This window comes from Eurytemora carolleeae, unplaced genomic scaffold (genome assembly GCF_000591075.1).
Source record: "Eurytemora carolleeae unplaced genomic scaffold, Eaff_2.0 scaffold619, whole genome shotgun sequence".
Lineage (NCBI taxonomy): Eukaryota > Metazoa > Arthropoda > Copepoda > Calanoida > Temoridae > Eurytemora > Eurytemora carolleeae.
The window spans coordinates 44482-116570 of record NW_019396512.1 but is presented as its reverse complement, the minus strand read 5'-3'; the positions used below and the strand labels follow the sequence as shown (position 1 = coordinate 116570).

At 32.9% G+C, this 72089-nt stretch overlaps 3 protein-coding genes and 1 long non-coding RNA gene across 6 annotated transcripts in view; 2 read left to right on the top strand and 2 right to left on the bottom strand.

Moving 5' to 3' along the window:
- LOC111704671 (myosin-VIIa) overlaps positions 1 to 13232 on the top strand; it is a 70863-nt gene extending 57631 nt beyond the window's left edge. The window contains exons 41-50 of the mRNA XM_023476984.1: positions 3001 to 3094; positions 3277 to 3299; positions 3679 to 3749; positions 5084 to 5141; positions 6443 to 6763; positions 8736 to 8937; positions 9826 to 9932; positions 10421 to 10675; positions 11706 to 11837; positions 12268 to 13232. Of these exons, the coding sequence (XP_023332752.1) occupies positions 3001 to 3094; positions 3277 to 3299; positions 3679 to 3749; positions 5084 to 5141; positions 6443 to 6763; positions 8736 to 8937; positions 9826 to 9932; positions 10421 to 10675; positions 11706 to 11837; positions 12268 to 12474 (1470 nt within the window). The 3' untranslated portion in view covers positions 12475 to 13232. The remainder of the gene's footprint in view (positions 1 to 3000; positions 3095 to 3276; positions 3300 to 3678; positions 3750 to 5083; positions 5142 to 6442; positions 6764 to 8735; positions 8938 to 9825; positions 9933 to 10420; positions 10676 to 11705; positions 11838 to 12267) is intronic.
- Positions 13233 to 19209: 5977 nt separating this feature from the next.
- LOC111704669 (myosin-VIIa) lies at positions 19210 to 40619 on the bottom strand. Its single transcript, XM_023476981.1, has 11 exons — positions 40345 to 40619; positions 33457 to 33577; positions 31487 to 31619; positions 29599 to 29727; positions 29047 to 29367; positions 28782 to 28840; positions 28293 to 28435; positions 26161 to 26264; positions 24104 to 24349; positions 23423 to 23554; positions 19210 to 19988 (listed from the first exon to the last, which is right to left on the bottom strand). Exons 2-11 carry the CDS (start codon positions 33567 to 33569, stop codon positions 19779 to 19781), a joined length of 1590 nt encoding a protein of 529 aa, XP_023332749.1. The 5' UTR covers positions 33570 to 33577; positions 40345 to 40619; the 3' UTR covers positions 19210 to 19778.
- Positions 40620 to 45054: 4435 nt separating this feature from the next.
- On the bottom strand, positions 45055 to 46995 carry LOC111704668 (uncharacterized). Its single transcript, XR_002765867.1, has 2 exons — positions 46892 to 46995; positions 45055 to 45849 (listed from the first exon to the last, which is right to left on the bottom strand). It is a non-coding gene; the product is annotated as an uncharacterized LOC111704668 (long non-coding RNA).
- A 4008-nt stretch (positions 46996 to 51003) lies between these two features.
- Positions 51004 to 63227, top strand: LOC111704665 (period circadian protein). 3 transcript variants are annotated; one of them, XM_023476977.1, is made up of 11 exons: positions 51004 to 51238; positions 53347 to 53411; positions 53552 to 53655; positions 54102 to 54320; positions 54861 to 54951; positions 56012 to 56073; positions 56533 to 56623; positions 56918 to 59086; positions 59492 to 59588; positions 60302 to 60612; positions 61977 to 63227. In XM_023476977.1, the coding sequence occupies exons 2-11, from the start codon at positions 53358 to 53360 to the stop codon at positions 62874 to 62876; spliced, it is 4098 nt and encodes a 1365-aa protein (XP_023332745.1). In that variant the 5' UTR covers positions 51004 to 51238; positions 53347 to 53357; the 3' UTR covers positions 62877 to 63227. The 3 variants fall into 3 exon arrangements, with proteins under 3 accessions (XP_023332745.1, XP_023332743.1, XP_023332744.1); XM_023476975.1 differs by having other exon boundaries at positions 51006 to 51238; positions 54075 to 54320; XM_023476976.1 differs by lacking the exon at positions 51004 to 51238 and adding an exon at positions 51494 to 51556 and having other exon boundaries at positions 54075 to 54320.
- The last annotated feature ends 8862 nt before the right edge of the window (positions 63228 to 72089 follow it).

Below are 72089 nucleotides of genomic sequence, written 5' to 3'. Positions count from 1 at the left end.
GTCCTCTGCAAAATAAGTCAGTTATTTGACTTTAACTTTTGTTTTTTCTTAAGCTGATTTCCAAAAAAATATTTGAGAATCTTTGCTGCAGAATTTCTGATATAATGAATTAAACCGTTTTTACATTAAGATCTTGTATCTCCACTTTGTAGATTAAATCTTACTTTCACTTCTATATAGTATATAACATAATACCCCCCCCCCCCCCTAGATTCTGTTACAGTATAATTTGATGTAGTAATTAGTTATCCCCCCCCCTCACCTCCCCATCGACTTAAATTCGTTTTCCTCCTTTCATACCATGTTTTTGAACTTGTGTGCGATAATTATTGAGAATCTTAATTTCTTCATCTTTTCAACATGTAAACCTAAAGTTACCTATATGTAAACATGTAAACCTAAAGTTATCTCCATGCAATGTAGATTGTAGATATTTTCTTCAACTACTACCCTAGCCTAGGTTACTTGTTGACGTATAATCTATAATCTCCATGCAATGAAGATTGCAGATATTTCCTTCAACTTGCACTGCATTGTATTATAAATCAAATATGCATTGAAGTTTGAAATTATAAAATATTTATCATAATATTTCAATTTATTAAATCTGTTTGTATCTGGAACTGTTGGGACTGTAGGTAGAGCTGTAGGCAGTTCTGCCCGGTAATTATTCTTGGGTCAATAATAATTAGATCTGTCCTATACTTACTTCAAGTCCTATACTTTCAAGACCAAGGGATAGTTTACCCCCGGCCCCAATCCTAGGTCGATTTTATCATTTCTTCATGTTTATATGAGTTATTTTCCTATTTTTATAGATATCCTTATCTTTCTTTCTTTCTTAGGTTTTTATTTAATTTTTCTTTTCTATACGCACTTTCGTCTTTTTCGTACAATTGATTTTATAACAACAAATTGATCTTTGATCAATTTAAAGCCTTATCGGGTTTAGATTTTGTTTTGACGTATAAAGCTCTTAAATTGTTTTTCAATCCATTTTAATCTTTCTTTTGATTCCTTACATAATAAAATCTTAGAAATTTCATACTTGCTTTTTCTGTTCTCAAAAAGAGTTTGATATCTTAACTTAAGTTTATATTTACACATAAAGTGCAGTGGTAAGCATATTTAGCAATATAATACAGACGACATTATAGTGCAGCGTTGCTTTCTATCCAGCTTGCATGTAAACAAATGGAATCTTTTTGATCTTCACAGATTTCCTTTGTTCCTTTATACAATTTGGAAATTAAGCAAAATTTTACTTAAATGTTGTCTTTATTATATTGGAATATAAGTTTACCAGATACCACTGTAGTAATCTGTATTTGTTTGTCGGTCTGTTCGAATCATAACTAATGAACACTCCTGGATCGATTTCCCAAAGAATTTTGATTGTGGAATTTAGTAGAACCACGGTAATGTTCTTAACCTGGTTCTCAAATTCAAACTAGAGGTAGTGGACGTATAAACAGTCAGAGCTGGGATCCCAGGATATTAAGAATATAAAGCTATTTTACCGACATAATACTTTGAATCATCAGATGGTCACGGTTCTGAGTAAATAAATTTCTCTACTGCATGCTTCCTACATCTATGTCAACTGTCTATCTATCTATCTATTTAACCATCTATTCGACTAATTATCTATCTATCTATCTATGTTGGCCAGAGACATAATAGACTATATAACTACGTATAGTGCTCTAGGCTTAAAAGCCAAGTTTCTAACTGTCCATCCAGAACTTTTTAACAATAATTTTGGAATTCTTATCCGATGTCTTTTCTGGTTATTAAAACGAATTCAAGATTTTTTTTTAAATTTTTACAGTGGAAGAACAGACTGTTAGTTATTTTGTGGGGTCGGTAATTTGTGGGGTCATTATGAAAGACGAATTTTCTTCTTGGTATGACTATGCTAGATTCGACAACTATAGATTTCAGTGGTATCTTTTGTCTCTGATTCGAGGTTTGAATCTGTTTCATCATATACTGTAGGATTATCTAACCACTGGAACCAAATCAAAGTTTCAAACCTGTCATTTGCTTTATCTATCTGTCAGCTGTCCGCTCTCAGCTGTTACTATTTCCATATTCTATAGCTCGCATTGTAAAAGATTTAAATATACCTTTAGTTAGGTAAACGATTGTATTATTACTAATAGACAAGAAAAAAAGTTCAAACTAAATCAGACTTTTAAACTAATCTGCGTTTGAATGAGTTATTCTGGTTTTAAATCTTACACGCACCTTTGCCCCTTTAGTAATAGTAAATTCAACCAATATGAAGCATAAACTCTTTTCACGTCAAACTTGTTACACCGGCTAGTCCTGACCATTGAGCTAAGAACAGTACAAACTGGGACCGGAAAGGTTGACCCGGCTCGGAAATTCAAATGTACTGCCCGTGCTAAGTTCAACTTGAATCAAATCAGTTGAACACATTTTCTCATTCTCATTTCTTCGAAAAACCAGAGATTAGAGAACTAGTTCAACTTGAATCAAATCAGTTGAACACATTTTCTCATTCTCATTTCTTAGAAAAATCAGAGATTAGAGAACTAGTTCAACTTTCTTATGTGAATTATATTAACTCCCGTCAAAATCTAAACTCCAGAGTCCAGACTCATAGGATTTTTTTTTTAATGATGAAATTGGAAATATTTTTGTTAATCTATATATAAATTTGGCTTGTCTGTCTGTCTGTTTGTATCCAATAAACGTCAAAACGGCTGAACCGATCGGGCCCAAATTTTTTGTGGGACATCTAGGGACCCCAGGGAAGGTTTATGAATGATCAAAATTTCAAATATTTGTCTCCATCAAAATTCGATCTCCATTAAATTTGTTAAAATTTTGAAAATCCACGAAATTTTTGTGAAAATCCGCGAATTATTTTTGTTTTGTTTTACGATGTACACTAAAAGAATGTGTTCACAATTAATTTAGAAGATGGGCGCGAAGCGCCCTCTAAGGCTAGTTTAATTAATATTTCTCTAGGCTTTGTTCTCAATGGATATTAGTGAACAGAATAAGAGAGTGTTCACTGGGCAAACACCAGGGGTAGAATCTGGGGAACAGCCTCATACTTTAGGTAAGAGATAAGATAAGATATAGTTTATTGATAAATATTCACATAATATTGTTTACTCTATGTATGTATTATAGCAATTAGGAGGAGATAGCTTTCGCTGTTTTGGGTATTATCCCCACCTAATTAATATTAAAAACGTTTACAATATGATGAATATCATAAAAGGTTTTGAAAATTTTCAGTTTATCAGGGATTACTAGGTGCAGCATAACAATATTATTATTATTATTATTATTATTATTATTATTATTATTATTATTCATGGATAACATCTGACTTATAATTCATGGATAACATCTGACCTCAATCCATGGATAACACATGACCTCTAATCCATGAATAACATCTGACTTCTTATCCAAAGATAGCATCTGACCTCTAACCCACGGATGACATTTGACTTCTAATCCATGAATGACATCTGACCTCTAATCGATGAATTACATCTGACCTCTATTCCATGAAGGACATCTGACCTCCAATTAATGAATGCAGTCGGACCTCCAATGAGTCCAACCAATGAATGAAATCTGACCTCTAAGGCTCTAATCCATGAATTCCAATGAAATATAGATATGTTTTAGGATGAATTGTCCCAGGAAGCTTGTCTCTGTTACCATGCAATCCTCAAGTATATGGGAGATTTACCCTCCAGGTAAATAATAATATAAATTTTTAACCCCAACCCCCCCCCACCCCTCCCCGATGTTAAGATTTTTTCATTTTAAGATTTTAAGGGGATCAAATATGTTTTATGGGATAGATTCAATAATAATTCATCAATTTTACACTGTACAGTCCTTTTTTCATTGTTTTGTAAAAGTTTAAAGAAAAATATAAACTTTTAAAGTAAAGGATAAACTTAAACTTCTGTAACTAGTAATCAGCAAATAATTTGTTTTGTTTCTTTAGATTAAAAATATAATCAAAAAATAATCAAATCAAATATTTATAACATGAAGTTTAAAGATTGAAGACAATATAAATATGAGAACAAAGTTAAATCCTCATGAGGGAAAAAGTAAAATCCTCATGAGGGAAAAAATAAAATTTTCATTAGGGAAAAAGTAAACTCCTCATGAAGGAAAAGTAAAATCCTCATGAGGGAAAAAGTAAAATCCTCATGAGGGAAAAAGTAAACTCCTCATGAAGGAAAAGTAAAATCCTCATGAAGGAAAAGTAAAATCCTCATGAAGGAAAAGTAAAATCCTCATGAAGAAAAAAATAAAATCCACATGAAGGAAAAGTAAAATCCTCATGAAGGAAAAGTAAAATCCTCATGAGGGAAAAAGAAAATGGTGAGACAGACTTTCATCAATTACCCTGTAAACAGCTTAGTTTGTGTCATTCAGTATCTTTTTAAAAAAAGAGTTTTTTATGTTCAATTCTTTAAAAGGTTTAAATACCCCTCCTTAAACAAGCCGTCCCCCCCCCCCCCCCCCCCCCCGACTTACGCAAAAGTTCGTTAATTAGTTCGACCCCCCACCATCACTTTAAACACGTACGTCTAAAAAGTTTGTTTTTAACCTTTGTGACAGAAACAATCTCAAGGAATAATAATTGTCTTAAAACATTTTTTTTAAAAGTGAATATTTGCAAATTATCTTTTTTCCATTTTTTTTAACCTTTGTGACAGAAACAATCTCAAGGAATAATAATTGTCTTAAAACATTTTTTTAAAGTGAATATTTGCAAATTATCTTTTTTCCATTTGATAATCTGAGTTCGTTTCCCTTATGTCCATTTGGCAGCCCAAATTTTTATTTTGAATAATCTTTTTTGTTTCTTTATTTTCTTGTGATTCTTAACAAACATTTTTTTATATTTTTTTTATCAATTTTGATGGTTATTATAAAGTTTAGAACTGACGAGGGTCAACCCAGACCGAAATATATTTTTAATAAATTTGGAACTAACATCTACTTTTTATACTCTACAGACGTTTGGTCCATCACCATCTCCGAATTTTAAAGTTTTATATTGTTCTAGGAGAACCAGAACTGGGAATGAATTGACTGATCAAATATTTGAAGGTCCCCTCAAACATGTAAGTACAACTTGAAAATCATAAATTCTGCAAAATTAAGAAATGGGTTGAGAAAATTAACATTTCATGAAATGATGAAAATCCTGCGTGCAATGTGCATATATGCTAGAAATATCATGGTTCATTTGGATTTTTGGAAGGTTTCTTTTTTATATTTCCAGTTAAATTTTCCAAAGGAATTAGGTCTTTTCCACAGAAGAAAATATTCTAATCCCAATATCTTGTAAACCTTTTTTCAAATTAAGATTATTTGATCCAACAAAATTCATAGTTTGAAATATAAAAGGTCTATTACATTGGGTTGCAAAGTTACATTCTTTAGGAATACGAATTTTGCTTAACTGAAATAAAGCAAACTTTACAGTTTTGAAATGCTGAAACCTTCACGGATTTTTTGATGTCTTTTTAAAGTGCAAAAAACCTTAAAGTTTTGCAAAAACTAACAAATGTATTGCTTATCACTACCTATACACAGGGGAAAAAAACTTAGTTTGTAATAGCTTTATTAAGTTGCAAAGATCAAGGGATTAGAAAGTTTGAATTTGGGACAAATGAAATGTAAAACTTTTTTTCAATAAAATATAACAATTTACTTCAGGTTAATACTTAATTTTTGGTAAATTCAACAACAGAAATATATTTTTACTTTAGAATCTTAAAAAGTATAGTNAATCCCCCCCCCCCCTCCTTCCATCCTATAGTCACCATAACCCCGGGAGAATGATTCTTAAATTTATTATTCTTCTGATAAAATCTTTTCCACCCACATTCCATAAGGTTAAAAATTCCATTGTTATGAGTCAGGATACTAGGGCTTAAAACAAACAATCTTTGTTTACATTACAGGTTCCTGGTTTCCAGTACACACCAAGAATAAACATAAACTTTAGCTGGAAATACAAATAGACCTTAAAACTGGAGATCAAATAATCTTAATTGACATGACATGAGCTGAATCAAGGAAATATATATTTTGTCAAATTTTGCAATAAGTTAAAGATAATTGGCAAATATTTGCAATTTTAACATTTATTAGTAAAAAATATTATTATTGTTTAAAAACAAATCATGGAACAGTTGACTATTGTTTATACAAATAATTATAGGAAATACTGCAGAATGAAGTGTACTGTCAAATAATGAAACAGCTAACTATTGTTTACATATTTAGGAAACACTATGGGATGAAGTGTACTGTCAAATAATGAAACAGCTGACTATTATTTACATATTTAGGAAATACTACGGGATGAAGTGTACTGTCAAATAATGAAACAGCTGACTATTGTTTACATATTTAGGAAATACTACGGGATGAAGTGTACTGTCAAATAATGAAACAGCTGACTGAGAATAGAAACCGGTTATCTGAGGAGAGAGGCTGGGAACTAATGTGGTTGGCTACGGGATTATTTGCTTGCTCTCAGAACCTAATGAAGGATTTAAACCAGTTTCAAAGAACAAGACGACATCCAATAGCACTGGATTCTATTCTAAGATTACAGAAGACGATTAGACATGGACAAAGGAAATATCCTCCTCATCAAGTTGAAGTGGAAGCAATTCAGCATAAAACAACTCAAATATTTCACAAAGTATACTTTCCAGATGATACGGATGAGGTAATTAAAAAAATTTTTATAAACTAATCCACAGAACATTTACAATTCCTTATCTTTATTTTATATTTTAACTCTTTGAGAATATTCTGTTATGAATTAAATTGCTTTGTACAATACTGAACAATTGACTTGAAATTGCATTATCTTGAGTCTTAAAAAATCCAAATTAATGGATTTTTTTCTAAATTTGGGAATTGTTAAATTCTGGCTAATTTATCCGTAATTTTCATTTTTTTCTACTCAATAAAAAAGAACGTAAAAAATCTAATTATATGACTTGATTTTTCATTTACATAGATTTACTTCTTAGTTCATCATTCAATCCTTCTATGTAATAAGCTTGAACCGAATCTAAAACCTGAACTTTATTTTTCAACATATCACGCCATAAGAAAGGGCTTATATTTCCTCTTTAGAATCAAGGGTGGGGTGAGAGCTTTTAAAAGGTATTGAAAGATTATGAAAGATATCTTCAATCTGTATTGTAGATCTAATGATACAACAATCCCATTCCCTTAAATAACCTTTGCACAACCACCCTTCCTGCATAAACCACATCCCTCCCCCTAGACTCCTTCCTCCTANCATCGCATCCCCCACCTAGACTCCCTAGACTCATGTGCGTATCATCAAGTCGTGATTTGCCATTCCTCACATTTTCTAAATATTGCTGAAATATGTCTATCTATCTTTCCATCTCTCTCTTCATCTATCAACTTGTGTCTATCTATCTATCCATCCTTCAACTTGTACCTATCTAACCACGGTGTATCTATCTATCCATCCATCTATTCATGTATTGGTTGAATATGCAATCGTATATAAATCTAGCAGATGTTAAAGACGGGTTTCAACTTATCTTACCATCACATCCTCTCCTCTCTATCCTGTCTCGATCCAAGAAATATCTACGTTAGGAATCATCTCTCTATCCTATTCCAACCCTAAAAATATTGACTTTTAGAATCATCTCTCTATCCTAATCCAACCCAAGAAATATTGACTCTTAAGAATCATCTCTATCCTATTCGATCGAAGAAATATTAACACTAGGAATCATCTCTCCGTCCTGTTACCGTCCGAAATAGTTCGTTCTCCACAGAGCGTCCCTAATGTGCGTCCTATCGTTACTTGTGTATTTTCATTAGTTCTAGACTATATAGCTCGTCAGAATAATTGCGTCCTTTTTTTAAATTGATCCTGTTTATAGATGTCAAGGACACATATATAGACGTTTGAATTCATACAAGACCCTACCAAGTTTAGAAGATTTCTTGCACTGTCCTATCTATATTCTATCCAAACCTATCCTTTCAATCTTAACATTTGTTTACTAAAACCTGGATATCTAAATACCATCATTTTATCTTATGCACAGTAGGCACACCATACTTCAGATCATTCATATTAAAACTTATTACACAAACAAATAAAACATGGCAACGCTGGACGAGATGCGATATGCGTTCGGTTTCTCCTAATCGAATAAATCTCTAAATCGAATAAATCTCCTAATCGAATAAATCTCTCAATCGAATAAATCTCTCAATCGAATAAATCTCCTAATCGAATAAATCTCCTAATCGAATAAATCTCCTTTTCGAATAAATCTCCTAATCAAATAAATCTCCTAATCGAATAAATCGCTTAATCGAATAAATCTCCTATAATCGAATAAATCGCGTTCTGGTCTAAAATTCACCGATTAACCTTGGATGGGTTTTTACACTTTTTCATTTAAGATACAGTCGCGGACAAAAAAAAATGTTTAATTGGTCAAATCATGATTGGCGTCACCTATCTAATTGGATTTATTATTATCTGTTAAATGTCGCATATGATATAAACACAAAAATGATATATTGACCAATTTATTAATCCACCATAAAATATGGATAATAGGATAATAGATACATTTACATGAATTTTAAATCTTTATAACAATATTATTAATCTTAACCATATTTCCTAGGCCTTCGAGGTTGACTCCTCTACTCGCGCGAAGGATTTCTGCTCGAACATTGCACAAAGATTGAACCTTCGATCTGCTGAAGGATTTAGTTTGTTCGTGAAGATCGCAGACAAGGTAATCTCTGTCCCGGAGGGAGATTTCTTCTTCGACTTCGTTCGACATCTCACAGACTGGATCAAGAAGGCTCGTCCGACCAGAGATGGTGAGTTATTTTCACTAGTTTATTATAGGATATGGAGTTGATATTCTAGTACTTTAATGGTACTCGGAGTGGCTACTATTCTTAGTATGATGTCTACACGTAGTAGTAACTATTTATAGTATACTAGTAATAGTATCATGGAGTAGCTACTATTTCTAGTACTATAATGGGGACAGGGAGTAGATAAATTCCTAGTACTATAATGGAGACAGGGAGTAGATAAACTCCTAGTACTATAATCTGACTCGGAGTAGATACTTTTTCTAGTACTATAAAGGGGACACGGAGTATAGATACTGTTCCTCGCACTATGGCATGGGGACACGGAGTAGATACTATTTCTAGTTCTATAATGTGTAATAGGGACAAGGAGGGGCTATTTCCATAATGACAAATGCTCTTTATAGTACAGAAATAGTGTTAGATAGTTTTTGTGCTTATATTGTGACTATAGAAGGTTTTGAATAGAGATATTAAAGTTTGTATAGAAACTCTTCCAGCTTTGCTAATTACTCCTTCAAGCTAAGGTGGATAGGTATATAAAGGTGGGGTGGGGGAGGGGGATGGGTTTGGGTTGGATGAATGGAGAATAGGAACGGGGGGGGGATGAGAGCTCTAAATATTTGTGGTTTTATGAATATTATGAAATCAGGCTTCCATATGGTTTATGTATCCTAGTTTTCATATTATCTAAACCAACCATACTAATCAACCATACTAACCAACCATACTAATCAACCATACTAACCAACCATACTAATCAACCATACTAACCAACCATACTAACCAACCATACTAATCAACCATACTAACCAACCATACTAACCAACCATACTAATCAACCATACTAACCAACCATACTAATCAACCATACTTCTATGTATCTAGGAACAAGTCCCCAGTTCACCTACCAGGTGTTCTTCATGAAGAAGCTGTGGACGAACACTATACCCGGCAAGGATAGAAATGCGGACACGATTTTCCATTTCCATCAGGTTGGTCTTTATTCTGTTTTATTTTTATGTTTTCTTATCCTAGGAATGGTTAAAACAGCCAAACTAAAGGCCTTTTTTTGTTTAATTTCAAATTATCTCAATGATATCAAATGTCAAGGAAAAATAGGGTAGTTTCAACAAAAAATCAAATTAAATAAAACTGAGAGAATTTGCACAAAAAGAAAGTATGAGTGTTTAAAACCAAGAAAAATGTTCACATTTAAAGCAACATTTAAAAGCTAAAATTATTGTGTGAAGTGTGCACTGAAATCCACTATATATTACATTCATAAATAATTTCAAAATATCGTTCTTTTTGTTTTGTTACTCCTCATGAATATTTTTTCAGCATTTCATAGAAACTCCATGTAAACATTTATCTTTTAACTTTATATAATGATATTGAAGGGTTACTAGGGTCAGATTTGATCTTAGACAAAAAGTGCCTTTATATGCGTTTCCGTAAATTCTTAACTTTGAAACTTTAGGAGCTTCCTAAACTGCTCCGCGGGTATCATCAGTGCACTAAAGAGGAAGCATCCCTGCTAGCTGCTCTCATCTACAGAGTAAAGTTTGGAGAGAGTAAACAGGAGCTGTCTGCTCTGCCCCATATGCTCCGAGAGCTGCTTCCTATAGATATTCTCAAGAGCATGTCAACCCAGGACTGGAAAAGAGAGATTGTAAAAGCGTACAACCAGGATTCAGGAATGTCACCCGAAGACGCAAAAATTGCGTTTTTGAAGGTAATTTTAATTTACATTCTTTCTGATAAAATAATTAATTCAAAACATACTAAAACATTACCTAAAAACTTCCCGTTTTTGATCAATTTTCTTCCTATTGTATTTAATACCTATGGGAAAGGCAATTTCTTTCCTATTTTATTGAATACTTATGGGAAAGGCAATTTCTTTCCTATTATATATAATACCTATGGGAAAGGCAATTTCTTTCCTATTTTATTTAATACCTATGGGAAAGGAAATTTCTTTCCTATTTTATTTAATACCTACGGGAAAGGCAATTTCTTTCCTATTTTATTTAATACCTATGGGAAAGGCAATTTCTTTCCTATTTTATTTAATACCTATGGGAAAGGAGCTATCTATATATAAATTTGGCTTGTCTGTCTGTTTTTCTGTCTTTGTGTCTGTCTGTCTGTTTGTATCCAATAAAAGTCAAAACGGCTGAACCGATCGGGCCCAAATTTTTTGTGGGACATCTAGGGACCCCAGGGAAGGTTTATGAATGATCAAAATTTCAAATATTTGTCTCCATCAAAATTCGATCTTCATTAAATTTTTTTAAATTTTGAAAATCCACGAAATTTTTTGTGAAAATCCGCGAATTATTTTTGTTTTGTTTTACGATGTACACAAAGAGAACATTTTCACAATTAATTTAGAAGATGGGCGCGAAGCGCCCTCTAAGGCTAGTATAATACATTGTTTAAAACAATTCCCTTATCATAGTTCTTCATAGGTTTTCTAAACAAAATAAGTTGATTTTGATCATTCAATATCTCTACAACCAGATGACGTGAACCTTTGATATGTCTAACTTAGATTATTTGATATAACAGAATTCATAGTTTGAAATATCTAAGTTCTACAACATTAGGTTGTAAAGATATAGTGATTTTAAAGTCACAGTTTATGCCAAAGACTCAGTTCCTTTGAGGAACACAAATATGTATGTAATAAGTTGACTTTGATCATTCATCCCTTTTTAAAAATTTTAAATAATGTATTATCTTAATTTTCCATGTTGTAGGTTATCTACCGTTGGCCAACCTTTGGTTCAGCTTTCTTTGAAGTAAAACAAACCACAGATCCAAACTATCCTGATCTTCTGCTCATAGCAATCAATAAACAAGGAGTCAGTCTTATTCATCCACAATCAAAGGTAAAAAATACAAATAGCATTTTACCTTTATTTCTTGTTGGGACTGGAGTGACTCTAATATTAAAGTGACATGTGCGATTGACAATGGTACTCTTTTAACCTTTGTCTGATCAAAGGTGAACAAGATATCCTTCTTTTTCTTTCGGAAAATTTATTAGTTTCAATTGTGGTTTCTCTCTGAAAGAGACACAGAGGCAATGAAAGAAATTGTCAGAATTCAGCACGTGTATAGATTGAAAAACAACTATGTCTTCGGTATAGTTACTCAGCTATAGGTTTAAAGGGTACCAGTGTAGATCGGACATATCACCCTTTTTATGGAAAGTCCCTTTAAATGAAGTCCACAGTCCCTTTAACGAAAAAATCTTCAGAAATTAACTTTTCCACCTTAATGTTTAATTTTATATTATTTGAATATTGCTTTGTCTAGGATGTTCTGGTCACACATCCGTTTACCCGTATCTCCAACTGGTCAAGTGGGAACACATATTTCCACATGACAATTGGTAACTTGGTTCGAGGAAGTAAACTGCTCTGCGAGACCAGTCTCGGGTATAAAATGGACGACCTCCTCACCTCGTACATCAGCCTCATGCTCACTAACATGAACAAGCAGAAGAGCATCAGAGTCAAGTAGAGATCACACTCAACTTATGTACATTTGAATAAGTCCTAGTTCGTACGGCCCCGCCCGGTACACCAACTACAGTAGGCAGGTCCAGCTGGTGCAACTAGATTGACGCGGTCTGACTTAAGGCTGCATCTGGCTAAATTTGAAGTAACTAAAGCAGCGTTTTTGCATGACCCTGTTGATACTTTTTGCATCCGTGCTGAGTTGTACTGAATTTTATATGAAGGGCCTTACGCTACTGCTCTGAATTGTTATGAACTGTACAGTTCTGCACTGAATTGTTTTGTACTATTCAGTGCTGAACTGTATTGTTTTTTATTATACAGTACTGAACTGTACTGCTATGTACAATACGGTACTGCACTGTACTTTTATTTACTATTCAGTAATCAATAGGACTTTTACTGCTATGTACAATACGGTACTGCACTGTACTTTTATTTACTATTCAGTACTCAATAGGACTTTATGTACGGTATAGTTCTGCACTTTTAAAGGTATGCACTGCAACCGGTCTGCAATGTACTGATAATAACTGTAAAGAACTGTACTGTTTTATACCTACTGTACAGTACTGGAAAGAAATAATGCCTCCCAAGGGACTAACGTAAATATTACCAATCAAAAGCTTGATTTTTTACCATTTATACATTTTAGAATGTAAATATGAGCTGTGTTTAAAGCACACATACATAAGTAGATTTTTGAAAAAATTTACAATTATGGAAACTAACTTAATTTCAATATAATATTTGTTACGCATGTCTTAAGTTGTGTTTGTTTGAAAATATGTACATGTTGAATTTGTATATTTGTACATGTACACATGTTGTTGTGTTGTAATTAGCTAGTGTGTTCTGTATACTGCAGTGCTCGTGTATTTATGCAGTGAAAGTGAGTGAGTGACAAGATATAATGCCAGATTTTCACATTCTTACAACCAGGGGGAGGGGAGGGAGGGGTAAGGAAGGGGGGAGGGTGACAAGGGGGTTGGGGGATGTTAAATTGAAGGATTAGGTGCTAAACAAAAGGTAGTTAGCCAGGAAAGTTAAGGATGGTTTCAAGTTGAATATGATGATTCCAGTGTCACAAAATTTGTTCACAAAATTAATGTTTTACACTTACGCACACAATTCATTTTCATCCGTTTGGTATAAATCTTACAAAGGAATTGAGTCTTTGCCACAAACTCTGATTTTCTAATCACTATATCTTTGGAACCAAATGTTGCAGACCTTAGATATTTCAAACTATGAATTCTGCTAGATCAAATAATCTGAGTTTGAAATATCAAAGGTTTACAACATCGAGATCTAAAGATATTGAGGTTTAAATATTGGATTTTGTTCCAAAGACTCAATTCCTTTGTACAATTATTTATCATTCATTGTTACAAAGAAATAAACCTCACAAAAAAAGATAATTTTTGGATGCATCTAATAATCATTTTTTTTTTATTTATTATTTTATTCGTATCATTTTTGTTACTATTAACAGTTGATAAACTTGATAACTGCATAAATTGATTAAGAAGACGGATTGAAAATGTTAATTTTCTTCTATGTATAAAATGTTTTTCATGCTGGATTTAATCCAATTGTTAGGACTTGTCGCCTGTGATTGGTTGAACGACATCTATGATATTTATGTTAAAAATAAAATATGTGAATAATTAATTTTATTGTTTATATTTCATGTGTTAGAATAAAATAAACATATTTTGGATATAAATTATTAATTATATATTATACAGAGAGAAATCTGCTATACTCCTATCCTACCCTGATATACACCTAGAACTAGAGTATACAGTATACAGAGAGAAATCTGCTATATCTCCTATCCTACCCTGATATACACCTAGAACTAGAGTATACAGTATACAGAGAGAAATCTGCTATATCTTCTCCAATACCCTGATATACAGCTAGAACTAGAGTATACAATATACAGAGAGAAATCTGCTATATCTTCTCCAATACTCTGATATACAGCTAGAACTAGAGTATACAGTATACAGAGAGAAATCTGCTATATCTCCTAGCCTTCCCTGATATACACCTAGAACTAGAGTATACAGTATACAGAGAGAAATATGCTATATCTCCTATCCTATCCTGATAAACAGCTAGAACTAGAGTATACAGTATACAGAGAGAAATCTGCTATATCTCCTCCAATACCTGATATACAGCTAGAACTAGAGTATACAGTATACAGAGAGAAATCTGCTGTATCTCCTATCCTACCCTGATATACAGCTAGAACTGAAATATACAGTATACAGAGAGAAATCTGTATCTCTTAGCCTACCCTGATATACGACTAGAACTAGAGTATACAGTATATAGAGAGAAATCTCCTGTATCTCCTAGCCTACCCTGATATACAGCTAGAACTAGAGTATATAGTATACAGAGAGAAATCTGCTGTATCTCCTATCCTACCCTGATATACAGCTAGAACTGGAGTATACAGTATACAGAGAGAAATCTGCTATATCTTCTCCAATACCCTGAAATACAGCTAGAACTAGAGTATACAGTATATACAGAAAGAAATCTCCTGTATCTCCTAGCCTACCCTGATATACAGCTAGAACTAGAGTATACAGTATATAGAGAGAAATCTCCTGTATCTCCCAGCCTACCCTGATATACACCTAGAACTAGAGTAAACAGTATACAGAGAGAAATCTGCTGTATCTCCTATCCTACTCTGATATACAGCTAGAACTGGAGTATACAGTATACAGAGAGAAATCTGCTATATCTTCTCCAATACCCTGATATACAGCTAGAACTAGAGTATACAGTATACAGAGAGAAATCTGCTATATCTTCTCCAATACCCTGATATACAGCTAGAACTAGAGTATACAGTATACAGAGAGAAATCTCCTGTATCTCCTATCCTACTCTGATATACAGCTAGAACTAGAGTATACAGTATACAGAGAGAAATCTGCTATATCTCCTATCCTACTCTGATATACAGCTAGAACTAGAGTATACAGTATACAGAGAGAAATCTGCTATATCTCCTAGCCTACCCTGATATACAGCTAGAACTAGAGTATATAGTATACATGAGAGAAATCTGCTGTATCTCCTATCCTATCCTGATATACAGCTACATCATGACAACAGATGGGTTGCTGAGAGCTCCTACTTCTCTAGATGCTGAGGAAATAATTCGTTTTCTCTAAACTGGTCTGCTGAACATTTTTATCCTCTCACATCAACATTATTGTTCACTTTGTAGACATATGATTGTTGGATTAAGAATTTCTAGAAAAATATTTATCCCTGCAAGATGCCCAAGATTTAACTGTATATAATCACTCATAATGAAACCAATATTGTATTAATTTAACTAACGTTATACAGCACCATGTGTGAATCTGAACATGTGGCGAAGATCTTATAAACATCCTTCCACCTTGAATCAGGGTCCGTAAACGTAATTTTCATTGATAAAATTTAAAAAGATTCCCAATAAAGATTTGTATGATAAAGTTAGAATTATTTATCCATGTGTATAATTTGGAAAATGATTATTTTCATCTGTGGTTTCTCTACAAATGTGACTTGCGCATTTCTACTGCTGGAAAACAATAGAGAAATTATTAGAATTAATCACTGGCTAGCTTCTGAAAACCAAACTGAAGTTCATCTGTGGTCAGCTTATCAGAGTTTAGAATTAATATCAACCAGTCAAACCATTTTAGAATCAAGCTGCCGATGGCAATTGCCCTGTAATTGTCACTGTCAGCAATGTCATATGATAAGACAAAAACAAGAATAAAGTATAATATATAAATAAAGTTTCTTGTCGGAAAAGTTGATCATGGTTGAAGATGTTTTTCTTCATAGAGAGGGTCACTTGAAATTTCGCCTATAATTTCATTAAGATTCAAGATGGTCTCTCATTGAATTATAGTGACTCAGACCAGACAAAATCTGGGGTTCTGCAAACGATTTTAAAGCATTTAGAGTTATAGAAAGACTAGAAATTTGTGAAAATACTCACAAAAATTTAATTTATATTTTAATTTTTTGTTAAATCTCACAAAAAATGTTCTAAAATTTTTTAAAGAATTTGAAAAATTTTACCATTAGGGAGGGTACAGCGAAATAAGTATAGCATGTCATGCAAAAAAAAAGATTTCAGTCATGCACCGCCTTACTTCTCTCAAGGTTACTACAATTACATCCTGTAAAGGATTGACATTGTCCCCCCTCCCCCCCTCCCCTGATTAAAACTGTAAAATTTCCGTCATATTCCGAACATGAAATATAAGTTTCAAGATCAAACTTTCAACAAAATGATTTTAGTCTTTGCCACAAACTCTGATTTTCTAATCCCTGTATTTCAAACTTTGAATTCTGTAAGATTTAATCATATAATTTTGAAATATCCAAGGTTCACATGATCAGGTTGGAAAGATAAAGGGATTATAGAAAATTGAATTTTGCGGCAAAGACTGAATTTCTTTGCACTGCACAGACTGCGACTTGAGGTTAAACAAGAGTTAATTTTTATTTCTTCACTTAATTTCTTATTATTTAGGGCACTACGCACTTTCCAGGTTACGAACCAAAATTACCACTCTTAAAAATTTCGTAATTGTTAAAAGCATCTCTTGCTCAAAGTAATGCTATCTATCATACATTGATTGCGTCATTTTTTACGGATAAATTAATAAGATATCAAAATGTCGGATCGGATTCAAATATTTAAAATATTTTTGCAAGTAATTTTTGTTGCTCCATCGAAACAATCAAATAAAACAAAAGTTTTTCTACCGTATGGTGTCAGGGTTGGTTTTCTAATATCAATTGGAAAATAACTAACCATGAGAAAATATTGGTAATCCATAAAATATCCACAGAATTTTAATTGTTAAATCAACTTTCATTTAAAGAGAGGCTTGTCACGTTCCCAACGATCCCCTTTAAACCTATATCCGATCACCCATATGGAAGATATCGGAATTTTTCCGGAAAAGCGTTAAATTCTGACCATTTCATTCTTTTTCTCCGATTGCACAAATTTGGACATTCATAGAAAACCGCAAGTTGACCTAACCTAACTTTGCTCAGACTAAGGCTTAAAGGGTATAAAAATCAGCCAATGGAAGACCACTAAAATTAATGCCTACTTTTCCTTTAAGTTTAAAATCTATTAAACAATGACTTTCGTAAAATAAAATCATTTTATGTACACAAACAATTAAAAATTCAAAGTTTGATAAATGTAAAAGTTTAGATATTTAATGTTTGCAGCCATATGCCCAAAATATGCAAAAATAAAAGTTCTGTCTGTATAAAGGTCTGTTTGTGTACAACGTGTGTGGTCTAGTTTGGACCCGCAGGACCACATGTCATGGTCATTCTTCATGTCTCCTTAAATCGGTCTTTCCAGGCCATAATATACACAGTTGTAGACTCAGGTTTCTTACAAGTTAAGAGGAAACACTCTTAAAGAGAATCAGATTTAGTTTTAAAGTTGGATGGAAACTATCCTAAATGAATTTATCAGAACTAGTTTTAGAGCAGAAAGGAAACCATCCTAAATAAATATATCAGGCCTAGTTTTAGAGTATAATAGAAATCGTCCTAAATACTATCAGATCTAGTTTTAAAGTAGGATGGTAACCGTCCTAAATGACTTTATCAGACCTAGTTTTAAAGTAGGATGGAAGCCGTCCTAAATGTTATCAGATCTAGTTTTAAAGTAGGATGGAAACCGTTCTAAATAATATTAGATCTAGTTTTAGAGTAGGATGGAAACCGTCCTTAATGGATATATCAGATCTAATTTTAGATTAGGATGGAAACCGTCCTAAATGGATATATCAGATCTAGTTTTAGAGTAGGATGGAAACCGTCTTAAATGGATATATCAGATCTAGTTTTAGAGTAGGATGGAAACCATCCTAAATGGATATATCAGATCTAGGTTTAGAGTAGAATGGAAATCGTCCTCAATGGTTTTATTTCTAGGTTTAGAGTAGAACAGAAGCCCTCCTAAATAGTATCAGATCTAGTTTTAGAATAGGTTTCATTGAATTATCTGTATTTCGCTACTGTAATAAAAATAATGATTGAGCATAACACCTCTTTTTAACCCAACCTAATATAACAGAAGTAAAGCATAATACAAAAACTTCTCTAAGACTCTGAAAAATTTAATAAACAATAATTCCATGCCTGATTCGTTTCGATTAGAAAGACTTTTTTCAAATGTCCAAAAGCTTAGGTCTTTCGCAAACTATTTAGAGGAAAATGAACATTTTAAACAATATTTGCTTTAATCTTGCAGGAAACATTGCAACTGATACACTGTATAATATTTTCCTGTGATGTTGAGATTTGTGTGAATTGTTTGTCGTGAGTTTTACCAAGGCTGTTCGATTTAGTTTTAACAAAATACACAATGCACCATCATCGAATACGTATACGTTCACATGCTTTGAAAATGTGGTTTAAATTTGCAAATTCAAATGCTCTAGCTTCATAAGACTGCAGGTTTCAACAAATATAATAGAAATGGTTGAATTTAATTTCCTTAATTTCAGTGATAAAGTTTCTTTTTAATTCTGAAAAGCCAATTTTTAAAGATAGTTAAAGTCTCAGCATAGAACGATATCGTTAAAAAATGTTTCAACGAATAATTTATTAAGTAACTTTCATTTGTTCTAATAAATAGACAATATTATTTTTAAATGGTATCAGGTTAAGTTTAAAAATATATATTTCTATTAACATTGTATATTTTATAACAGGAATACTTTTTAATACAGAATATAGGACTATAGTGTAATATGGTCGTACTTGAAAACTTTCAACTTTAAATTAAACATTTTATACCAAATTAATGTTTTACAATTCGTGCAACCATCACTTGTACTTGTACATGTACATGTATGTACTATGTACATACGGTAAAATTTAATATATGCAGAGAATACTGATTATTTTGTTTGTTTAATGTAAATAGAGAATAGTAAAGGTTTGGTGTGTAATATAAGAATAAAGCAAGTCAGAACGACCGTGAAAATTTCACTAAACAAAATACATATTTGTTTTTAAACATCTTTTAGGTTTTCGACAAAATAAGTACAATTTTTGAAACAGATGACAATAAGGGGTTTTTAAAGAGACATATTGAAATGTTTGGCTAACATTCGTAAACTTCAAGTTTTGGCACCGTTTCACTAATTTTTAACAATTTACTTTCATAAACATTAACATGAACACTAATTGCGCTTTTCTTCACGGATTTTTGTATTTCCAAAACCGGTTTTACTTTTGTTTCCCGCCTAATTGCTTCTTGTTAGCATTAGTTAGCATGAGAGATATATACGAGGTTAGTAGATCATCCATCTTCTGACCGAGGTTCGTCTCACAGAGCAGCCTCGAACCTCGACCCGGCTCCCCTAGGTTCATGTTGAAGTATCCAGGTCCACTTGACCAGCTCGCAATACGGGAGAACGGATGGGTCACTAGGATTTCCTGAAAGAAAATACAAAATCAAATTTTAAGCTCACCGCATTTTACAAATTATCAGAGTGGTACTTGCAGACTATTCTATATTTGTGAGAAAATATTGAATTATTGAACTAGGATTTTAGGTTGCTCTGCGTCCCTTTTTCCAGTTATAATCTTATCTATTTAATATAACTTTTCAAGGCGCCAATTGTTTATCAAACCCAAAAAGACAAAAAAAAAATATATTAATAATTTTTAAAAAATCGTAAAAAGAACAAATTTTGGCCGGCAGTTTTTCACTGGTTCAAGTTTAAGAGAAAGGGTTCAACTTGCCATTGATAGATTCAGAAAGTCCTAGCTTTTATTTGGTCTTTAGATTTAAAAACAAAAATGTTACGCCCCAGCTTCTGTTATCAATCAGAGGAGAGTAGTTGGTGTGAACTATAACCCTGAGGTCTGGCTGCTTTGGAAAATATAAAACTTGACTTGTATTTTGCAAAAAAAAAACATGAATATTCAATAATGAAAATTTGCATATTTACAGAATATCTAGAAAATCTAGTCTTTGCACTGGGCACTGCACCCATGAGCACATGAATATGCAAAATATGTCTGAACTCAAAACCTTAAGACCTTTAAACCTTTAAACTTTAAAGACAGTATTTAAATGCCAAATTTTGACCGTGTAAAAAGATTCCAGTGAAAACAATTTCAGCAGAAAATTGCAGATTAAATATTACATTCCCTCCCTCCCCCTCCCTCCCCCCCACACACACACAACCCCAATCCCAACTTTATTTTATTAGTTCTCTCATTAATATGTCAGCTCATAGGAAACAATTTGTACAATGTACATCCAAGTTATATTTTTATATGTAAAATAATTATGTTAGCATTGAAAAATATGCATAATAAAATTGTATTTTAATGTGTAAACTTTAAAAGTTGAAAATACTGAAATTCTGGAAAAAAATGCTATTTTCTTGAATTTAAGATTAAAAGGTGAATTTATTTTTGTAATGATATTTTAGCGAGTCAGTACTCACTTTCAGTACAGAATTACAAATTGTTATATCCATCAAAGGATACACCCTATAGCTGAAAAGGACTGCACAAGCGTAATTTCAAGTGGTCCTCCTTGCGAAAATGACAATACCCGATTTACAACGGTACCCTTAAAAGCTTTGTATGATCAAGTATGAATTCGATATTCACGTGCTTATTTATTTTCATTTGCGGTTTCTATGCGAAAGGGACTTGCGCATTTCTTGTTTATAAGAAGCAATGGAGAAATTATCAGAAAAAAATACTTTTCGTATTAGAAAAACGACGGTATCTTCCACTTTTTTGACCAGATTAAGGTTTCAAGGGTACCATTGTAAATCGGTCAGTGTCATTTTTGCATGGAAGGTCCCATTAAGCCACTCCCGGCCCCATCTCATAATGTTTATTGAACATTTTAAATTTCACAATATCATCTAGCATTTATCTGCTATTAGAATCTAGGTTTTATATCTAAATTTAATTAATGTTTAGCATTCATATTCAATTCAGTTTATAAATAATATATAGATGTATATCTAAACTATTCAGTATTCAATAATATATAGATGTATATCTAAACTATTCAGTATTCAATAATATATAGATGTATATCTAAACTATTCAGTATTCAATAATATATAGATGTATATCTAAACTATTCAGTATTCAATAATATATAGATGTATATCTAAACTATTTTTAGAAGTGAAGGTTTCATCTATATATGTCTACAAAATGTATGTATATCTAAGTTTCATTTATTTCTACTAATGTATATAGTGTATTGGTGTACATATATATCTATTGACATATTACTATAAATTATTATGCGTGTAATGTAACGTGTAAGTTTCATCGATTTCTACTACTTAATTGTATGTAGTGTATATATATCTATTTATACATTACTGTAAATATTATGTATGTAATGTAACGTGAAAGTTGTATATATATCTATTTATATATTACTGTAAATATTATGTATGTGGTGTAACGTGTAAGTTTTATCTATTTCTACTTTTTGTATGTAGTCTTTAGGATTTATCTATAAGAAAAGATGGCTTCAACAAATAATTTGAATTTTTAATTGTATCAACATCATGTTTTAAGCTATGCAATCTTCAGGATACTCGTTAATCTATATATATCTACTCTATATGTATGCAGTGTTAATTTCACCTATTTTTACTTTTTGTATATATATATAGTCCGTATGAGGTCCAGGTTTCATCTATGTATAATATATATCTATCTAGTAAATGTATATGGTCTAGGTTTCATCTATGTATAGTATATATCTCTCTAGTAAATGTAAATGGTCTAGGTTTCATCTATGTATAAATGTAAATGGTCTAGGTTTCATCTATGTATAATATATCTATCTAGTAAATGTATATGGTCTAGGTTTCATCTATGTATAATATATCTATCTAGTAAATGTATATGGTCTAGGTTTCATCTATGTATAATATATATCTCTCTAGTAAATGTATATGGTCCAGGTTTCATCTATGTATAATATATATCTATCTATAAGTAAATGTATATGGTCTAGGTTTCATCTATGTATAAAATATATCTATCTAGTAAATGTATATAGTCTAGGTTTCTCATGATATTTAATACATTATTCAGTAATTTCACACACAGGGTTGCATCACACGCAACCATATTGCACGCTATGGTTCTAAACTTTATGTGCGCGTGCTTCAAATTAAGAGAAAACCAGAAAACTTTCTTTCAATATTTCTTTGAACTTATATTTCGTAATACTGCAGCATTGTTTAAAATTCGTTCACTGTACAGTGTGCGTCAAGCTAAAGTAAATTGCAAGTAAAGGAATTGAGTCTTTTCTTATTCCTATATCTATACAACCTGATGTTGTAAACCTTTTATATTTCAAACTTAGATTAATTGATCTAAGGGAATTTCTAGCTTGAAATATCTAAGGTGGTTGCGAAGATATGAGGATTAGAAAATTTGCGTTTGTGGCAAAAACACAATTTCTTTGAAATATTTTATGTTTTCAATCCTAACTCCTCTTATTGAAAAGAAGAACAATAATGTTTTAAATTTCTAATCTGTAAACAGGATAAATTTACTTTTTACATACTTCTGAAAAAATTAAAATCTCGAGGAGCTAAGATCAAGAGGTCACAAAGTAGTACCAGTAGTACATGTTACCTTCTTCATCTGGTTAGTTTTCAGTGAATGTATTGCACTTAGTTGGTAAGTTTTGATTTGGGAAATGACCGAAAAAATAATTATATGTGTTGGGTTAGGATGGTGTTAAAAACTCATTCAAAAAGTGCTGACTAAATAGTCACAACAAAAGTAACGTCTTACGCATTAAATACAAGGCTTAAAAATCACTAATTTTAGGATATTTTTATTTTTTCAATATTCTTTTTTACCTTTGATTGTGGATGAATAAGACTGACTCCTTGTTTATTGATTGCTATGAGTAGAAGATCAGGATAGTTTGGATCTGTGGTTTGTTTTACTTCAAAGAAAGCTGAACCAAAGGTTGGCCAACGATAGATAACCTACAACATGAAGAATTAAGATAATACATTATTTAAAATTTTTAAAAAGGGATGAATGGTCAAAGTCAACTTATTACATACATATTTGTGTTTCTCAACTGAGTCTTTGGCATAAACTCTGACTTTAAAATTCCTACATCTTAACAACCCAATGTTGTAACTTGTAGACCTTAGATATTTCAAACTATGAATTCTGTTATATCAAATAATCTAAGTTAGAAATATCAAAGGTTTACATTGTAGAGATATTGGTATTAGAAAATTAGGATTTTTAGTAAAGACTCAATTCTTAATTAAGTCTTAACATTCCCATATCTATTCACCAAAAACTTTTAAATAGTTTTTAACAATGCTAAAAAAGATTCTTTGCAATAATTGCTTTATAATTAGTCTATGGCCAACGTTAACCCTAACTATCATAGATTACTTCAGAGCCTTCAAGCTAGATAAATTTCATTTTGTTCAAAATAATAAGTTTATCAAAAAAAATCTAGATAAATTAAGATTATGATATTTCTTTATCAAATTTTCACATAAAAATCAAATTACCTTGAGAAACGCAATTTTTGCGTCTTCAGAGGACATTCCTGAATCTTGGTTGTACGCTTTAGCAATCTCCCTTTTCCAGTCCTGGGTTGGAACCTGCTTCTGCAGATCTACTGGAAGGATATCCTTGAGAACAGCGGAGATGTCCTGCTTGGTCTCGGAGTAGTTGATCCTGTACATGAGGGAGGCCAGGACAGCAGCCTCCTCTTTACTACACTGGTGGTAGCCTCGGAGCAACTTTGGGTACTCCTAAATAATCAGTCTTGTAAACTTTTCTTCCGTTCACTTTTATACTTTAAACTTTTCTCTATACTTCTTTATTCAATGATTTAATTTTCTAGTTCTTTACTTTTTAAACCTGATACACTATCATCAGTTCATCTTGACATCCTTTCATTGGCTTACCTCATCATTCTTTTATCCTTTCTTCCTTTTGTCCTTTCGTCCCTTTCTCCTTTCGTCCTTTCCTCCTTTCGTCCTTTCGCCCTTTCGTCCTTTCGTCATTTCCTCCTTTCGTCCTTTCCTCCTTTCGTCTTTTCGTCCTTTCGTATTTTTGTCCTTTTTTCCTTTTGACATTTCGTTCTTTCGTCCTTTCGTCATCCCATTCTTTAATTCTTTAATCTTTGTCCTCAAATTTTTAAATCCTTACAATCGTTTACTCTTTCAACCTATTATCCTTTAATCCTCCAAAATATCCTTTCATTCATCCTATCACCCTTTCATTCATTCTGCCACCCTTTCGTTCATTCTGCCACCCTTTCATTCATTCTGCCACCCTTTCATTCATTCTGCCACCCTTTCGTTCATTCTGCCACCCTTTCGTTCATTCTGCCACCCTTTCGTTCATTCTGCCACCCTTACGTTCATTCTGCCACCCTTTCATTCATCCTATCACCCTTTCGTTCATTCTATCACCCTTTCGTTTATTCTGCCACCCTTTCATTCAGCCTATCACCCTTTCGTTCATTCTGCCACCCTTTCGTTCAAATACCCTTTTAATTCTGTCACTTATATTGTGCATTTGTAAAGAATAAATGATCGGTTTAATATTCGATGATCATCCTGTTAATATGATCGTTTATTCATTAATTCATTAATTCATCCTTCTTATTATTCATCAATGAAGCTATAGGTTGGCAATATGAATTGATTTATTGAAAATTGATGATAAACTAAACATCAATTAGTGAGCAAACATAATGAATTTACTGATCAAATATGTGCACAAGTATTTATTTATGTTTCTTAACTTTTAAATTAGGTAGAAACAACATGAAAGTTAATTGAAATCATGAAAATTAATCGGCTTCTTAGGGGCTTCGCGTCAATCTTCTATTCTAACTTTTAATTGTGCTCTATTTGTAAGTACCTTCTCTTTAGTGCAATATAAAATAATAACAAAGCTCGCGGATTCATTGATATTTTTCCATGGAATTTTTAAATTTTAATTAAATCAAAAATTTGTGGAGACAATTTTTTGTAATTTTGAGCATCAACAAACCTTCATTGAGCTTATGTTAGATCAAACATTAGATTAAGTGTGTATGAAAATATCTCCGAAAAATAAAGATTAAGTAAACGAAATGTTGTATAATTATATTACAGACAAAATTATCTTAATTTATGAAGTGTCATTAATCAAGCTGATTTGTAAGAAGGTGAAATGCACAATGATCAAGTACTTTAGAGTTAATTAGGTTTAATGAGTTATCAACAGGTTTATCCAATTAAAAACTAGCTACAGTCAGATAGTACGCTCATTGCTCGTTAGCTGATTAGCCAGTAGGCTAATCAGCTACTGAAAAATTGAGCTTGCTAATAGCATTAATCATTGAGCTTGTGAGCCTGAGCCAATTAAAAAGCAAAACATTGAATTAGTAAATCATTGAGCTATCAAATGATTTATATACAGTAAATGATTAAGCTTTTGAATCTGTGAATCAATGAATAAATAGGATATAAAACAACCTACTAAATCTTATTTGAGCTATTACATTATTGAGCAATTGAGCTATCAAAGTATTAAGCTATCTATTACATCAATTAGCTATTGCGTATACCTGATGATAATGAAAGATGATGTCTGCTTGTCGGTCTTTCCCAGGGATAATACTTGTCCATAGTTTTCTCATGAAGAAAACTTGGTATGAAAACTGGGCAGGAACTGAAACAAAACTTGGCATGAAAACAGGGCAGGAACTGAAACAAAACTTGGCATGAAAACTGGGCAGGAACTGAAACAAATTTAGCATGAAAACTGGACAGGAACTGAAACAAATTTAGCATGAAAACTGGACAGGAAGTGAAACTAATTTAGCATGAAAACAGGGCAGGAACTGAAATAAATTTATCATGAAAACTGGACAGGAACTAAAACAAGTTTTACGCAGCTATTTTTAGATTCATATTAAGAATGTATAAAATCTGTGAATTAAATATGGCACTTTTTAATCGAAGAAATTATTTTTTTAAATCTACCAACATAGGATTAATTAGTAAGGAGTAAAATGCAAGTACTGCACATATGTCACATAAATTGTCTTGTTTTTTCCTCCATGTAATCTCTAAATGCCTGGCTATTACAATGATTACATTCAAGGTTGCCCACAAAGGACTTTAATGAAGACCTTAAACTCTTAACATATCACGATCTGTTAGTTTAATTCACTCTACTAGACTAGACTGCTTTCAATCTGATAAATAAAAATGTGTAACGAGAGAATGAAATAAAAAAAGTGCTCTAATGTAGCACATCAAAAATTTTAAAAATAAAACTAAAAATTTTGCATAGTTTGAAATAAAAATTCATTTGTCCCTTAAAAAGTTTATTTCTAACATAAAAACTTTGATGAATTTGCCAAATGAGTTAACTCCTTGCAAACTCTTTAATATTAACAATGCTTCGTATATTACAAAGCAAGGTTAGAGTGCAGAAAGATGAAGGGCTCGCCGAGGAATTAGCACAAGAGTTAAATACACGGTTAAACCCTGAACTTTAAACTCAAGGTTAGAGGTGTGTAACCAGGTTGGTGCATAGTGCAGATATATATATCCAGGTTGGTGCATAGTGCAGATATATATCCCAGGTTGGTGCATAGTACAGATATATATCCCAGGTTGGTGCATAGCAGATATATATCCCAGGTTGGTGCATAGTACAGATAAATATATCCAGGTTGGTGCATAGTGCAGATATATATCCCAGGTTGGTGCATAGTACAGATAAATATATCCAGGTTGGTGCATAGTGCAGATATATATCCCAGGTTGGTGCATAGTACAGATAAATATATCCAGGTTGGTGCACAGTGCAGATATATATCCCAGGTTGGTGCGTAGTGTAGATATATATCCCAGGTTGGTGCATAGTGCAGATAAATATCCCAGGTTGGTGCATAATGCAGATATATATCCCAGGTTGGTGCATAGTGCTGTTATATATCCCAGGTTGGTGCACAGTGCAGATATATATCCCAGGTTGGTGCATAGTGTAGATATATATCCCAGGTTGGTGCATAGTGTAGATATATATCCCAGGTTGGTGCATAGTGTAGATATATATCCATGTTGGTGCATAGTGCAGATATATATACCAGGTTGGTGCATAGTGCAGATATATATCCCAGGTTGGTGCATAGTGCAGAAATATATCCCATGTTCGTGCATAGTGCAGATATATATTCCAGGTTGGTGCATAGTGAAGATATATCCCAGGTTGGTGCATAGTGCAGATATATATCCCAGGTTGGTGCATAGTGTAGATATATATCCCAGGTTGGTGCATAGTGCAGATATATATTCCAGGTTGGTGCAAAGTGTAGATATATATCCCAGGTTAGTGCATAGTATATATATATATATACCCGAATTCGAAAGTATTGAAAATGTTGAATATCTAGGATGTTATCTATCAAGGTATGGTATAGCTATGGCACGCTGGGATCTTAATTTTCTTTAATATTTCAACTAGTTGGAGATCTTTAGGTAGAAAAAATGAAGAGTAAAAATCATCTCATCAAGTTTAAACGAGTTTTAAAGCATTTGAGTACATATGTAGTTATAGTACACGTCAAATTATTTACATTTTGTAATGCTTTTTACCACCAGAGGCGCAAGTATCTATACAGAGGCAGTGTACTCAAGCGTAATAACTTTTTTCAAGATTAGAATGACAATCAGTGCATTTAATTACCTTCTCTAGGAGATTTCGATTTCCTGATCCAATCTATCAGATGTCGAACAAAATCAAAGAAGAAATCTCCCTCGGGAACAGAGATAACTTTCTCTCCGATCTTGACAAACAAACTGAACCCTTCAGCTGATCTTATCTTCAACCTAAAATAAATATCTTCTACAATTCTTATATCATAATTAATTTTGATCTCTTTTGCTTAAAATGATTTGCTGTACTCTGCGTGTGGTCTGTAAGTATTTTCTGATTTGTTGTTTGTAGAACGTATGTATAATCTGTATAGTCGGATGTCTGCTTTCTATTGACTACTGTGTGTTGTCTGTTTTCGTTGATTGTTGTTGTCTGTTTTCGTTGATTGTTTTTGTCTGTTGTCTGTTGTCTGTTGTCGGTTGTCTGTTGTCTGTTGTCTGCTGTCTGTTGTCTGTTGTTTGTTGTCTGTTGTCTGTTGTCTATTGTCTGTTCTTATATGTTGAATGTTGTCTGGGTTACCTGTGGGCTATTCTATTGCATAGATCTACAGTTCTCATTGAAGAATGAACCTCGTATGCCTGTAATGAAAAAATATAGTAATATCTTTTTTGGAATGTCAAGGAATTTATGATTAAAAGATATTATATCCAAATCATATTATTTTGTAATAGTTCTTAATGGTTAAACCGGATGGGGAGATAAGATAACCTGTGTAATCTTCATAAAAAAAAACTTTTTCAATAGCTTCCTGAAAATCAGAGATTTACTTAAACATTTAAATTACCTCATCCGTATCATCTGGAAAGTATACTTTGTGAAATATTTGAGTTGTTTTATGCTGAATTGCTTCCACTTCAACTTGATGAGGAGGATATTTCCTTTGTCCATGTCTAATCGTCTTCTGTAATCTTAGAATAGAATCCAGTGCTATTGGATGTCGTCTTGTTCTTTGAAACTGGTTTAAATCCTTCATTAGGTTCTGAGAGCAAGCAAATAATCCCGTAGCCAACCACATTAGTTCCCAGCCTCTCTCCTCAGATAACCGGTTTCTATTCTCAGTCAGCTGTTTCATTATTTGACAGTACACTTCATCCCGTAGTATTTCCTAAATATGTAAACAATAGTCAGCTGTTTCATTATTTGACAGTACACTTCATCCCGTGGTATTTCCTAAATATATAAGCAATAGTCAGCTGTTTCATTATTTGACAGTACACTACATCCCGTAGTATTTCCTAAATATGTAAATGTAAACACTAGTCAGCTGTTTTTTTAATTGGCAGTATGATTTACTGTCTATTTTTACAGTACAAAGTAAAATATACTTAGCACTTACGTGTTTAAGAGGACCATCAAATATGACGTCTGTGAGTTCCATTCCAAGTCTTGTACGGCGGCCTGGTATATCTCCCATGTACATGAGAATATGATGGTAGATTACACAAGCTTGTACAGTCAGTTCCTCCTTAAAAGTAAACACTTAAACAAATTTTAAACAGATGTTCACTTTTAAAAAGTGCCTTAAACGATTCACATTGGTTTCTTTTTTTCATTTTTTGCAACCATATTTACATTTCTTCCAAACATGTTTACATTCACACCAAATAGGCTTACATTCCTCCCAATCTTGCTTAACTTCCTCCCAAACATGTTTTTATTTCTTACCAAACATGGTTAAATCCTCTCAACCATTTTTGAATTCTTCCCAAACATGATTACAATGCTCCCAAACATGTTTACATTCCTACCAAACATGCTTACACTTCTCCCAAACTTGTTTAAATTCCTCACAAACATGTTTTTATTTCTTACCAAACATGGTTAAATCCTCTCAACCATTTTTGAATTCTTCCCAAACATGATTAAATTTCTTCCAAACATGTTTACAATTCTCCCAAACATGTTTACGTACTTAAAAAATATCTTGTTATCGATTGTATACTAAAATGGTACTTGATACTTAAGTATTCTGATATGCCTGATAACATTATGCATAGATGGATCAGATGCGATGAGACTGCATATTTAAATATCAATCTACCTGAAGGTTTGGNGATCCAGACAGCTTTGGAAATTATGCATCAATATTCTAGACCGGGTTACAACCCTTGGCCTTTGGTATTTCATTACTAACTCACTTATACATTTCTTAACCCTGTACATTGTACAATGTACATTTTAGACCTACATCGCACTTTATTCCAGATGTAATTTAAAGAGAGTAATTGGCAACATGCTGCTGCTGCACTTCAGATGACTGTTTTCGAAGTTTATTATTGTTAAAAATTCTATAAATTATAGCAAACAAAGGATATTTTTTATTATTTTTCTTGTGAAAGGTAATTATTTCTTAATTAACTTCTTAGAAAAGAAAATATATTTGATCTACGCACTATTATATAGTTAAACCCTAAATGAGCCATACATCAAAAGAATTTATCAAATGTAGTCTTGACAATTTTACTTAAATTTTAGTATTTGCGAAAATAAATAAATAGCCAAGAATATGCGGGAACAGTTTGAAAGAGCTTCATGTAATCCTTTAAAAAACCAAATATCTGCAACATTTCATTTTCAGAAAGTGGAGGATACGACATTTGATGAATTCTTCGATGTATGGCTTATTTAGGGTTTAACTGTATAAATTAATTTATAAAAGAACAAAAGGTTAATTCAGCAGTGGGAGTTAGGGGAAAAGGTCAAGAGATAGGGGGAGGGGGGAGGCAAGAGCGAGGGGAGAGAGGCAAGAGAGAGGTGAGAGAGAGGGGGAGCATATACAGAGAATAGAAGGTTAGACAATTCAGAAACAAAAAATCTATGAAAACAATAAGAATAAGGACCCTTATCATAAAGATGAAAGATACATGATGGTCTATACGAATAGAAAAAAAATTTGTAATGAAAAAAATAGTAAGAAAGTAAAAGAACCCTTATGAAAAATGAAAATAACTGCAAATAAAATGTAAAATTTTATATAAAAAAGAAGTTTCATAGAAAAGAGTTCATGAGGGGGGGGGGAGAGTATACCATAGAAGGTTTTATAAATCAGAAAAAAAAAATAAGACAACAATAAAACTATAAAAGCTTTAACATAAAAGGCAGGAATCAGAAGAAAAAGATTAAAAAACATCCTCATTTTTACAGCCAATGTTCATTGTACAGAAAAAAGTTTAAAAGAAGATGTTAAAGACCAAGATCTATGAAGAGATCTATAAACTAATTACCTTATTGTGTAATCTCTTGAGTAGAGGTTCCTGTATAGGGAAAGGTGAATACCTCCAGAGGTCAGGACTTACTTGACCTCTCATCTTCGAGGTCATATCATGGGTTGACGACTTCGGGGAAGAACGGTTGGATCTAAAATAAATAACATTATTTTTGGACAATTTTAATTTATTCATTTACTGAAAAGCTTGAAAAAATACATAAAACACAACTTGCGATTTATTTTTGCAACTCCGATATTTTTTTTGCAAATTTTAATCTTTAAGCGTTCGTTATAAAATGTTGCGAATTTTTCTGTAAAGTTATTATTAAGAGAAGTAACTCTGATTCTCTTCATAAATTTATTTTCTAATCGCTTCACCTAAACCTTTGCAACCTGATAATGTATGCCTTATCATCTAGTAGAATACAGTTCAAAATATTAGAAGTCAGCGACAAAAGGTTACAAAAGTATAAATGTTATAAAATCAGATTCTGTGATTATTTAAATCTCACGAATTATACTTTTAACCCTGATGTAAGCACCGCTATTAGGATAAGAGTATATCTTAAGCGAAATCTAGATTTTTAAATTATTTTCAATATTTAGATTAAACCTTCTCTACAGAAAAAAAGTAAATATGTTATAAATATGTTTTCAATGGATGCAAAATAAAATTCTTAGTTAGAAATAAATGTAAAAGAAAAGAATGCAAACTATTTTCTTTTATTTTTAGAAAAAGCCGTAAACCTCCTTTCAGAGATAAATTCTATTCATTTTTTTCTCTCTGAAAAATTTTAAATCTTAATAATTGGTAAAAAATGTGATTTTCGAACATTTTAACTTCGAGTTAAAAATAATAAGCAATATATTACCTACTTTCTTATCTTTTATTATTATCATCTTATTTTACTAAACTATCTTTAAACGGTTCTCGTCAAAAATCTAGAAAAAAACTCTGCTGCCTATAATATTTCTACGAAATTAGGTTTGGAATGTATCCAAGCTTGTGCATATTTAGTGACGAAGATTGATTTATTTTCGAAATTTGAAACTTGGTTTAATTCTTGTGGTTTGTTGGCTAGTGTTCTTATATTCAACCTCAACCAACCATTATTCATCATCAGTCAATATTTCAAGGGAGCTATTTATGTCATTTAAAAACATATTTCCAATGCCCCGCCCACTGCGCAATGAAATAAGTTTTATCGGAACAAGTTAGTTTAAATGCTTCAATCAGCTAAATAATCAGCTTTATTAACGTTCAGATAGATTAAATAGACAAGGTCCTTAAAGGTATATTATTGAAGTTACAATACATGATCATAGCTCAGTTTTCAAAGCCAGTTCATTAAAATATAATAGACAGCTAATTTTAAACTGAACCTTAATTTCTTTATTATAAGAATTTTTACAATTAGTAATTTGAAAGTTTTGATTTTCAAGAATTATGCATTATTACTCAAGAGATATATTAATATAATACGAATTTATTGTTGCATTTCCTAAAAGTTGTGTCATCTTAGAAATCTCTCAATAAAACAATAAATCAATAAAATTTACTTGGATTCTGAACAGAAATTCTGTAAAAATATCTAAGAAAATGAGATTGGTACATCTCTTTCATGACATTGCGTTGTAAAATACAACCTATTCTTCATAACGGCTCAGATTAAAGGGACTACTGGCGTAATTTCAAGAGACTCTGTTTAATAGGACACCCTTTAAACCTTTGTCTGACCAACATTGTCAGAGATAACCTTGTTTTCCTATTTCCAAACTTTGTTATTTTCAATGGAGGTTTCTCTTTTAAATTAAGTTTAGACGTTTCAAAATATTCCAAATCTAGACCAAAAAAAGGAGCAACATACTCCTTTAGCTTTAATTTTACATCCAAGATTGAGAAAAGTCAGTTGCATACAAGGATTTCTAACTTTTTAACATATCTTTCAAAATCTTTTTTCTGTTGAAAATGTATTAAAAAAGTACCTGAAGTGATCTATAGCATACTCTGCCAGTGTGTGAGGCGGGTCCGGTAGGGTTAGGTTGTGCAGGTAGGTCGGAGAATACTTCCGCCTTCTCTCAGTTACAGACACGCCCATTCTTATATCTACATAGATAGATAGATAGTTAAATAGTTATCTAGATAGATATATAGATAGTTCTCTAGATAGACATAAAGATAGTTATCTAGATAGATATATAGATAGTTATCTAGATAGATATATAGATAGGTATCTAGATAGATATATAGATACTTATCTAGATAGACATTTAGATAGTTATCTAGATATACATATAGATAGTTATTTAGATAGAAATATAGATAGTTATCTAGATAGATATATAGATAGTTATCTAAATAGACATATAGATAGTTATCTAGATAGATATATAGATAGATAGTTATCTAGATAGATAGATAAATATAAAGTTAAATAGTTAATGAGTAAGATAGTGAGATATATATATAGTTTATTGTCAGATACTATAGATGTTTGGAAAGATAGATGAAACAACTCTATATAAATGAATATGTAGATACAATATAGATAGTTATCTAGATAGATAGATAAATATAAAGTTAAATAGTTAATGAGTAAGATAGTGAGATATATATAGTTTATTGTCAGATACTATAGATGTTTGGAAAGATAGATGAAACAACTATAAATGAATACGTAGATAAAATATAGATATAATTATACGATATAAATCCAATATAGAAGATAGTCATGATAAAACAAAATCCATCAATAAAATTATCTCATATTATTTTTTCGTGATTTTTTAAAAACGAACTTTGCCTAGAGTTTTATAGGAACTTGTATTGCCTGATGACAGGTTTGATAAGGTTTTTTTAACACCGACTGAAAGTTAGAATACTTCCTAAATTAACTGTAGAGGTCATTACAAGGGACTCTGTATTTAAAGCTTGGAATCACCGATTCTCAAGAGTACCATTAAAAAGCTTTATCTGTTCAAGAATACATGAGATATCACCATTTTAAAAAATAATTAATTTTGATTTTGATTTTTTTAGAAGCAATATTTGTTAAAATGTAACACGTTGGAGGCCCAATGTTTGAGGCTAGAGGCTTGAGGCTTTAGGTGTGACGCTATAGGTTCAAAGCTAGAGGTTTGAGGCTAGAGGCTTGAGGCTTTAGGTGTGACGCTATAGGTTCAAAGCTAGAGGTTTGAGGCTAGAGGCTTGAGGCTTTAGGTGTGACGCTATAGGTTCAAAGCTAGAGGTTTGAGGCTAGAGGCTTGAGGCTTTAGGTGTGACGCTATAGGTTCAAAGCTAGAGGTTTGAGGCTAGAGGCTTGAGGCTTTAGGTGTGACGCTATAGGTTCAAAGCTAGAGGTTTGAGGCTAGAGGCTTGAGGCTTTAGGTGTGACGCTATAGGTTCAAAGCTAGAGGTTTGAGGCTAGAGGCTTGAGGCTTTAGGTGTGACGCTATAGGTTCAAAGCTAGAGGTTTGAGGCTAGAGGCTTGAGGCTTTAGGTGTGACGCTATAGGTTCAAAACTAGAGGTTTGAGGCTAGAGGCTTGAGGCTATAGGTGTGACGCTATAGGTTCAAAACTAGAGGTTTGAGGTTAGAGGCTTGAGGTTAGAGGTTTGAGGTTAGAGGTTTGAGGCTAGAGGTTTAAGACTAGAGGTTTGAAGCTAGAGGTTTGAGGCTAGAGGATTAAGGCTAGAGGTTTGAGGCTAGAGGTTTGAGGCTAGAGGTTTGAGGCTAGAGGTTTAAGACTAGAGGTTTGAGGCTAGAGGTTTGAGGCTAGAGGTTCGAGGCTAGAGGTTCGAGGCTAGAGGTTTGAGGCTAGAGGTTTGAGGCTAGAGGTTTAAGACTAGAGGTTTGAGGCTAGAGGTTTGAGGCTAGAGGATTGAGGCTAGATGTTTGAGGCTAGAGGTTTGAGGCTAGAGGTTTGAGGCTAGAGGTTTGAGGCTTTAGGTGTGACGCTATAGGTTCAAAGCTAGAGGTTTAAGACTAGAGGTTTGAGGCTAGAGGTTTGAGGCTAGAGGCTTGAGGTTTGAGACTAGAGACTCGAGGCTTTAGGTTTGACGCTATAGGTTCGAGGCTATAGGTTTGAGGCTAGAGGTTCGAGGCTAGAGGTTTGATGCTAGAGGTTTGATGCTAGAGGTTTGAGACTAGAGGTTTGAGGTTTGAGACTAGAGGTTTGAGGCTAGAGGTTTGAGGCTAGAGGTTTGAGGCTAGAGGTTTGAGGCTAGAAAATGAAGATAGATTGATATATAGTACACGTGTAAAGATTCAAAGGAATTGAGTTTTTGCCACAAACTCAAATCTTCTGATCCCAATATCTTTGCAACCTGATGGTGCAAACCTTTGATATTTCAAACTTAGATTAATTTATCTATAATTATTAATAGTTTGAAATATCTAAGGTCTACAACATTGAGTTACTAAGATATAGAGATTAGAAAATCAGAGTTTGTGGCAAAAACTCAACTCCTTTGAAATGGAAGTTCGCTTGAAGTTACAATGCGCGACAGTCCAAGCTTAAAGAACAATAAGTTTAACATTAGATTAATAGTACCTAATTTTATTGTAACTACCATCAAAATATCAAAATTTGCCACCAATCCCTTTAAAGAGTAAAAATGTTCTAATCATTCTGGAATTCAATTCAGCCCAGTTCTTTTATTCTATTATTACATTCTCATGTACTGTTATTACTTTAAACAACCTTCAGCATTTTTTCTATTTGAACAAATTTTCTTGATTTTCACATAAAAACTATTGTAGCTGAATTTTTTGCCTTTGTTACCCCTTGGGTACCCATTAGCTTCCTTAAAAAATGTCAGCCCATTCGGTTTAGCCGTTTGGCCATGTATAGCTGACATATATATCTTTATATATATATATATATATCGTTTATATGTTCCCAAACGGCTGGACCGAATGGGCTGACATTTTCTTGTTAACACTCATTGGAAGTCTGGTCGTGACAAAGGCTTGAAAAAAAATTCTTTTTTTTCACGGGCAACGCCGGGCCCTTCAGCTCTAGTATTTTAAAAATATAAGCGAAGAGCTTTATTATATAGATAAATAAAATATGAATCTTAGTATTTTGAATACTGTTAGAAAGAGCTTATTCACTACATATAATGATTTATTACAGGTTGTCGTACTTACCGATCAGTTAAATGTTATAACTTAAAAATGAAAAGATTTTAATTTTTATTTCAAAATATGTTTTTGAAAGAAAAATGATCAAACAATAATTGACAAATCACCTATATCAACTTTAAAGCATCCTTGTCATTATATGATACGAAATCCTTGAGAATGATTGGGTTAAAAATAAATCTACATAAAGAGGGAGGCGAGGGAGGATTGTATTAGTTATAGATCTTTTGATTAAGAATCCGGAGAACTGGGAGGATCAGATTAAAATGAGGATCAGGGAATGATGGAAGGATATAGGGGATTTAAAGGATCGGAGTAGCAGGGGGATTGGTAGGATCAATTGTGGATTTAAAGCATTAAGGGATCAGAGGGATTGGAAGGGCCAAACAATACGGGAGGATGCAATTACAGGGATTGAAGGATATAAGGTATAAGGATTAGAATAACGTGGTTTTGTAGGGTCGTAGAAGAACTATATTGGTGGGATTTTACAGAGAAGAGAATGAGACGAAAAAGATATAAAGGACTAGACAGGAGGAGAGTTAAATGATCAAAATTAGAAAGAAGAGTTAAAGACAATTTGGGATTAAAATTTGAAGTACTGTTCACTTTAAGTATAGAGGAATATGAGACCTTGCCTAGTAACGTGAAGAAACATATGTTTGTACATTATGATGTATATATAAGTGTATATCAAGAACTTTACGACATGAGTGAGTAATTTCCTTTTTGTCATCAACCAAAAGCATGTCATTAAATGGGGGGGGGGGGGGGNGAATCAATAGTCAATTTTTCGTTTTTATCATTATATTAAATTTCTTATTCTTTGCGCATTTGTTTGCAGATATCTACGAAATCTTCAAATGTCGTCTTTTCACTACAAATTCCAAAAAATCTACAGAAAATGTTTGTGAACAATGAGAGATTACAGAAACTAATAACTGAATAAGATTACTTATTTTCTTGCCAGTTATTTCTCAATTGATCTCTCTGCCACACTAGAAATGCAGTTCAACTATCTGTGACTAGTTAAACTCCTTCTAATTGTAGGATCGAAACAAGATATAGAATCCTGCAAAATGGGACATTGATTCTTTTTAGTTTTTTTTGTGGGGAGGGGGGGGGGGCAGGACCCTCAAGTTTTCACAAGTAAATGAAGCCTGAAAATACGGGAGGAGAATGTTAATGTTTTGTGACTAGTGTGAGAAGTTTAGAATAAGATATGGAGGATATAAAATACATTAAATCAATTCTGATTTAATTAAATTCTATATTGGGAAGATTACATTTCAACCATATACAGCATATACTCATTTTTAGGTTTAACAGTTTCTTGATATCCTCATACATTCTAGACATTCTGGGCATTCTAGACATTCTAGACATTCTAGACATTCTAAACATTTTAGACATTCTAGACAGTCTAGACATTCTAGATAATTCAGGTATTCTAGACAACCTAGACATATTAGACATACTAGACAATAGACATCCTAGACTTTTTTATACATCCTAGACATACTAGACATCCTAGACATACTAGACATCCTAGACATACTAGACATCCTAGACATACTAGACATCCTAGACATACTAGACATCCTAGACATACTAGACATTCTAGATAATCTAAATGTTTAGATATTCTAGACATACAAGGCATTCTAGACATTCTAGACATTCTGGACACTCTAGATAATTTAGGTATTCTAGACATTCTATTTACGTACATGTATGTATTATATCTCTATGTATCTATATTTCTATCCATTTATTCTTCAGCTAAGATGCTTAAAGTATATAAATTATAGAAGCTGTCACACTTACCCGATTAAATACAGCTAGGTATATAACAGATTTTACAATTAGATAGATAGATAGATAGATAGATATATAGATAGATAGATATATAGATAGATAGATAGATAGATAGATAGATATTATTATTATTATTATATATATATTATATGGGGAATAGAAAATCAGAGTTTGAGGCAAAAGACTCAATTCCATTTCTTTTGGGTTGTGATAAGGTCCCCCTATTAAAGAGCTAGAGGAGAAATCCACCTCCCCATGTTGCGCCACTGATTTCAATCAAATCAAGTTTGCATAAGAAAGTAATTTGTAAATCTTCGTTTGATTATGATAAGAAATTAATCTCAAAAATCACAATGACGAAAATATATCTTAATGAAAAATAAGAATATTAAAAAATCAAACAAGCTTATTATCTTGGATAATAAGGGAGTGACCGGCAATGTATGGTAGTTGAACTAAGAATGTAGTATGCGGATAAATTATTTAGGATTCATTTGAGACACAAAAAAATTTGAATGGTGTATAATTACTGTGTTTTAGTGCAAAGTCGACTTTTAAAATCATCCATTTGGGTGGTTATGTTTTGAGAATCGATTTTTGAAAATTATTAATACCGATGACAAAATGATGTATAAAAAATTCGACAGTAATTTAATTAGATGTTTAGGAACATATTTTTCAACAGAAATTTGTCAATGAATCAATAGTCAATTTTTCGTTTTTATCATTATATTAAATTTCTTATTCTTTGCGCATTTGTTTGCAGATATCTACGAAATCTTCAAATGTCGTCTTTTCACTCCAAATTCCAAAAAATCTACAGAAAATGTTTGTGAACAATGAGAGATTACAGAAACTAATAACTGAATAAGATTACTTATTTTCGATGATAAGAGTTGACTTTTATTTTCTCAACCTTTTCCTAAACAACTAATTAGTTTACTGTAGAATTTTTGTCACATTTTTGTCGTCGTTATTTAATAATTTAAAAAATTCGATTCTCTAAACGTAACCACCCAAATGAATGATTTTGAATGCCGACTTTGCGCTTAAACTCGGTAATTATACATCATTTAAACGTTTTATATGACTTAAATAATACTTAAAAATTTCTTTACAATACTTACTACATTCTCAGTTAAACTACCATACATTACAGGCCCTTCCCTTCGATTCGCAATGGTACCCGTTCCACCTTAAACTGATCATTAACGTTGAATATATCATTTTTTTTAAAGATTTTAATTTTGACAATTTTTTCTTTTGTTTCTTAAGGCGCAGAAATAAGCATTTGCGCAAGCCAATGTATAAAGAAGCAAAACTTTAAACCATTGTGAATAACTCTATAAATGGGGAGTCATTTAAAATAAAGATTAATAAGATTTATAATCTATATCTTCCATCTTGTAACTGTTCAATAAATTCTATCTAATTGGGAATCTTCTAAATTTCTCTTAAATCATTGTCTCCTTTCTAGGTTAACACATCAACGGTCTGCAACATCAAGGATTATAAAATTAAATTTTTCAGTTCTTTTGTATTCATTTGTTTAAAAGAAATTGAGTGTTTGTCACAAACTCTTGTTTTTCTAATTCCTATATCTTTGCAAACCAATGTCGTATATCTTAGATATTTAATACTATAATTATGTTAAATGAATTAATCAAAGTTTAAAATATCTAAGATTCACATTATTGAGTTGCAAAGATACAGGGATTAGAAATTCTGAGTTTGACGCAAAGACTCAATATTAAAGTGATTTTATTTTAGTGTGAATAACTTTACAGACAGGTTTGATAAATAGAAGTACGAAATATCTAGTGCAGTGTATACATAACTATACAGTGTGTCTATGTAAGGTATATATTGCTAAGATGAGAAGATGATTGGTATTTTCTCCTGTAAACTGACCTGTCTGTATCTTCTATCTATCCCAGGGTTTAAGGTTCGATTAATATTCTCCCTCTGGCCGTACAGATCTCCCAGTCTATACACTCTAATTCACCTTCCTAACTTGACTAATATATGCTAAATATATATCTTTCTTTCGTTTCTTTTTAAATTCTCACTTTTTCCACTAATTTTCACATTGTATTCAATCCTAACAGGTAGAGCGCTCTGCAAAGATATTAGGAACACGCGCGCGTAGTGTTTATGCGCGGAGATCTAGGAATGTACTGAGCTCCGAGCGCGCCGGTAGTGTACATGGTGCGCCTTCCTTGATATTTAGTTTCATACATAACTTTACTTTACAATTATATCATGGTATATTATATTGCAGATTTTACGTTTTCCAAGAAAATGTCAAGCTAAAATAATCCTTAATCACATTTGACTAAAAAAAACATTTCAATGAGCAATTTTTATCATTATCTTCAACTGAATAGTTAACCTGAGGCTAAAAATCAACGTCAAAAGAAAACGATTCCAGACATTTAGTTTTTGTATTACAGATTTAATAATTACTTTAGTTTGCCGTGGACTTATTTACTCCATCCCAGATCTACATATATTATCTCACCATTTAGTTTGACTGTATTTTTTAATTAATCTTTTTTCAATTCGTAAATGTATTTCTAAAATGTAATTAACACCGCCTGAAGTTCACACTGAACTGAAGTAAGTAATTATTTACAATTCAATCCTACATGTTTTCAAACCTTATAAATTTTATAAATTGTATAATAACTTTTCAAATCCTAAAATGCAAACATAATGTTAGTTTTCTTGAAAACTATTTACACTATCGCAAAATAGCACTACACGTCAAACAAACTACAACGAAGTGCATGACTGTCTGTGTCTGTGTACTGTCTGTGTCGAAATATTTTTCGTCAGATTTTCATCTCTTATTGATCAAAATCCGTGAAAAATATGGTAATAGAATTTTTATACAAAAAAAAACACATATAATCTACATTTAAAGAGGAAAAAAGAAGAAAAAAGATTAAAAAATAAATAAAAGAACAAAAAAATAAAACAAAATAGATTTTAAAAAAAGAAAGAAAGAAAAAAGAAAAGATCCAAAAATAGAAAGAAAGAATAAAAAATAATAAAACCTCTGTTGGGTCTAGCTAGAAGTTGGTTTCTCACAACCGGAGAAAAAAAAGCAAAGTAGGGATGGGGCGTCTAGTATGTAAACACAGGTTTAAATCAGGACCTCCAGTATACTGTGACCAGAAAGTAAATGATAGATTGTACACACGGGTTTAAATCAGGACCTCCAGTATACTGTGACCAGATTTTACTATAACCCTAGGATTTTACTCCAAAAGTCCAAACTTCGGGATTTTGATACCAACGGATTTTACTACAACCCTGGGATGTTTCTCCAAACACCGGGATTTTACATCAAACACCGGGATTTTACTTCAACCCCTTGCATTTTACTCCAAACCCTGGGATTTTGCTCCAACCCCTAGGATTTTGCTCCAAACTCTGGGATTTTGATATCAACGGATTTTAATTCAACCTTAGGATTTTTTTTCTAAACAATGGGATTTACTTAAAACCCTGGGATTTTACTTCAATCCCCGGGATTTTACTTCAAACCCTGGGATTTTACTCCAAACCCTGGGATTTTACTCCAAAACCTGGGATTTTACTCCAACTCCTAAAATATGTTGTAACTTTGGATATGTTGTAACTTTGGATATGTTGTAGCCTTGGATATGTTGTAACTTTGAATATGTTGTAACTTTGAATATGTTGTAACTTTGGGTGTGTTGTAACTTTGGATATGTTGTAGCCTTGGATATGTTGTAACTTTAGATATGTTGTAACTTTGAATATGTTGTAACTTTGAATATGTTGTAACTTTGGGTGTGTTGTAACTTTGGATATGTTGTAGCCTTGGATATGTTGTAACTTTAGATATGTTGTAACTTTGAATATGTTGAAACCTCTGAATATTTTGAAACTTTAGATTCTATTTTATCTATGGATTTATATTTTTAGTACGGTTCTATTTTATCTATGGATTTATAATTTAGTACGGTTCTATTTTATCTATGGGTTTTCCCCTTTCAGTCGACACATCCATACCAAAGGGGCAGAGCGCTGCGTACAAAATAAAACGGTGGATTTGGCAGGGGTTGCTTGTGTGTGGTGAATATAGAAAACTCATTAGTAAAATTGTATCTATGCAACCATGTCTTAAACATATGAATTCTGTTAGATCAAATAGTTTAAGTTTGAAATATCTCTGGTTTACACCATCAGGGGAAAAAATATCAAGATTCAAAAGTTTGATTTGATTTTCATAAAAATGTGTCGGAGCACCAAGCGAAAGTCATTTTATGTTGCAGAATGTCCTTCTAAACATGGGAATTGAGTGTTGATTTTTGGTATCGATTTTTTAGGAGTTTGTTTATTGTGCAAGTAAAACAATAAATTTTTCGCTTAAAAGTATTTTTAATTTAAAGAAGCAACAAATTAGGCTTTAAAGTGAACAATATTTAGAACTTTTTATTATTTCCAACTAATTTACAACAGGGAAGTTCAGGGAATTTTACTTTACCAAGGGTTCCCAAGACCAATTTTGCCCACAAAACATCAAGAGCCCAGCCAGGGTCAAGTAAAGTTTTTGATTTACCAAAAGGTATTCGTGCACAAATTTATCGTCTTTACTCTTTGGAAATGAAAATGCGCGGGTCGTTATTTTACTGAATCGTCCCAAGGGACGTAAAGTAATTTTACGTCCCTATGTTGGCGATAGTTTGATTATTGTTCGATTATGTAAGCGCACGAAAAGTCGGTAAAATCTTTTTTTCTTGAACAATTTGTCTTCCGTTGGTTATCAAAGATGAATGACGATTTTGATATTTACGATTTTAAATAAAAGACGACATTCTTCTTAGTCATAGTTATAATATTTTATTTTAATAATTTCAAGGATAAATTCATTTTTTTATTACGTAACAATTTTATAATTTAATTAAATTAGCTGTTTGAACACGCAAAGTGTATACTTATTGGATAAACAGCAAACACACAAAACTATAATTTGGGCAATTAATGAAACAATTATACAAGAAATGTCAGAGAATAGCTGGGAACGGTGAGATCTGAGACTATAGTACAGAGCGTCCCATATCATATTAGAATATCTCCAATCTTTAACGCCAAAATACGCACATAATGCTCGAAAATCTAGCGTTTTCTGCAAAAGATTTTTTCTATTAGCCTTATTAAACTTTTCAAAATTATTCATTCTTCTTAAATTTTTAGATTTGTCCCCCAACTCGTAATTTAGACCCATTGACGCGGTCTAATTTGATGTGGAAGTGGGACCCCTTGTACAGTAAACTTAAAATGAGTTATAGATTAAGCAGAATGAAATATGCAGGTAACAAAATTAAAAACAATTTAATTTAAAAATAAATTGTAAATTTTTTTTTGTATTACAAGTTTACAAGAAAATAAAGAGAATCTGTCAATTGACCGATTCTCTTTATTTCCATGTTTGTTTATGTTTTATGTTAGTTTGCTAGCAATCAAAAATTCAAATTGAAAGTCGTCTTCTTGATATTTACGACAACAACTGTATGGCCATGTCGCTTATAATTTCAATACTCGTTGCTTGTATCAGGCTCTTGAAAGGTTTAAAATACATCTGAGGATCTATAGATGATACAGGATACAGGATCAAAGAGCATGCTCAATAAAAAAACCTAAAATTATAACCTATTAATCTTACAGTTTTAAATGTAATGAAGATTTTAACAAGTATCTTTCTTGGAAAACAATTGCAGTTTCTGTCATTTCATAAAAATTTTAGTTAAACATTTCAATTTAAGAAAGATCAGTTATATATCATTTTTAAGAAAGCCTATGCACGTCATTATCTCTATTCATGCAGACAAAACGTATTACACTCTATGGACATACAGAGTGTCCCACGAAACATGACAGTTTGTGTTTGTGAATATGTCTTCTTCTTTACACTGTATTGATATTAAAGACTTTTTGCAGTTTATCTCTTTAAAAATATGTTTAACTCATATATATTTTACTTTAAAATCCATTTTACTATAATATAACTGTAATACAGTGAAACCCTTAATAACGAATACATCGAAAGAATTCATCAAATGTCGTATTCTTCACTTTCTGATAATGGAATGTTGCAGATATTTAGTTTTTTAATTAAATGATTATATGGAACTCTTAAAAACTTTTCCCGCATATTCATAGCAATTTATTTATTTTCGCAAATACTGAAATTCACGAAATATAGTATAAAACTCATTGAAAAATTGTCAAGACGACATTTGATCAATTCTTCCGATGTATTCGTTATTGGGTTTCATTGTATAAAAATGTTATTAAAGTCTCTTTATATCAAACAATTTGTCAAATTATGGAAGAAGACATTTTTAAACAAGTCACCAACTGTCATGTTTCGTGGGACATCTTGTAGTTTAAAAACTAGAATTTTATTAGAAAAATTATTTTTTAATACAAGAAGGAACACTACAATTGTGTGCAAGTTATTCAAACTCAGACTTTAACCCAATAAAACTGAAAGAATTTGTAAACACTATTAGTAATTATTCTAATGATTATAATTATTCCTTTAACCTCTTTGCTAAATATATATGCATTTTACACAAAATCTGATTCAGAATAAAAATGATTTTATTTGAATTTAGGAAATAATTACACCCTCATTGAGATCAACCAACAAAAATTGAAGATCTTTCCAATGGCAATACAACATAAAAGTTCATTTTTATTATTGTTTTATTGTTTAAAACTTTTGAAACTAGCGTGATCCAACTCCTAGAAACTGCATTGTTCCTGGTGTCCCATGAAACATATGACAGTAGCAAGACGATATGAAAGTCGTCTTTAATTTATTGATTCATTGGACACATTCATTCGCCAACCTTCCTTCACATGTATGATTTTTGAAACAATAAGCACGAAGCTTCTCCCGGTCCTGAGATCTCCAAAATGTGGTCTGCCTTTTTTAAGTGCTGTATATTACCGGAGATATTGAGAATTTCGTTCAGATTTTAATTTTGATAAACAGACCAAAAATGTCTGAATTTGAACAAAGTTAATCATATTATTGAGAGCACAAAAAAGGCAGACCACATTTTGGAAATGCCAAGACCAGGGGTATTTTGTGACTATTAACTCGATAAAATTGTACTTTCAAAATATGGCGTATGAATAAATGTCGTAAATCATTTCAAATATAAAACACGACCTTCAAATATTTTTACTACTGCCATGTTTTGTGGGACACCCTGTAAATCCTGATCCTCGTGTTCATGCTTCCAGTTCATGTCAGGATAGTTTGCAAAGTTGCATCAGAGGAATCAGTTGGCCATCTCACATGTTCATGCTGAATCATCAGAACTACTGCAGCTAGCTCCCACATGTTTTATCTTCCATACAAGATAAGATCTGCAAAAGAACCCGTTTAAAGCAAAGAATTTTTCATGACTTACCTGATCAGCTAAAATATTCAATTCTACAATTTCAACATCAATATATCCGAACAAAATATGGGATTCTCATTATGATAAATTATATATTAAAGTTTTGACAAATAAGAACAGTGATAATTTTTTCAGTGTAAACAGGCCTATTTCTCTTAATAAATGATTTGATAAGTTACTATAGTAAAGCTAAATATTTACTGTGTAACAGCATCAAATACACTAAAGTATTCCTGTAGTAAATGCCCCTCCTATAAATGCTTTCAAACCCGTATCAATCCAGGTAAAAAAATTGTTTTTCATAAAAAGATGCCCTTTAATGTCAATTTATAACAATACAAAAAAACTCCAATATCTTTAAAGAACATAGAGTTATTAACCTTTCAGTGAATTATTTAAGTCTTTATAACTTCAATGGGCCTAACAGCAATGTCACTTAAAAATTGTGATTTTACACATTGCTAAACTTGTTAACTAAAATGTCCAAAGCTCAGCTGTCTTAAAAGATATTCAATATTTGTTTTTTACTGTGCAATCTTAACATCAATGGGTATCTTTTTGTGAAGAACAGTTTTTTTTGAAAGTTGCATCATTAGGCCAACCAAGAGGAGTTGAGGAGAAAATTGCACCAGAAACGGTTTTTTAAAATGGATTTTTTGGCCAATACCTTACACTTTCCATCTAAACTTGTCACTTGTTAGGCCATTTCTGAACTGTCAAAATGTTAAAAAATAGCACGGTGTTTAGTTTGAAAAAAAAAATTTACGTTAACCACTCCCAGATGGAGCTGACAAAAGGGTTAAAAAAGACGTGATTTTTCACCTTTATCTAAATATTTGACCATAAAAAAAAAATAAAAAAAATTGTCAAATATTAACCCTATTTAGCCGAGAATGATTAAAAAAGTTTTAAAAAGGCCAAAATATGGTGGGAAAAACATTAAAATGGCTGGGCCATTTTGGAAAAATTTTTAAAATACTAAAATTTTGTATTTGAGCTAGTTTTACCCTAATGCATCCTAAAAATGTGTCGCACATCTGGGAATTTCTTTCAGGGGCACCCTTCCTCCTCCCTTCCGTTCCTGTACTGGAGAGAAATATGAAACAAAATAAATCTGCCCAAGAGGCCCCCGGCCCCCCCCCCCCTGTCATTCATATTCTTATCCTATAGCTCATAGAGTAATAAAACGAAGAGGTGAAGCTTAGCTCAGATGTACACAACCGACCTGTCGTCTATTAATTAATTAATAGATTGGTCGGTTGTGTACATCACGATATGTTTACGTATCTAACGCTGTACACTTGTATATAGAGCGATCGTATTACTAAAGGGGGATTTTATGGATTTTACCAATTTTTAGATTTTCTTTCTTTATTTAAAGAGAATTCGAGGATGTTGACTGCAAACATTTGACAATTTTCAAATTTGTAGGTTTTCAATTTATTAGCTAAAAGTTCTGTCAAAAATATTAAGTTTCTATAGGGCATGCGAATTTAACTGAAAACATTCTTATTTCATACATTTTTTATTGTTTCTTCTCTTCAACTCTTTATCATAAACATGATAGTGTATGCAGGGTTACCCACAAAGATGAAACAACGATGACGACCTGGAGCTTCTAACCCTAAACAGGCGGGGGGGGGGGGGGGTTTGGCTCCCCCCTCTAGTTTTTTTACTTTTCATAAATAGAAATTTAAAGGATTTTTTGGTAATTTTTTATGCCTAAGGTAGGGTGCAGGGCGATAAAAAACCAGAGTATGTAAAAAAATCTTAAATAGCTCATAACTTTTTTATGACTAAGGCTATACAGATCTGAAAACTATAGTTTTGAAAAGCCCTTGAAAAATGGGTGTAGAAACGTGTGTCACACTTTGATATTTGTTTTAAACAAAAATTATTTTTTTACATTTTTTCGACCTTTTTAGCATCTTTTTTTACCCTCTCTAGCACTATAAAAGTAATCGATCTAATTTTATTTCAATGAGCTGGCCTTGAAAAATTTGGACATGCATTTAAACCCTTTACCTATTCACTAAAGTCTTTTTCTTAGGGATGGTACATTTTTATCCAAAATATCCACAGGATAAAACTCATAAAGAAGATTATTCAGAAATTCATTTCAATGCGAATATTGCATCTTTGTAGGCAGAAGAATGAAAGAAAAAAAACTAACGTACGTCAAAAATCTAATAAGTTGGTTTTATTTAAACATGAATAAAATTATATTGTTGAATCTTTCTTATTATTACTGTGTGTTCATGACAATACCACAATACCCACAAAGGACGAAACAATATTTGAGACAGAAACTAAATTCAACCTTTAGATTGTTGTTTATGTTTAACCATAAAAGCTGGGGGGTCTAAATCTATGAATAGACTGGGGAGCGCGTCCCACGCTGTTTACAATCCATATTAAGTGTATCAATACTAATATTTAAATATCTACATTAAACCACTCCTTAGAAATACGATCACTCTATATAAAAGAGCACAACGTTAGATACGTAAACATATCGTGATGTACACAACCGACCAATCTATCAATTAATTAATAGACAGGTTGGTTGTGTACATCTGAGCTAAGCTTCACCTCTTCGTTTTATTACTCTATGCTATAGCCATAGAGAATAGAATATATAGAGAGGAATTTACTAGAAAAAAGTTTAAAACGGCCATTTTGTTGTACTGTTTTCATACTGCTGGTGCACTTCGCATATTTATGCTATATAACCTGTTGGGCCCTGGAATATCATTTTATAGAAAATTTCAAATTATTGTTAAAAGAAAACCAAATTATGAAATAGGCTGGTTTCATAATTGACCAATGATCATTTCACATAGACTCTATGCCTTCCACTTTACAAACGATGATTTACCGTTATAACTGTAAATCAAATGATGTTTTTTATTACACCTAATTCATTATAAAGTTTATTTAACAGTTTAAAAAATTCGAAATTGAAATGAATAGTCTAGGGAACATACTGTATTAATGTACTCTACTGCATATAATTTGTGAACATTTACATGATTTTTACACTTTGAAGTCCCTTTCAGGCTGAAAGGGACTGAAAAAATTCATACCGAGAGATTCTTTTAATTCCTCTCTATATATATTCTATTCTTTATGGCTATAGCTCAACAAAAAATACACACATCTTTTGATTTGCAAACAAGGAAATTTCTTTCGTAATTACGCTAGTTTTCTTAATATCAAATGTAATCAAAAAGGTATCTTTTGTAAACATTTTCATTACTTAATCTTAAATATTTGTCATGCTCAATGGCGTAAATAGGGGGGGGGGGTATTGGGGTTATTCCCCCCCCCCCCCAGAATCCATGGGGCGACGGCTTTTCATGGAGGATGTGTTGTTACTTTGTTTTTGTTTTTTAAAAAAGGTTGATTTTAAAATTAAATATCTTTAAAATTTGCACGAAAATAATTTAAATGTGCAACATTCTAAATGATTCTAAATTCTTAAGTAATGGTCAATGTCATTACATTAGATATTTTTTTAATAGAAAAAAATGGTATGGGTAATGATGAATACATTTTTAATGCTGCATTCTAAAGGGTTTAAACAAATTCGGCGCGCTTGGCGCAACACATTAAATTAATTTACCCCTGCATACACGATCCTTATTTACCCCTGCATACACGATCCTTATTTACATTTACCCCTGCATACACGATCCTTATTTACCCCTGCATACACGATCCTTATTTACGCCCCTGCCCATGCCCCATTTTTTCCTACTCATAACAGTGTAAACAATTTAATTTTTGGTGAATTTTTTCTCCAGAATTTTCCAAATGAAGAAAATTTGGTAGTGAATGACAACAGTTAAAATATCATAATATTTCTGAGAAAAAATTCGAGAATTAATTCTCGGGAAAATATTCACAGATTTCAAACAAGAATTTAAGTTGCAAAAATGGTTGCATTAATTCTTAGATAACAATTCTTTTGAAAAATCATAAAATATATTTGATTTCTAACTTAAAAATGCCTTTTTGTGCAGTTGAGGTTTCGTGATGAAAAAATTGACACTTGGAAGAAAAATTAGTTTGCATGGAATTTGCGTAGTTTTAGGTTCATGCATCAAACTTTTCTACTGTAAACAAAATACAAATTTTTAAGTAAAGAAAAACAAAGAAAAAATACGTAAAAATATGGAAAATACAAACCTAAAAAATGTATATTTAAAGGTTACCATCAATTACTGGTAAAATCTAAACAAAAATTCAAGTAAAGAAATAACTTGAAAAATACGTAAAATAAAAACTATAAAACTTTGAAAAATTCCTTGGTATGAAAATACAAAAACATATTTGTATTTTTAGGTTTGCATAAAACTTCTAATTATAACTCTTAAAAAAACATGAAAAATTCCTTAAGTATAAAGAAAAAAACGAAAATATACGTAAAAATACATAAATTGAAAACCTAGTAAAAACTGTTAAAAAATCACTTGGCAAAAAGTAAACGCGCCATATCATAAAAATATGTTTCTAGAAAACCTATATTATAAAACCCGCTTGGTATGATAAATACGTAAAAAAAATAAATATACGCAAATTCTTTACCAACAAATAGAGCATACGAATTTTTACGTAAATATACACCTAACAATATGTATACCATAGGTACTATAACATCATACATGCTTTATTTTTAGGGTTTCAAGTCCAGCTGACATAACATTGCCGATTAACGCCATTTTTTATTTGATACATTTACATGGCAAAAACGTCATTCCAGCAAATGCAGCACTAAATCCGAGTTTTAGAGAAAGGAAAATTTCCTCGGTGGGTACGATGAAACAATCCACCAGATGATACGACACCTGAGTCTGACGTTACCACCATGTTGTCTGCAACGTGAGAATTCAGAGTTTGGAAAATAATATGTATAAAATATTTTAAACAAAAAAAGAAATTTAAAGCAAATCTTTAACCAAAAGTGTTAATAAGCAACGGAAGAATTTTTTTTACAATTTAATTAATGTATTTTTGATTATATAAATATCAGTGCTGAGTATTCTGAACTCTACTAGTCACGTTGAAACCCATGATATTCGGTCTCCGTCTCTCTCTCTCTCTCTCTCTCTCTCTCTCTCTCCTCTCTCTCCCGCTAAACAAAACCTCTGTACACTACATTACATACTTGTCAGTACATCTATAAAGAAAGAGAAGTGAATAACGCAGTTGATCTCAAATAATCAGCGGAGTAAAGTCAGCTATATAATAGAACACAAAAGTGAACTAACAACTATTAAAGAATCAGTGAACGATTGTGATTATCTATTCTAGTAATGAAGATGGGTTAATCAGTATAAATCCAGTTTAAGGTTCGTATATTTCATCATAGCAGCGATCAGTTAAAAAAGTCAAACTTCTTAAGCTTATTTAAAAATTTCTACACAGACGGATTCTATAACTTGATAAAGTGATCAATGGCTTATTTAAATCAATTGCTCTTGTTTGAATTCCCATGGATAATATATTCCTAATTTTAAGGACTTTTGTGTATTTTCGCAAATCTAAAAAAAATAACTTTTTTATTTTGAATAATTTTAGAGAAAAAGAAAAATGTTTAGAAGGGATACAGGAGTAGGATAAAGGGGATACAGAGAGTAAGATAGTCAGGATACAGAGAGAATAGACAGGTTACAGATATAATGATAAACAGGATACAGAGGGACGGGTAGACAGTATACAGAGGGAAGGATAGACAGGATGGAGAGAAGGATTGACAGAAAACAGATGGAAGGATAGACAGGATCCAGAGGGAAGGATAGACAGGGTACAGAGGGTAGGATAGACAGGATCCAGAGGGAAGGATAGTCGGGATCCAGAGGGAAGGATAGTCAGGATACAGAGGGAAGGATAGACGGGGCACAGAGGGAAGGATAGACGGGGCACAGAGGGAAGGATAGACAGGATCCGGAGGGAAAGATAGTCGTGATCCAGAGGGAAGGAAAGACATGATACAGATGGAAGGATAGCAAGGAACCAGAGGGAAGTATAGTCAGGATCCAGAGTGAAGGATAGACTGGATACAGAAGGAAGGGTAGGCAGGATACAGAGGGAAGGATAGGCATGATACAGAAGGAAGGATATACAGGATACAGATGGAAGGATAGACAGGATATAGACGGAAGGATAGAAGGATACAGAGGGTAGGATAAACAGGATACAGAGTGATGTATAACCAGGATACAGAGGGAATGATAGACAGGATACAGAGGCAAGGATAGGCAGGATACAGAGGGAAGGTTGACAGGATACAGAGGGAAGGATAGACAGGATCCAGAGGGAAGGATAGGCATGATACAGAGGGAAGGATAGACAGGATACAGAGGGAAGGATAGACAGGATATAGACGGAAGGATAGACAGGATAAAGAGGGAAGAATAAACAGGATACAGAGGGAAGGACAGACAGGATACAGAGGGAAGTATAGCCAGGATACAGAGGGAAGGATAGACAGGATACAGAGGGAAGGATAAACAGGATACAGAGGGAAGGATAGACAGGATACAGAGGGAAGGATAGGCAGGATAAAGAGGAAAGGATAGGCAGGATAAAGAGGAAAGGATAGGCATGATACAGAGGGAAGGATAGACAGGATATAGACGGAAGGATAGACAGGATACAGAGGGAAGAATAAACTGGATACAGAGGGAAGGACAGACAGGATACAGAGGGAAGGACAGACAGGATTCAGAGGTAAGTATAGCCAGGATACAGAGGGAAGGATAGATAGGATACAGAGGGAAGGATAGACAGGATACAGAGGGAAGGATAGACAGGATACAGAGGAAAGGATAGGCAGGATACAGAGGGAAGGATAGGCAGGATACAGAGGGAAGGATAGACAGGATACAGAGGACACATGGAGAAGGATGCAAGGATACAGGAAGATGGTTGCATGGATACAGGGAGAAGGTTGCATGGATACAGTCAGATGGTTGCAAGGATACAGGGAGAAGGTTGCATGGATACAGGAGATGGTTGCAAGGACACATGGAGAAGGTTTCAAGGAATTAGGGAGAAGGTTGCATGGATACAGGGGATGGTTGCATGGATTCAGGGAGATGGTTGCAAGGGTACAGGGAGAAGGTTTCAAGGATACAGGGAGAAGGTTGCAAGGATACAGGGAGAAGGTTGCAAGGATACATGAAGATGGTTGCATGGATACAGGGAGAAGGTTGCAAGGATACATGAAGATGGTTGCATGGATACAGGGAGAAGGTTGCAAGGATACAGGGAGAAGGTTGCAAGGATACAGGGAGAAGGTTGTAAGGATACAGGGAGAAGATGCAAGCATACAGGGAGATGGTTAAAAGGATACAGTGATAACAGATTAGCTATCATTAAAAGGAACCATAGAATTAAGTATGTACAATTGTAAATATGTAAATATCAATTATAACGATCTTGTTATCTTATTTAGAAGTATTGACGATGGTTAAAACATCAATAAAGCGCCTGAAGGTGGCCGAGGATAAGAATGAACAGGTGGGTCTTAAATCACATGTTTTTCGGAAAATACATTTAATTGATTTTCTTATATTTGTTATTTACACCAAATTGATGCTCCGTCAGAGTGGAGATAGATTTTTCAAAAACAGTTTCTAGAAATTTCCGTTTGTTTACAGGGAGGAAGACGAGAGGTGGCTTCTAGCGAAGTTTCCAATGCTCAACCTGACTCAGCTTACAGTTCTCTAGGGCACTCAGCTTATAGCTCCTTAGGACCAATTAGGTAGGGAGCTGATAAACCAGAACTTGTGCACAGGATTGATTTTATAAGACGTGGATCTGAATCGATCCGTCCTTTAAGAATTTGGATCATAAATCTTATCTAATAGTTTTTAAAACAGTACAATTTTTGCTGTCTCATTGCTTGATTGTAAAGAGAGCCAGCGGCGGCATGGTAGTTTTACCCATCTCAATCATTTGTAACTTGAATCCTTTGATCCGGACAATTTTGCTCTGCATATCCGGATCCGGGAAGCCGATATGTTACACATCCAGATTCTTTACACTGTTTTTTATTATTTATTACCTTTAAAGGGAAATTAAATTTTGATCTTTTCAATCCCTTGAAATTTCGACTCATTCTCTTTCAAGAATCTATATTTGAAATTATCATACCTCATGCAATACTAATATATTTTCTAGACCTAAGAACAGCTCCTTGGCTTTCAGTCAGTCCAACAGTAACAGCAACAGCCATGGTACAAGCAGGAGCAGTAAACAAAACCTGTCCAGCAACAGCAACAGCAGCAAGCAGAACTCGTCTAGCAAGTCTAGCGGCTGTTCCGGCCGATCGACCCAACCTGGAGCTGCTGTCCCGGAACCGGTCAAACCACAGGAAGCTTCTTTAACAATGTTGGAGAAGAAAGAGCCTACTGAAAGGCCTCCAAGGTTTATATTAAAACAACATAAATTAAAAGATACGAAGGTAATACTTGCAATTTTATTATTTCTTGAAAAACTACAACGTGGAGAAAATATTTTATCCTAGATGTTGGTAAACAAGGGATGAATAGTTAACCTTCAGGGGTTAATCTATTCATCTCTTTTTATTATACATTTTTGTATTCAATTCTTTACAAGTTAGAATATAGAAATGATTATACAAGTTATGATAATTTATTTATTGATAAGTTGGAATAATTTTCATGAATGATACATAATTTGGCCTTTTTTTCATTTACGAACTTCGCGAAATCTTTATTCTTATGAATCCTCATTCATTTTTACATTTTATTTGTATTTCTATGTATTTTAAAATATTTATGTATTCATTTTATTTATTTTTTTATATCTTCTAATAAATCTTTTAAATATTTTTATATATTATCGTATTTTATTTTCATATTCTCATAACTCTTAGTATTCTAAAAATTTGCAATACATTATTATGTATTTTTTAATACATCTTGATATATGAATGCTATCTAGGAAAAAGAAGGCTAAGATCAGCTATAGTGGTCCAATGGAACCTGTCAAATCAGCAGCAGATAAAACAGGAGCTGCTACCTCACACTCGCAGGTACAATGAAAAGTTTTTATGAAATAATTGTGCATTATACCACTCATTCTCACTTCATGGGAAATTTTATTATTTAGATGCTATGAAATGCAATAAAATGTTATATGAAATAATTGTGCACTATATCACTCATTCTCACTTCATGGGAAATTTTATTATTGAGATGCTATGAAATGCAATAAAATGTTTTATGAAATAATTTTGGACTATATCACTCATTCTCACTTCATGGGAAATTTTATTATTGAGATGCCATGAAATGCAATAAAATGTTATATGAAATAATTGTGCACTATATCACTCATACTCACTTCATGGGAAATTTTATTATTGAGATGCTATGAAATGCAATAAAATGTTATATGAAATAATTGTGCACTATATCACTCATTCTCACTTCATGGGAAATTTTATTATTGAGATGCTATAAAATGCAATAAAATGTTTTATGAAATAATTGTGCACTATATCACTCATTCTCACTTCATGGGAAATTTTATTATTGAGATGCCATGAAATGCAATAAAATGTTATATGAAATAATTGTGCACTATATCACTCATTCTCACTTCATGGGAAATTTTATTATTGAGATGCTATGAAATGCAATAAAATGTTATATGAAATAATTGTGCACTATATCACTCATACTCACTTCATGGGAAATTTTATTATTGAGATGCTATAAAGTTATCCACGTTTTTTTTAGGATTTTGGACTTAAATTTTCTCTGTTTCTCTAAAAAATAAAAATCTCTCTAATTTTTCTTTCATTGGATATCTTATCATCAAGTTCGTTATTTTATCTAAAAATATATAGGGCGACCAAGCCACTTTGTAAATTCATAAATCCATAATTTTTGCTGATTTCTTAAAAGTTTTATCTCTCGTTCTTCTTTCATGGACTATCTAATAATCACGTTTGTTATCTTATCTGCAAATATAGAGGGTGAACACGCCACTTTATAATTTTATAAGCTTATAAGTTTCTGTTTGTTTAATGAAGTATTTGAGAAGAAGAAGAATTTAATCATCAAATTATTAATAAAACCATTATTTAGGAATCTAAAGCTGCAAAAGTAGCCTCCCTGTCCCAAGCCCTGGGCTATGTCGAGCAGTTTAGGTTTGTACAACCTTGAAATTCTAGCGGCTTCTATCATAAATTCCATTAAGAAGAAAATTAAATTCAAACCTTTTCCGTTTTTTTTTCTTAGCAAAACTACAATTCTTACCTTCAAATGTTGCTGTGATATTTGGATTAGAAAATTTGAATTTGTGGCAACTGTTAATCTCATTTCCGAATTTTTCTTCCTAAGAAAGCTAGCAACATGTTTTACAAGTGTACAGTGTGCGCTGTGCAGTGTGCATTGTTCATGTCAAAGTAACTAGATTTTATCTAAATAAACAATTGAAAGCCGGCATAACATAACTTTCATTTTCCATTTTTTAAACGAGTTTTGTCTTGTAGAGGGGGAAGGGGGGTTGTCTTGTGAGTTGAAACTATTCAAGTACTGTGTAAATCTGCAAAAACCGGCAGGAGATTTTAAGATTATAATGTATAATTACAAACTTTTTTATGCAGGAAAATACAGGCCCTGCGGTTTGAGAAGGCTGGTAGAGGTACAGACGATGATATAAATGATTTGGCGATTAATCTCCTTGGTGCATCTAAGGTATATTTCATATTTAGCAGGGATAAATACTATTGAGATCTTTAAAAGAGAAAGAAATTATTTTTAAATAACGATAAATATAACAAAAAGTTAACGAAAAAGTCTGAGCTGTTCCTGAAATCTCGAGTAAAATATACTCCTGATGTTTGTTATTCTAAAACAACTTCGAGTTTGGTATTTTCTAGTCTTTGGATTTAAAACCTTAATTTTGTGCCCCTGTCAAACGTACACAATACACAATACACAATACACAATACCCTTTATATCTGTAAATAATCAATTTACTGTTCTCAGAATTTTGGTATCCAGGCTGCCGCAGAGCAACCATCCTTAAACCTCGAGGACAGGGAGAAGATTCCCGAGGACACCATCGTGAAACACGAGAAGAAGGAGGGGGACGGATTCTGCGTCGCTGTCTCCTTGCATGACGGGATGGTGATGCAGACTACAGCATCTCTGACCAGCATCCTGGGATACCCCAAGGATATGTGGGTCGGACGAAGTTTTATTGATTTTGTTCATCCCCAGGACCGTGAAACCTTTATCAACCAAGTTACGGAAAATGTTGGACTTATTCTCCGGGATCAGCACACTGACAGGGGGAAACCAGAAGCGGTGGATACTTACAGGAAGAGCGGATGCTTCTTTTGCAGGATTCGAATTTACAACGGACTCAAGTCTGGCTTTTCTGTTAAGGAGAGAAAGACCCGGTACAATCCCTTCAAGCTCTCTGTTTGCTTCAGTGAGATGGATTCTAAAGGATCCGGCAGGACTCCGGAGTCTTCTAATCCCGTCTCAGGGCCTCACAGCACGTTCCTGTTCATAACGGCGATCCCTTTGATCTCCTCCTACTCCGAACCCTACGAGGATATTTCTATAAAGCAGGAGAACAGTGGTCAGCATATATTTGTCACTAAGCACAATGCCTCCTGTGTGTTCAGTAATATTGATGAGACCGCTATACCGTATCTTGGATATCTACCACAGGATATAAACGGACAGGATATATTCAAGTTTATCCATCCTCAAGATCTTCCGTACATTAAGGAGGTATTCGAGAACGCAATGCTTGAACAAGGTAAAGCTATCAAGTCCCGTAATATCCGGTTCAAAGTTAGGAACGGAGGTTTTATCTTGGTAAATAGTTGGTGGAGTTGCTTCATTAATCCTTGGAGCCGACAGTTGGAGTTTGTCAACGGAAAACATTCCGTAACAAAAGGTCCTCGACATCCAGATGTTTTTGCGGATTTCCTCAAGGAAGCCGAAGAGCCCCAGACCCTAGTGGAGGATTCCGAAACGCACGCGATAGCTGTTCAGAACGACATCAGGAACACGCTAAAGAAAACAGTACAAAGGAATACATTTCTAGACACAAACTTCAACAACACATCCAAGACTAGGAAAGAGCTGTCCAGCTTCATGGGATCCCTACTGGAGGAGGTGGCTAAGGCGGAGTCCAACAAACTTAGTAGGTCAGGAAATATCAAAGCATTTGTCATCGGAAACATTAGTCCTCATCAATCCGACTCCTCAGAGAATCCACCAAGCTACACACAGCTGACGTACAACGAGAACTTAACAAGGTTCTTCAATAGTCAACCAAAGACTCTCTTAGACAAGGTTGATGTGCACAGGGACGCTTCTCAGGGTCACAGTAAGACCTCTGAGGATACAAACCTATCCGGTTCTAATGAAACTTCTAGAAAGAAGGCAGAAAATTGTCTGCACAAGGAGGACGGGGGGAGATCAGCTCAGGGCTCTGGAGCATCTGGAGAACCAACTCAAACTGGATCCGGTACAGGACACAACTCATCAACCTTACAGACAGGATTATCCGCTGGACAAGTTCAATCCGGCCGCGATTATGGCATGATGTCGCAAGACGGATCCGGAAGTGGATCTAGGCTTGGCTCTGGATCCGGAGACACTTCTCTAGACCAGTATAGTCCGCCCCTTCTGACCCAAGAGCTATTGGTCATTCATAACAAGGATATGGAAAGAAAGATGTTGTGTAAATACAAGCAAGATAAGAGATCGGGAGACATTAGGTTTCTGAAAGATCATAAATACAAACTAGCGCAGAACACTGCACTGAAGGGTGCAAACATCCAGCAGGGATCAAGGCAACCTGGAGGAGATATTACAGAAAATTCTAAAAAAGTCTCGAACCCGTTTGACAAGGAAGGAAAAACAATCTCCCGATTCGAACCTGATCTTCTCGGTAGGCCCGGGAACCGTCAGATCTGGGCTAACTGCGATGAGTCCATCCCGATCCAGGCCAGTTTCAACAAGGTTCAAGGTCAGCAGGGTCATGAAGGTCATGTTGGATTCAACCAGGCGAACATGATGCAGAGAGGAACTCCAACCTCTGCTCCTGGATTTACTAGTAGTGTTGGAGTAACAACTCTCTACATGACCTTCGGTGGAAATTCGGCCTCAAACCCCAATCAGAATTCCACACAGGTAATTAATTTGTTTNTCATAATATAGCATCTTAAATTCAAAGATGGTTGAAACATGTGATGCTGAAGATTTCTATTGAATTTTCGGACATTGAATAAAATGAAATTTTTCAATGCAAATGTAGTATTTCCGGGCAGATTTTGATTGCGATCGTTTTTGAATTTTTACTTGAATTAAATTTTTTTTTTAAGTTTGGCGTGGGTTTGATTGAATTTTAATGCACATTATACACAAGTTTTACACAATTTACATTCTGATATTTATTGATATGCAAACTCATCTACTCATTTTATTAAATGTATGATCACTGTGTTATTTCGAAATTTCTCTCAAATAAAGGATGGATGACACTATATATTGTATTGTAGAATCGTAGATATTAAAATACTTCTTTGTTTGATAAAGGTTCCCTCCGGGATGAATATAACGCTTGAGCGTGGGTCTAGATATGTTCCCTTTAGTGTACTTGACACCGTTCCTGGAGTATTCTTCTCACAGCTTGGTAAGATTTTGTACACCGGGTTGAAAGCAAAGCTTAGAATTCGGCAAATTTTGATGCGGATCCGGATCTAGGATCCGTCCTGTAAAAGATCCAGCTCGAGAACATTTCTTTTACGATTTGTCCATTTTTATTATAAAAAAATCTTTTTCTTTTTTCATGTAGAACTTTTGTTCATATAAAATCTGTGGGTTGTTATGATTTTGGTGAGTATTTGGACACCCAGATCCGGATTTATCCGGATTAGCTTAAATGTTCCGGATCTAGTGGATTAAGAGCACGGGTTGCAAGCTAACCTTTCCCTTCTGAGGAAAGAAGCCATACACTCTGCTTGATAATTTTTTCGTTAATATCATAAATTTTTTTCTGAAATAGAGCAAATAATTGGACGGCAATTATCGGATAAAAATATAAATACTGAGATATTTGGTGAATATATTAGAATCCTGAAGTATATTAAATATCACGGCACGTTGGAGCTCTCTGTCACATGTTTTCCAAAGAGACGTGTATATTTGGAGGCCGGGTAAATTTAGNAATTTTATTTATGTAACACTAACACAAAGTATGCAAGAAAAATACGAAATTCGAAACTGTCTTCTTGTGTGGTTATACTATTCGGTAAGGTTCGGTTAAAATAGAAAGTTAGTCACGACAGATTGCCAAATAAAATAGGATTTATCCAAATAAACTCATGAAATGTTTTTCTTTTTCAGGATTACCGTCTACCAGCGGATTGGGTCCCAACAGTAAAACCAACCAGGAGTTAAACAAGTCCCCAACCCACCAACCAGCTCTCCCTAACTGTCTGGCTGTCAACAGTTGTATTATATGTCCCAACTCCAATATTCCAAACTTCAATAATGATTCTAAGTTTGCACGTCCTTTGTCACGTGCCGGATCCCGAGCTAGCTCTGTGAAGGGGGAGCCTGGGAGCGCGCTTGAATCTAATGCTTCAGTATCAGTAAAGGATAAAATTATTCTTTCTCCGGGAATACTCCAGGCTGTTGGGAATATGGTCACCAAGGTAAACAAATCTTTAAAATCTCAAACTTTAATATTTAAAATTTTCAATAATTATTTCTGAGATAAAAGCAAGAAATAATTCTATTTTTGACCACACCGACTGTAATATACACATGCAAAATATTTTTACACTTTACGACGTAAAAGTTTATTTTCCATCCTTTAAGAGACAGTAAAAATACGAGAAAAAGAAAGGGAAGAGATAAAAAAAGAACTTTTGATTTTATTTTAAATAACTCTCCAGTTTTAGAGTGGCGTGTACGATTAAACAAGGTTTCCTTTAAACCCTTTACTGATGCAAAGATAACGGACTTATTTCTCGTCAAAAACGCTTGTAATTGTTTAATGTAGCGTTTTGTGTTTAGGCAAATAGTAATATTTACTTAGTTGCAGAATTTAAATATTTTAATTTCGAAAATCCTGTTAGACAAAGAATATTCTATTTTTTAATGTTTGAATCACAATGTACGCAGTGTCTGAGTGTACACTACGATTTTTCGGCAATTTTCAAAACCTTAGAGATAAACACACGGAGTTCTCTACCGTTGATGATCAGTTAAAGGTTTAAAGACTACTTGGAGGGTCACTTGAAATTACGCGTACAGTCCCTTTAATTTTCACATTGATATCACTGAAATGCCCGTGGAACCTGGTGTTGTTGTTCAGATGTTTTGATTTTCGTTTCTCCACCTATATTTTCTATTTACATTACTTAAAAAGTGCTTGTAAAGAGGGGGGTGGGGTAATAATAGGATGATATTTTATTTTTAAAAATTATCGGCATTATGATAATATTATGTTCCGTCTATGGGTGGGATTATGTACTGGTTATGAATGTGAGTATGTTCCGTCCATGTACAATGTACATTGTCAATTTGCTACCACGGGTTAATCCCAGAGCCCGAAAGTTAAAAGAGTATTGTTGAACGAAACTCCCAAGTTTCCAATTTGGGGTCTTAACATTTGTGTAGATTTTGATTTAAGAGGTTCTAAAAAAATGGAAAATATGAAGAAAATCAATAAAATAATATTTCATAACAAAAAGATTGATATCCACAAAACTGCCTAATCCCATTCATGAAACCCGGGTTTTAAAACTGGTTTTCATAATGATAGCCTGTCTTAAGTTTTGGGCTCAGAGTAGTTTTTATCTCACGTTCCTAACCTTTCATAATATAGCATCTTAAATTCAAAGATGGTTGAAACATGTGATGCAAATTTATTTGAGAGAAGTCACGTTGAGCCTCTGAGGATTTGATATGCTCTAATCGTGCCTTATTAAATATTCAAAAACTCTAAATAGACGATATTTGATATTAAAATATAGATAAATGGATGGTTTAGGGTAACCGTAATTTTGTTAAGGAAAAAGAGACGGATCAACAAAGCACTAGCACATCTAGCTCCAGCCTCTATTCTTTTCTGAAAACCTCGGAGGATTACAGCCTCACTAACGAGGACTCACAACATTTATCTGGGGACGAGACTCAGGTACAGAACTACGTAGCTAAACCTGTTCTCTCTGAACCATTCTGGAACGAAAAGGTGGAACTTAGTAAGGAACTGGAGTACTGTTACCAACTAGAGGTTAAAAGCCTCGAGGAGATCTTGAGGTCGGACCGAGAACGCCTCGGTGTCCTCAACCAGTTTCCCGAGGTCGGGGAGCAGTTAAAAGAGCTGTTGTCCGGACCCGAGGATGTCGAGGATCTTAACTTTGGTCTCTTAGAGAATGAATCCATCTCCAGCTGTGAATCATCCTCAGCTGACGAAGGAACCTCCGAGGATGGCGATGTACTGCGTGTGAAAAGGTTAAAGATGAAAGCACACCTGGAGAATCTAAATATATTTTTTGAAGCTGACGCTCCATTCCCACTTGCGGAGCCACGAAAACTTGAGCTGGCAAATAAGAAGTCTTGGATGATAATAAACCCCTCACTGGAGGCAGAGTGGGAGAAGAAGATGAATTCCTCCAGTGTTTCAAGAAGTTCAAATGCGGGAAGTTTCAAGTCCGGGAGTACATCACCAACTCAAAATAATTCTGAGAATGGTTCAGGTAAAAACTCGCAGATATGTCAGACCAATATTAAACAGCCTACCGGAGAATCGGTTATTCAGTTATCTGGAGCTAAACCTGAACCTGAACAATCTTCGATAGAGCCACAACCCAGTCAACCCGGAGCTAATCCTGAACAAGAGATGGAGTCTTGTTCCCAACCCTCCAGTGGAGAATCAGAAGCAATGAGTGTATCATTCAATGCACCCTGAACTAAACCAAGTCAAAACAAGTCAAGAATGAAATGTTAAACTTTAATTTATTTGGAAACCAATTTATTCTAAACCTTGAAAAAATGATTAAAAATATTATAATTAACAATTTATTTTACAAGATACCTTTAATACAAGTCGGTGTCTATTTCTAATCTAATTATAAATGTGAAACAATTACCTGTCAGATATTTACAGAAGAACATCGTCATGGTGAGGGTTCTATTTTCTGTGACCTTAGGATTTTCCATTAACATCATAATAGAGGATTTTCCATTAACATCATAATAGTTGTTATTTAGATTAAGTGTTTCAATTGTTATCAATAAAATGATTGTTGTCGATATTTAATTACTTTTAAAGATCTCACTTGTTCAGTTTTCGTAGGTTTTGACCACGATCCCGTAAAAATTTGGTAACATGAATTTAAGTCTCAAAATACAAGTTTCGAATATGAGTCATATAATTTCAAATAAAAGTCTTCAAAAAAAAATTAATTGGAATCCATGCATTATATGTTGTACAAAATAGAAATAACAAATATGTATCAAATCTATGATATAGAATTTCCTTTAAACCCAAGTCACCCAACAAGTATTTGTAAATTTACATATAAATTAGATTTACATAAAAATATATTGTTTGTAATAATTTTATTGTATGATGAAGATGAAAATAGAAGATAAGAGCAGAGGAAAAAATACGACAGGATAGAAGAGCTCCCAAGAAGAGTAAAAAGGGAAAGGTGAATTAAGATTTAAAGAGAAGATTCAAGTCTTGAAAAAAGAGAATAGATTAAAAGATAAAGCTGAGAATCTAGTAAGCTAAATTAAGAGCCCGAAAATAACATATTCTTCATCATTATAATGGGGTTAGGCGCTTTTGTAAATAATATTCATAATGGATTTTTGCACACATTTTCTATAAAATTTGTCGTAAATCTTACTTTTAGTCACGAAACACAATTATAAGTCGTAAAATAAAATGCATTGGTAACGTTTGAATAGATTACACTTATTAATCATTTTTCTACACTATTTCATACCTTGATACAAAAATGAAACACCAAATTTCTTGTTCTTTAATATATAATTTAGAGTGACTATCTATTTACAGAATGTTATGCACAACGGTACCCTTAAAAGCTTAAGATATTAATGTTTATAATTTTTTGAAAACATTATTTTCAATTGTGCTTTTTCTAAACAAGTGATTTCCACATGTCTACTGCAAAAAACGTATGAATATTATCACAATTAATCACTGCATGAAAAACGACCAAATCATTCATGTTGTTAGAGATCACATGAAAGGTCCCATTTTGAATTGAGCGCTGCCATCTGAGTATGGATGGTCACTTGAAATTACTCAGCCTTGTTTACGGGAAGTTAGTCAATTTAAAATAGGAATAAAAATTGTTTGAAAACATCAAATTTTGCCGAAGTTTCAGTTTATCAAACAAAACCTCAGGTGTACTTCATAATTTTAACATTTAAATAAAATACAATTAATTAAGAAATGAAAGGATAAAGAAAACCTCAGGTGTACTTCATAATTTTAATATTTAAATAAAATACAATTAATTAAGAAATGAAAGGATAAAGAAAACCTCAGGTGTACTTCATAATTTTAACATTTAAATACAATTAAATTTAGAAACTGAAAGATAAACCAAACAAAGAGATCTATGGGACATAATCATTTAGAATACGAGGAAGGGAGTGCAGCTGTAAAATTGAAAGAAAAAAATCTATATGTTTCAACAAGAACATTAAGATTTGCTACAGGAAGATTCTCTAGCATATCTCACATATTAGCGAATAAAAAAATCCACCATAATGTTGCATTTTAGGTAAGATACAGTAACAGTAACAGTAAAAAAAATCAACACTAATGTAGCATTTTAGGTAAGGAACTAAATACAGGAACGCCCAACTCAGAGTTACGCAAGTTGTGTATTGTACACTGTGGGAGGAATGTAAACAAACCCAGTGCTCCCACAGAAGTTGAAGGGAAAGGACTAAAGCTGTGATGTGATATTACAGTCCAACAAAAAATAAGTTAATATATCAAGTTAGAGCGCATAAATATGATTTTTGGCATTTTGGTCAATATGGAATATACAAAAGCAATATATTGTACTCCACCCCTTGGGCCCTTTTCCCTCAAAAATGATGGGTTGCCCCTCTTTTCGTTTTTTCATTCATTGGGCTAGGAGTTTGTAAAACTATAATTTTAATTTTTATAAACCACATCCCTAGTAATCATGTTTCTGCAGCAGTAAAAAAGAGCTTAGAATTCTAGCAATTAATACTGAAGGAATACGACATTAAAGCAAAACTGAACGTGCTTTTGATGTTACAAAGCAAATAACTTTACTTGTAAGTTATTTAATCACTTATTCAGTAAATCGGGTCTTTTTACACCGTACAATTGCTTTTTCTAATGTTCATGCGACTATTTATAGTCAGAACTTGCTATTCCACAGTTTTCTGGTTATCACTGTACAATATTTTTTCGTGAATTTTAAAAATTTTAAAATTTGGACCCCTTTTCGGTTCAGCAGTTTTGACGTTTAACAAGAATACAAACAGACAAGCTAAGTGCTTATATATCTATATGTAAATTTGGCTTGTCTGTCTGTTTGTTTGTTTGAATCCAATAAACGTCAAAACGGCTGAACCGATCGGGCCCAAATTTTTTGTGGAACATCTAGGGACTCCAGGGAAGGAATTTATGAATGATCAAAATTTCAAATATTTGTCTCCATCAAAATTCGATCTTCATTAGATTTTTTAAAATTTTGAAAATCCACGAAATTTTTTGTTTCCGAAACAATTTGTATTAATAAATATAAAAAGCTGAGACCATGCTCTGTTTATTGGTCTTTATTTGCAAATCTTGAAATATGCTACAATTTTTGCTATTGCTATTTATGTCGTCTTCCTGAGAAATATTTCTTCATTGATTTGTAGTTCTGGGACTTCCAAGACTTGGTTTGCCTACTTTTGTGCTCTCTAAATAGATTAATTAAGTTTTTTTCTGATTTCAGAAACCCGAGGAAGGACTTTGGTTGCATTCATATTTGCTACTTACAGGTCTGAACTTTTTCTTTTCTTTTCCAAATCATTAGGTTTAACATTTAAAGACTTCAAGGAAGTAGAGTAAATTCAACATATTAGATTATTGTCGAAGTTTAGATATTTTAATAAAGGGACTATGCTTTATGGATAACCCTGTAATTGTTACATTGTTGCTACAGGTTTAGACGACGATTAAATTTTCTTGCATAACATATTAAGTTAAGAATAAGCATGGTGACTGGATGTCGTGTACACTGTATACAGTGTGTCCCATGAATACTGACAGCTGAGAGACAGATCAGAAATCGTCTTTGATCTTTGAATTAATCTTTACCATTCATTTGTCAACTTACGTGTACATGAACGGTTCTTGAAACATTAATCTACAAATTAGTCCTGGTGTAGCAATTAGAAAGGCTCATTGTACATTACCACATAGCTAAATGTGCCAATAGTAAATGCGTAAATCATGTATTGCGATTAACCCATTCTGTGTACGTAGATGTATATAACTCTGTCATACCCATATTGTGCTTGTTTAACTACGTTATATATATATATATATATATAAATAACAGCGTATAACTTGTAATTCGCTGATGTTAATAACACAATTCTAATCTAAACTGGAAATATACCCTCAGTTGATAGAGTAACTCTTTACTGTTTACTACGAGAGAGTAATTGTTTCCTGTTCTGATAAACAGGCTGGGGATCGTCCCCTTCAATTTGGGATCGATAAGTAATAGCTTGTTGGATAGCTACGCTTGTGTCCCTGTGTGGCATTTAGAGCCTGGATTAATAGCTTGGTCTGATAGCTACCGAGATCGCGCCCAGTGGTAGATGCGTTGTTCGCGGGATTGTAACCGTGGATACGTTTCGAGGACTTGTTACGGAGTAGGGCTTTGCTACACGAGCTACACTGGTATATGATTTTGTGGTACAAATATAATAATCATAGTTTGACAAATAAATGTCGCAAAATATTTCAAAGATCAAATGCGATCTTCAGGTCGACTTTCAGATCTCATATTTCTTGGGACATCCAGACTCCAGAGTCCCAGACCCTATATATTCGGTTGAATATTTGAGAAATATATTTAATTTCCTTCGGGAGAAATAGACTCCGTCTTGTTAGAGCCAAATTCAAAGGGGGGGGAGAACTTTTAAAAAAAATATTAGTAAATAAGTTCTCTTAGGGTTTTATTATCAAATATTTTAGCACTGTAAAAATATAATCACCCCCCCCCCCTCCTTCCCCCCAATCTCATGGTTATATTCAAAATGGCACTCAAGCTTTCAACTTTAATTTCATCTTCTTCCTTGTCTTTATTACATTTTTATTTGCAAGAATAATCATTCATTGCAGGATTCCTTTAGTTCTCAAATAAATATTCAGTTCTTATTCTCATCATTCTAAAAAATACTAAAACCCCTCATTTCCCCAGTTCTGGGATTTCCAAAGTGCGGTCTTCCTACAAAAATAACGAAGATATTGAGAAGTTTTATTTTAACAAATAAAACTAAGACTTCAAAGAAGGCTGTATGAATTTCATACTGTCTGGGCTGAAAACTTTAGAATGGGTTATCCTCAATCCTGATCGCTTAACCTGAGTATCCAATGTACACACTTTTGATTTTTATTAATCCTCTTTTTTGGATATCCCTACTGTATAAAAGTTACGTTTGGTAACAATTATAAATACGATGCTATATAGATTGAACTAATATCCGATTTTATTAAAGTCAGCTCACACTTACAGATTTGTTTATTTAATACTTTTTCATTCAAAATGTATATGCCAACAAAAAATATTTAAGAAAAAGGGCTATTAAGTTATGTAAAAGGGGTCAAATTGGCATCGGAAGTCACAGCTTTCTGAAATATTGACAGAACCGTTAAATCCACGTGAGCTGTTCACAAGCCGGCTTTTAGAGCATTTAAACAAATAAAAATTTAATCGTGTTAATATGAACTTATTAAAAAACATATCAATTTATCATATTTGAGGACTGTATCCTTTTTAATTAGTCTAAATAAACATTAATTTAAAACTTACGTTCATTTAATATATCATTAGTTCAAATAATATGACACCAGAAATGCTCGAAAATTAAAAACCGATTTTTCACAGGTTTTCAACTCTGAGCTGGAAACTTCAGAATGGTGGATATCGAGATCGATCCTTGATCCTCTCTTTTTCTTAATCTCGAAATTATATCCTTATATCAATGATTCCTTGCAATAACAAACTTGTTTATTTCTTTGCCCAATCATTACAGTTTCATACCTTTTAAGTATCTCATTTATTAAATTATAATTTATTCAATTATTATGACTTTATTCATTTTTATCAAGTGATGAAAACTTTTGACTGTTAATTTGTTATACCTGATAAAAAGTGAGCTTCAATTGTAAGGATTCAATTGACTGTATAGACGGAATTTTAAGTGACCTTCCGGCTTCCACTCAGAGTAGTAGGTCCTATTTTCTTAACGACAACTTATCCTTCTTGTAAAATGATCAAGGATGGATTAGATATTAAAGGGACAGTAAAGGAAAAATGAAAGGGGGTATAGGCTGAAAGCTAATCACTTTAGCTCTTGATCGCGACCCATGAAAGTCATATCTGATGTTCATGTCTCGAGAAATTGATATAAAACTGTGTCAAATTTATACGAAAATTAATATATATACAATTTTGTATAGAAGTAGTAGGTTTAAGCAGATCATATTCAGCAAATAAGCAACCAATCTGAAACGATGATATCCCAGAGAAAGCTAATTGTAAATTAGGTTTACTTTTATATTTGTTATTTCTATTTTCAATAGATTTAATTCATAATATTATTTTTACGTCCGTATTACTTGACCAGAAATTCCACCAATGGCAGTGCAGTAAAGTGGTCACGTGATACAGGCGGAGACACGTGACCAGTATACTGCTCTGCCATTGGTGATAGTTCTGGTCACGTGATTTAAGTTTCAGATTTTCAAAATTTTACATATATGAACTTTCGTATAATTTTAACACAGTTTTATATCAGTTTCTCGAGACAGGAACATCAGATAAAACTTTCATGGGTTGCGATCAAGAGCTAAAGTGATTAGCTTTCATTTTTCCTTTACTGTCCCTTTAATGTTTTTAACTGTGAAATTAATTATTTTCTATTGTGGTTTCTCTGTAAAAGCTACTTGCGAATTTCTGCTACAAAAACTGCTAAAAAAGATTATTACTGATCGTAAAATACGAAAAATTCACAAGTAAAAAAATGTTGTAATACTTTATTTAGCTTTCATTAATCTCTTTTTAACCCCCTCCCTACCCCTGTCTCCGTAAGTTTATGTTACTCCTTCATATGTCAATAGTTTCTTTTGATTAAAAATAGTTTTTCTCCACAATTTATCCTGAGCTGGGAACTTTAGGATGGGATACAATTAATCCCGACTGCTTAATCCTAATATCCAATGTGGACACTTTTGATATCTTGCTTAATCCACCCTTTTTTGGATTACACACAAACACCAAAAACCGGTGTTTTTAAATGAGGAGTTCTTCCCGTTTCATATTAATCTTAAATGGCGCGCAAAATTCAAATTTCCCAACTTCTGATACGCGACTCCAATTGGTTGAATTTTATACACTTTTTAGGATACAAGTACAAGAAAAAGTTAGTCTCGAGATTAAGAAAAAGCGAGGATTAAGCATTAATCTCGATATCCACCATTCTAAAGTTCCCAGCTCAGAACATTTATTTCGGAGGAATGTATTTATTGCTTTCTATATGCAGTGGGTCCCGAAAAAAAGCTATAGAGGAAATTTAATATAAAGGAGTTGAGTGGTTCACACAAGCTCTACTTTTCTTATCTCTATATCTTTGTAACCCAATGTCGTAGACCTTTGATATTTCAAACTATTAATACTTATAGATAAAATAATCTAAGTTTGAAATATCAACGGTTTGATCCATCAGGATGCGAAGATCTTGGGAATCGAAGATTTGAAATTGTGGCAAAAACTCAATTACTATTGTAGATTTTTTTATTTCAAATATTAAATCTTTATATTTTTAAGAATTAAAATATTTATTTTTCGTGAAAAGTTTAAATTTAACTGTAAATAGAATGACAGTATTATAGATCACTGAATTTTTACAGATTATTTTGGTATCATTTTTGATTAAAACTCCATGAACAAATTTTAGCATTAAGAAGAAAGAAAACTTCCTTGTCTCATGATTATGTTCTTACAAACAGTAATTTGGAAGTTTATTCGAAAACCACGGAAAAAAACTATTAATAAAAATCCTTCCGTTTGAAAATACATAAAGAAGAAATATTATACAAGTCATATTATCGGGGGCTGTGAATTGTTTACCACATCGCCCTGTCCTAGTATATATGTATTTATATATATATATATATATTGCTTGTCTGTTTGTTTGTAACTGATAAACGTCAAAACTGCTAAACTGATCAGGCCCAAATTGTGTGTGAGACCTTCCATGATCCCGAAGAAGGTTTATGGCTGAAAATAGATTTTTCTAAAATTTTTTCAATTTTTCTAAATTCGCATAAAAAAAGCAATAAAAAGCAACAATTAAAAGTTAAAATCAAAGATGTGCGCCCTGAAAGCCCTGAAAGCCCTGAAAGCCTAGTATTGTATATTGCAAAGCTGTATATAGGGTGTTTACTGATATTGCTTTTAAAGATGTATTGCATCTTTCATAAAACATTCAGGATTAAATACCTCACAATACCTCTCCTCAAAAAGTGGAAACATGAATATTCTTATGATAAGATTTATTTTGAGATTTTTGAATATTTTTACATCTAAGCTTGGAGAGTAGGATATCCCCTGTTTTGTGTATAAACCCATTAGTTCAAGATGTTACACTAGCCCCCATACATTTAATATTTTACAAACCAGCCTCTTACATATCAGAACTATCATACAAAATCATGCCAAATAGATCAATAGAATAATAGTGGAAGAGATTTATCATGCCAGATAGATCAATAGAATATGGTGAAATAGATTTATCATGTCAGATAGATCAATAGAATAATGGTGGAATAGATTTATCATGCCAGATAGATCAATAGAATAATAGTGGAAGAGATTTATCATGCCAGATAGATCAATAGAATATGGTGAAATAGATTTATCATGTCAGATAGATCAATAGAATAATGGTGGAATAGATTTATCATGCCAGATAGATCAATAGAATAATAGTGGAAGAGATTTATCATGCCAGATAGATCAATAGAATATGGTGAAATAGATTTATCATGTCAGATAGATCAATAGAATAATGGTGGAATAGATTTATCATGCCAGATAGATCAATAGAATAATAGTGGAAGAGATTTATCATGCCAGATAGATCAATAGAATATGGTGAAATAGATTTATCATGTCAGATAGATCAATAGAATAATGGTGGAATAGATTTATCATGCCAGATAGATCAATAGAATAATAGTGGAAGAGATTTATCATGCCAGATAGATCAATAGAATATGGTGAAATAGATTTATCATGTCAGATAGATCAATAGAATAATGGTGGAATAGATTTATCATGCCAGATAGATCAATAGAATAATAGTGGAAGAGATTTATCATGCCAGATAGATCAATAGAATATGGTGAAATAGATTTATCATGTCAGATAGATCAATAGAATAATGGTGGAATAGATTTATCATGCCAGATAGATCAATAGAATAATAGTGGAAGAGATTTATCATGCCAGATAGATCAATAGAATATGGTGAAATAGATTTATCATGTCAGATAGATCAATAGAATAATGGTGGAATAGATTTATCATGCCAGATAGATCAATAGAATAATAGTGGAAGAGATTTATCATGCCAGATAGATCAATAGAATATGGTGAAATAGATTTATCATGTCAGATAGATCAATAGAATAATGGTGGAATAGATTTATCATGCCAGATAGATCAATAGAATAATAGTGGAAGAGATTTATCATGCCAGATAGATCAATAGAATATGGTGAAATAGATTTATCATGTCAGATAGATCAATAGAATAATGGTGGAATAGATTTATCATGCCAGATAGATCAATAGAATAATAGTGGAAGAGATTTATC

What these genes read in the sequence shown, in the direction of transcription:
- LOC111704665 (XM_023476975.1), top strand. Translation starts at nt 53,358, where the DNA reads ATGGTTAAAACATCAATAAAGCGCCTGAAGGTGGCCGAGGATAAGAAT. An exon ending in CCGAGGATAAGAATGAACAG is followed by an intron (nt 53,412 to 53,551) that starts GTGGGTCTTAAA and finishes GTTTGTTTACAG; the next exon opens with GGAGGAAGACGAGAGGTGGC. An exon ending in CCTACTGAAAGGCCTCCAAG is followed by an intron (nt 54,321 to 54,860) that starts GTTTATATTAAA and finishes AATGCTATCTAG; the next exon opens with GAAAAAGAAGGCTAAGATCA.
- LOC111704669 (XM_023476981.1), bottom strand. Translation starts at nt 33,569, where the DNA reads ATGGGCGTGTCTGTAACTGAGAGAAGGCGGAAGTATTCTCCGACCTAC. An exon ending in TCAAGAGATTACACAATAAG is followed by an intron (nt 29,728 to 31,486) that starts GTAATTAGTTTA and finishes TTTACTTTTAAG; the next exon opens with GAGGAACTGACTGTACAAGC. An exon ending in TTATTCATCCACAATCAAAG is followed by an intron (nt 19,989 to 23,422) that starts GTAAAAAAGAAT and finishes ATTTTCTTTCAG; the next exon opens with GAAATCCTAGTGACCCATCC.